General features: G+C 37.2%; 6 protein-coding genes across 7 annotated transcripts; 2 read left to right on the top strand and 4 right to left on the bottom strand.

Annotated features, from left to right (window-relative positions):
* Window positions 1–2,494: 2,494 nt before the first annotated feature.
* Window positions 2,495–3,958, bottom strand: LOC133976316 (E3 ubiquitin-protein ligase TRIM39-like). Its single transcript, XM_062414503.1, has one exon. It carries the CDS (start codon window positions 3,956–3,958, stop codon window positions 2,495–2,497), a length of 1,464 nt encoding a protein of 487 aa, XP_062270487.1.
* A 2,237-nt stretch (window positions 3,959–6,195) lies between these two features.
* LOC133978060 (nuclear factor 7, ovary-like) lies at window positions 6,196–7,596 on the bottom strand. The gene has a single exon (XM_062416401.1). It carries the CDS (start codon window positions 7,585–7,587, stop codon window positions 6,196–6,198), a length of 1,392 nt encoding a protein of 463 aa, XP_062272385.1. The 5' UTR covers window positions 7,588–7,596.
* Window positions 7,597–10,769: 3,173 nt separating this feature from the next.
* On the bottom strand, window positions 10,770–11,951 carry LOC133976306 (E3 ubiquitin-protein ligase TRIM39-like). Its single transcript, XM_062414491.1, has one exon. The coding sequence runs from the start codon at window positions 11,949–11,951 to the stop codon at window positions 10,770–10,772; it is 1,182 nt and encodes a 393-aa protein (XP_062270475.1).
* Window positions 11,952–15,065: 3,114 nt separating this feature from the next.
* Window positions 15,066–17,700, top strand: LOC133976300 (homeobox expressed in ES cells 1-like). Its single transcript, XM_062414479.1, has 4 exons — window positions 15,066–15,086; window positions 16,422–16,520; window positions 16,690–16,791; window positions 17,494–17,700. Exons 1-4 carry the CDS (start codon window positions 15,066–15,068, stop codon window positions 17,698–17,700), a joined length of 429 nt encoding a protein of 142 aa, XP_062270463.1.
* A 1,283-nt stretch (window positions 17,701–18,983) lies between these two features.
* Window positions 18,984–42,725, top strand: ergic3 (ERGIC and golgi 3). Of its 2 annotated transcripts, XM_062415719.1 has the most exons (14): window positions 18,984–19,147; window positions 22,448–22,518; window positions 24,531–24,618; window positions 24,736–24,855; window positions 25,271–25,367; window positions 25,487–25,652; window positions 25,978–26,035; window positions 28,544–28,558; window positions 30,624–30,655; window positions 31,225–31,321; window positions 35,910–35,974; window positions 36,163–36,299; window positions 36,617–36,672; window positions 37,305–42,725. In XM_062415719.1, the coding sequence occupies exons 1-14, from the start codon at window positions 19,060–19,062 to the stop codon at window positions 37,382–37,384; spliced, it is 1,170 nt and encodes a 389-aa protein (XP_062271703.1). In that variant the 5' UTR covers window positions 18,984–19,059; the 3' UTR covers window positions 37,385–42,725. The 2 variants fall into 2 exon arrangements, with proteins under 2 accessions (XP_062271703.1, XP_062271704.1); XM_062415720.1 differs by lacking the exon at window positions 28,544–28,558.
* Window positions 32,352–35,679, bottom strand: romo1 (reactive oxygen species modulator 1). Its single transcript, XM_062415747.1, has 3 exons — window positions 35,530–35,679; window positions 33,730–33,860; window positions 32,352–32,620 (listed from the first exon to the last, which is right to left on the bottom strand). Exons 2-3 carry the CDS (start codon window positions 33,858–33,860, stop codon window positions 32,512–32,514), a joined length of 240 nt encoding a protein of 79 aa, XP_062271731.1. The 5' UTR covers window positions 35,530–35,679; the 3' UTR covers window positions 32,352–32,511.
* Window positions 42,726–51,152: the final 8,427 nt, after the last annotated feature.

The following is a 51,152-nucleotide window of genomic DNA, read 5'->3' as shown; positions in this document are numbered from 1 at the left end:
CTCTTTCGATTTCTCTGTGGAAAATCAGGTTCTGCAAGAGGCGGAGTTTTGTCACACCATTTGTGCCAAACTGATCAAAGGTGATCTGATATCACTTTTATTAGATAGTGTGCTTTGCTATAAACCTACTTCTCTATGTCCAGATCAAGGTCACAATCCAAGATGAAAGAAAAGAAAAAAAAAACATATTTACCAAGTTCTGTTTGTACCAACCATCCTTTTCGAAGAGTACACAGTGGTGTGTGAGAACTTTATCATCGGTTATAAAGCGAAGTGCACTATGATACACAGAATCAAGAGGCTTTAGAGTGGAGGGAGAGGCATACATGTGTACATTATCACCATAATCAAGCAAAGGCAAAAAAATGTTATGATACTTCATTATTTCAAATGCAACTTTAATCAACCTCATTTTCCCCTCATTACAGTGCATGCTTCTGGCCTGCAATAAAATGTGTAAAAACAATTTCAAGATATTTTGCAGCTAAATACCTCTTCATGAAGAATATAATGTGCTCATATCCTGTAACATTTAAAGTGTCCTATAGTATTTTCTATAATATCTATAGAGATGCTACTTCAAGAATAGCTACTGTTTGAAATCTTCCAACTGCTTTTTTGTGTAGCTGATACACATTTTTGTACATAGGCTGTATGTAGGGTTTTCCCACTTAAAATTAACCCATATGTATTGACAAAATAAATCAAACCACTATTCAGAAATGTTGCAGTCTACAAATTCAATAACATTCATTGAAATAATTAGGGCTGTTATATTCTCCTGTTTTATATGCCCTAACATCCCATTTTAATATAAATAAATAGCTTTAAATATAAAGAAAACACTCTCTGAAAGCTTAATTAAGGAATAATCACTCATTTATTCATGACTGATGAGATGATTATGAATAAGATATACATTTATGGTTTAGAAATGTGGTATAGAGACTAATTATGAAGGGATAGAAGGGTCAAAATATGAACAGTATAAGGTTTAAACGCACCAGGCTATTACAGCTCATGAAAATGAGACCAACATTTCCTTTATTGATTAATTCTTTATTGGTTTTACAAGCAAAGTTATTAAAAAATAAGACCACAAGTTTACAATCATGCAAACTGCTCTCTGTTGTACTTAGACACCATTAGCAGTACTTAAAGCAAATTTACTAACATAATGACAATGCTATCATTCTGATATTTAGGTAGTTTAACATGTTCACAATCTTAGTTTAGCATCTTAGCATAGTGACATTTCTTTATTAGTACTAAATACAAAGTACAGCTGAGGCTGATATGGGAATAGAATTTGTTGTGTTGGTATTTGGTCCCAAATAAAAAAGTATTGAACCAATTCAAATTTTGACCTGATGGTGGCACCAGAGGATCACCAAAGTTATTTTAATTAATCCTGAGGGGAACAATCATATCTTTAACCAATTTTATGGTAATTTTTGTCAAGATTTAACCTTAACAACTACACTGAAAACCGAAAATGTGAATTGTGGTTGCTCCAAAGGAAATACAGGGCATAATCAGAATCTGAAGATGTCTGTAGGCTTCATTCTCGAGAGACGATGATTGTCTGTAAAATGTTTATAGTAATCCACCCATCAGATAAAACTAACTATTAATGATTGAAAATAACCACAGCAGGTTACAGATTAGAATTATAATATACGGTACATCATTAGATAAATTGTTGTCATTTAGTGGATTTTCTTAATTTAGAGAAACTTAAAATGAGAGCAATCAGAGAAGCTCAGTTCTTAAATCAGCAGCAGGAAACAGAAAATGAACTCTACCGCTGAGTTGGTTAGATGCAGTCCAAATTCTGCTGCAGGTCAGAGTGAATTGAAGATTAGTAAAGACAGTAATCGTACTACAGTAGTGAGCAACCAATGTAAAGGGAGATCATTTAGCACAGTGTAGCTTTAGAATTGGCATTGCACCAAAACTATGTTGTTTCAAGTGAAAATACTCAAATAGTTCAGAGTTTTTACAATACACCGATGTCAGATATTGTCATGTGACTTAAGTAAATGGTTATTTAGTTAAAGTGCCGAATTTAAGCCTGTGATTTGCACCATTGTCTGTTTTGCAGAGCAATACTGTAGGCAATCACACTGCAGTCTTTCATATAATCTATGGTGTTTACTGTGAAGAAAAGGCTTGTATTTCCTGGATTTAGCCTTAAGATTTGTGCCTCCTAACCTTGGTTAACTCAAGGTGCTCTTTTTACTAATGGATGACTATTTAAATCGCAAGCTGTCAATTTGTAAATATGAAGCAAATACATCAAAACTCAAAGGTTATAAAGGTACCAACAACTGTCATGAGAGACAGGAACATTTCTAGAGCAAACAAAGACACCACTACATTGTTGAGTATGTATAAAAGGACTATGAGTCACTTTTGACATTCATTATCATGCAAACTTGAAACTTCTAGCCAAGTACTTTCAGGCTGCATGGACCATTGTTAAAATCATTAACTAACTGTCCACTAGTACTTGTACCCATCCCTGCAATGTAAGGACATATTTCATTCTCTGTAACAACTGTTCTTTTGTCAAAGAGACCTTCATTGGTAATATCTTATGTTGAAATTCTTTGTTTGTGTAAATGTATGGAAACAGCCTCTCAGTGAAAGTGTGTGTGAAGGTGTGTATGTGTGTGTTAGTATCAGGATGAGAGAATGACAGTTTTCCTTTGTTGTAGTCCAGATTAACTCTGATCCTCTGCAGCTTCTTCTTCACTGAGAGATCAGTGGAGGGACCAAGTGGAGACAGCGCTGTGTATTTGTCACTTGAGAATCCCAATCTCCAATATTCATACAGCATCCCTATGCTTCCCTTTCTCTGGACAGACTCTACTGCTGCACCCAGAAACCAGTCTGTACTGTCTCCAACCTCAACATCCCAGCTGTGAGTCCCTGAGTTAAAACCCTCGGAGCCCAAAACAGAGGGATACTCAAACCTCTCTGGGTTTTCAGGAAGCTCCTGTCTCTCTCCACGTCTCACACTGGTCAGATCTTCAGACAGGATGAGTTCTGGATGAGCAGTGTTTGGATCCAGGATCACAGGAGTGTAGGAGACTATCTCCTTCATCTTGTTCCAGATGTTGAATGTCAGGTTGCCCAGGTGTTTGGCCACATCTATCAGAGCTCCTGAGACCAGCTCAGGATCATCCAGCAGGGGGCGCTGCTGGACTCTTCCCACTGTAGCTTTGTAGTTCTGCAGGAATGAGACATTTTCAGCTCTCAGCTCCTCCTCTGTGACTCTGATTGTGTCTGAAAGAACTGCTATCTCTCTGCTCAGAACCTCAATCTTCCCCTTCATCATCTGACTCTTCTGCTCCTCTTCCTCCCTCAGAGCAGAGATCCTGGCCTCCTCTTCCTCTTGTAGAAACTGGTAAAGCTTCTTAAACTGCTCCTTCATCTGCCTCTCTGTGTCTCTGGCCTGGACCTTAATGTATTCTGCTGTTTGATCAATGTTTCCTTTAACTTCTTCAAAAACCTTAATTTTCTCCTGTAAGGGCTTCAGGGATTTCTTGAGCTCATCTTTGTGACCCTGGGCCACTTTATCGAGGGGTCTGAATTTGTGGTTGTTGTGTGTTTCTGAATGCAGACAGACAACACAAACTGGCTGCTGATGATCCAGACAGAAAAGATTGAGTTTTTCAGAGTGCAGACTGCAGCAAGTCTGAGACCCTGCTCTAGATCTCTGGTCTCTCTCCTTTAAGAAGGCCTCACACAGGTTCTTTAATGCCAGGTTACGAGGTAGGTCACTCATTAAAGGTCTTTTCAAACAAATTGGGCACTCCCGTATTTGTTTCACTCTCCACCAACTCTGCAAACAGTCTTTACAGAAGCTGTGGCTGCATGTCAGAATAACAGGATTTGTATAAATGTCATGACAGACAGGACAGGAGAGATCCTCCTCTGACTGGGAAGACATTTTCACCCCAAACGAAGCTAAAAACAGACCAGACAGAAAACACAAAAACACTTAACTCTATTTTCATCTATAAAGTTACTTGATACTTAGTTTGTCTTAGTGTCTTGTTTTTGGCAAAACTTACATTCAGTGTGCAGCAGGTTGAAGAAGCAGTGTAGCAGTTTTTTGGTATTCCAGATTTCTTCTCCTGTGGCTGTCCTCTCTCTGTAGACAATTGAATTTTCGTCTGAAGCAAATGTGATTTCCTATTTTTCAACCTGTGTCTCTTTCGATTTCTCTTTGGTGAATCAGGTTCTGCAAGGGGCGGAGTTGTAAGGATACATTTGGCGAACTCAAGCTGTTCCTTTTACTAATAGATGCATATTTAAAACACAAGCTGTCAAATTGCACATATGAAGCAAACACATCAAAACTCAAAGATTTACAGAATAGTGCCAATAACTGTCATAAGATACAGAAACATTTGTAGAACACACAAAGACACCACTACACTGCTGAGTACAGTGTTCCTTTGGTTAAACTTACATTCAGTGTTGAAAGTCGCAGCAGGCCAAAGTAACAGTATAGCAATTTTCAGTATTCCAGTTTCTTCTCTAGTTGTTGTCCTCTCTCTGTAGACGAGTGAATTTGGTCTGAATAAAAATGTTACTGTCTTATGTCTCTTTCGAGTTCTCTGTGGTGAATCAGGTTCTGCAAGAGGCGGAGCTTTGTTAGGTGAGGTGAGTTACATGTTTTTATCTGATATATCTGTGTATGCTATGTTTGTCACACACACGGGGCAGAGGCTGCGGTCTAAATTGTACCTAAGTACATTTTGCTTGAGTTAACGATACACTATAGGTATATGTATATGATAGACTATAGATAGACTGTTTCATATATTAATTCTCATGTTTTTTATCCATGTTTATATGACATATTGGTATTTTTTTAACCATATATTTTGATATTATGTCACATACTACATATTTATATAGCTTCTGATAAGGTTTGCAACAAACTATTGGCCAGGTTCCCATTCATGGTTCTTCAAGGAATGTAAGTACTTAACGTTTATTTATATAGCACCCTTCTGGATCCAAAGTCAAAAAGTGCCCCACAATAAAAGGTAAAAGAAAAACAAAGATACTGTATAAACGTAAAAGAAAATTCTTTATTAGTTTTACAAGCAAAGTCATCAAAAAATAAGACTAAAAGTTTACAATCATGCAAACTGCTCTCTGTTGTACTTAGACACCATTAGCAGTGCTTAAAGCAAATGTACTAGCATTATGACAATGTTATCATGCTGATATTTAGGTAGTTTAATATGTTCACCATCTTAGTTTAGCAGGTCGGTAACATTTCTTAATTAGCACTAATCACAAAGCACAGCTGAGGTTGATCTGGGAATATAACTTAATGTGTTGGTATTTGGTCCCAAATAAAAAAAAGTCTTGTTAACAGTTAATATTTTAACCTAAAGGTGGCACCAGATGAAAAGTTGAGGATCACCAAAGTTATTTGAATTCATCCTGAGGGGAACAATTATGTCTGTAACCATGTTTATGGCAATCTATAAAATAAGTGTCTAGACTTAAACTTGACAACTACACTTAAAACCAATAATGTGAATTGTGGTTGCTCTAAAGGAAATTACTCCATCCTCTCAGGACCATGATTGTCTGTAAAATATTTTATAGTAATCCTCCCAAAAGTTAAAACTAACTATTAATGATTGAAAAAAATCACAGCAGGTTACAGATTAGAATTATAATATACTGTACATCATCAGATAAATTGTTGTCTCTTAGTGGATTTTCTTATTTAGAGAAATGTACAATGAGAGTAATCAGAGAAACTCACTTCTCACATCAACAGCAGTAAACAGAAAATAATTAAAATGATTGTACATTAAAGAACACAGTGATAATCCCAATGCCTGGGTAGAAGAGCTGCCTTAAGGATAAACTTGGGCAATTCAAGGTGCTCCTTTTACTAGTGGATGAGTACTTACAAATTGTACAGAAAAAACAAAAAAGATTACAAAGATAGTACCAACAACTGTCATAAGAGACAAAAAGATTTCTAGTATACACAAAAACACTACTACATTGTTGAGTGTGTATAAAATGGACTATGAGTCACTTTTGACAATTATAATCATGCAAACTTGAAACTTCTACTGAGTACTTTCTGATATACATGTACCATCTTTAAAATCATCATCTAAGTGTAGTTGTATTTATTTATAAGTGTTATTTTGTGACAGAGACCTCCACTGGTAAGATCTTCAGTTGGAATTCTTTGTTTGTGTAAATGTATGGAAACAGTTTCTCAGTGAAAGTGTGAGTGAAGGTGTGTATGTGTGTGTTAGTATCAGGATCAGAGAATGACAGTTTTCCTCCATTGTAGTCCAGATGAATTCTGACCCTCTGCAGCTTCTTCTTCACTGAGAGAACAGTGGAGCGTCCCTGTCGGGACAGCGCTGTATACTTGCCATCAGAGAATCCCAATCTCCAATATTCATGCATCCCTATGCTTCCCTTTCTCTGGACAGACTCTGCTGCCACACCCAGAAACCAGCCTGTACTGTCTCCAACCTCAACATCCCAGCTGTGAGTCCCTGAGTTAAAGCCCTCAGAGCCCAGGACAGAGGGATACTCAAACCTCTCTGGATTGTCAGGAAGCGTCTGTCTCTCTCCACGTCTCACACTGGTCAGATCTTCAGACAGGACGAAGTATGGATGAGCAGTGTTTGGATCCAGAATCACAGGAGTGTAGGAGACCACCTCCTTCATCTTGTTCCAGATGTTGAATGTCAGGTTGCCCAGGTGTTTGGCCACATCTATCAGAGCTCCTGAGACCAGCTCTGGATCATCCAGCAGGGGGTGCTGCTGGACTCTTTCCACTGCAGCCTTGTAGTTCTGCAGGAATGAGATGTCTTCAGCTCTCAGCTCCTCCTCTGTGACTCTGATTGTGTCTAAATGAGCTGCTATCTCTCTGCTCAGAGCCTCAAACTTATTCGTCATGACTTTGCTTTTCTGCTTTTCTTCTTTCCTCAGAGCAGAGATCCTGGCCTCCTCTTCCTCTTGTAGAAACTTGTGAAGCTTCTTAAACTGCTCCTTAATCTGCCTCTCTGTGTATCTTACCTGGACCTTAATGTGTTTTACTGTTTGATCACAGTTTCCTTTCATTTCTTTAAAGGCTTTCACTTTCTCCTGGACGGGCTTCAGGGATTTCTGGAGCTCCTCTTTGTGATCCTTTGCAGCTTCATTGATGGGTGTGAATCTGTGTTTTTTGTGTGTTTCTGAATGCTGACATACAAGACAGACTGGCTGCTGATGATCCAGACAGAAGAGTTTGAGTTTCTCCGAGTGCAAATGGCAGAGAGGTTCAGATCCTGCTGAAGCTCTTTGTTGCCTCTCCTGTAAGAAGGCCTCACACAGGTTCTTTAATGCCAGGTTACGAGGTGGATCACTCATTAAAGGTCTTTCCTTACAAATTGGACACTCATGTATTTGTTTCTCTCTCCACCAACTCTGCAAACAGTCTTTACAGAAGCTGTGGCTGCATGTCAGGATAACAGGATTTGTATAAATGTCATGACAGACAGGACAGGAGAGATCCTCCTCTGACTGGGAAGACATATTCACCCTGAGCAAAGCTGAAAACAGACCAAACAGAAAGCATAAAACACTTGAGTGTGACTCTCCATTCTCATCTATAAAGTTCCCTGATAGTTTAACTTTGTGTGTTGTTGTTGGTAAAACTTACATTCAGTATGTGAAGTCGCAGCAGTTTGAAGTAGCAGTATAGCAGTTTATAGTATTCCAGTTTTCTTCTATAGTGGCTGTCCTCTCTCTGTAGACGAGTGAATTTGGTCTCAATCAAAATTTTACTGTCTGTTTTTCAACTTGTGTCTCTTTCGATTTCTCTCTGGTGAATCAAGTTCTGCAAGAGGCGGAGTTTTGTCACACCATTTATGCGAAATTGTGATCAGAGGGAAGTTACGTTTTTATATGAAACGTCTTAATACAAACACACACACACACACACACACACACACACACACACACACACACACACACACACACACAGGGAGCACAGGCTGCGGTCTAAATTGTGAGTATATTTAACTTGAGTTGACAATAGACTATAGTATAGATTATACATAGACTGTTTCATCTATAAATTATCATGTTTTTGATCCATGTTCATATGATATATTGATACTTTTTTAAACATATATTTTGGTAAAACTTACATACAGTCTGCAAAGTAGCAGCAGGTTGAAGTAGCGGTATAGCAGTTTATAGTATTCCAGTTTTCTTCTCCTGTGGCTGTCCTCTCTCTGTAGATGAGTGAATTTGGTCTGAAGCTAAATATAACTGTCTGTTTTTCAATCTGTGTTTCTTTCGACTTCTCTCTGGAGCTAATTATGTTCTGCAATAAAAAAACAAAGACATAAATAGTAAAAGACAATATAAACAAATAAAAGGACAAAAGAATACTACAACTGAAAGGCAACCCTGAAAAGGTATCTGCAGCTTTGTCAAACCTCTCTGGTCAGATCATCAGACATTGAAATAATTAAAGCTGTTATATTCTCCTGTTTTATATATCCAAACATAGGACCATGACACAGCTTGATTGGATTTTTTTCTCCATAAATAAATAGCATAAAATATAAAGAAAGGATCACTCATTTATTTCTGATGACTGATGAGATGTTTATGAATACGATATACATTTGTGGTTTATAAATGTGATATAGAGAATAATTATGAGGAGATAGAAGCTTCAAAAAATGAACAGTATAGGGTTTAAAAGCATCAGGCTATAACAGCTCATGAAAATAAGACCAAAATGTCCTTTATTGATTAATTCTTTATTGGTTTTACAAGCAAAGTTATTAAAGAATAAGACCACAAGTTTACAATCATGCAAACTGCTCTCTGTTGTACTTAGACACCATTAGCAGTACTTAAAGCACATTTACTAACATAATGACGATGTTATCATGCTGATATTTAGGTAGTTTAACATGTTCACAATCTTAGTTTAGCATCTTAGCATGGTGACATTTCTTTATTAGTACTAAATACAAAGTACAGCTGAGGCTGATATGGGAATATAACTTGATAAAAATGTATTGAACCAAGAAGAATTTTAACCTGATGGTGGCACCAGAGGATCACCAAAGTTATTTTAATTTATTTTGAGGAGAACAATAATGTCCGTACCCAATTTTATGGCAATCTATAAAATAAGTGTCTAGACTTAAACTTGACAACTACACTTAAAACCAATAATGTGAATTGTGGTTTTGCTGTAAAGGAAATTACTCCATCCTCTCAGGACCATGATTGTCTGTAAAATATTTTATAGAAATCCTCCCAAAAGTTAAAACTAATTATTAATGATTGAAAATAACCACAGCAGGTTACAGATTAGAATTATAATATAATGTACATCATTAGATACATTGCTGTCTCTTAGTGGATTTTCTTATTTAGAGTAAACTTACAATGAGAGCAATCAAAGGAACTCATTTCTTAAATCAGCAACAGGAAACAGAAAATAATTAAAATGATTGTACATTAAAGAACACAATGATAACTGAAGCTCTTATGTTTACTTTTACAAATTGATATATCCTGTTTAAATAAACTCTACACTGAGTTGGTTTCTTAAAATATTCGATGCAGTCCAAAACCTGCTGGAGGTCAGAGTGAAGTGAAGACAAATAAAGATAAACAGTAAGAAACCATTATGAAGAGAGACTGTTCACCGCAGTGTTGCTTTAAAAATGGCTCTAGACCATGGTTAAGAGTTTTTACAATACCGTCTTACATGTAATCTGTGTTTTTTACTGCAATGAAGAGACTTTTATTTCCTGAGTTTAGCCTTTACTACAGTAACTACTATTATAGCACAATGCCTGGGTAGAAGAGCTGCCTTAAGGATAAACTTGGGCAAACCACGGTGCTCCTTTTACTAGTGGATGAGTACTTACAAATTGTACAGAAAAAACAAAAAAGATTACAAAGATAGTACCAACAACTGTCATAAGAGACAAAAAGATTTCTAGTATACGGGTCAATGACGTATAAGGATTTAGAACAACTCAATTTTAGAATAATAAAAACAAGCATATCTAATGCAGTAGTTCAAACATTCAGAATGTTGTGTACCTGAAGATCCATATTATACATTTGAAATTAAGTGATTTTAGTGGGTTTTTCAAGATTAATTGGCACTGGCCTTAAAAAGAGTCATGTGGTGCGACCATGATTCATCTTGAAATAAATCAATTTACTTAACACGCTTCACATCTTTTTTTAGTTTTCAGTAATATAAAGTGTTTGGAAACAAAGTATTTGAATTTGTTTTAAAATGTTTGTAAATGATGATCTTTTATTTATATAAGATATTTCAAGATGAATCATGGTCGCACCAAATGACTTTTTTTTCAGGCCAGTGCCAATTAATCTTGAAAACCCACTAAAAGCACTTTCAAATTGTAATATGAATTTTCAGGTACACAACATTCTGAATGTTTGAACTACTGCATTAGATATGCTTGTTTTTATTATTCTAAAATTGAGTTGTTGAAAATCCTTATACGTCATTGACCCATACACAAAAACACCACTACATTGTTGAGTATGTATAAAATGGACTATGAGTCACTTTTGACATTCATAATCATGCAAACTTGAAACTTCTACTGAGTACTTTCTGACATACATGTACCATCTTTAAAATCATCATCTAACTGTAGTCGTATTTCTAGTGTTTGTATCTCAAAGAAACATTGCACTAACCGTTATTTTGTTACAGAGACCTTCACTGGTAGTATATTAAGTTGGAATTCTTTGTTTGTGTAAAAGTATGGAAACATCCTCTCAGTGAAAGTGTGTGTGAAGGTGTGTATGTGTGTGTTAGTATCAGGATCAGAGAATGACAGTTTTCCTTTGTTCCAGTCCAGATGAACTCTGATCCTCTGCAGCTTCTTCTTCACTGAGATATCAGTGGAGCGACCCGGTGGGGAGAATGCTGTGTATTTGTCATTAAAGAATCCTAGTCTCCAATATTCATACAGTGTGTCTATGCTTCCCTTCCTTTTTACAGACTCTGCTGCCACACCCAGACACCAGCCTGTACTGTCTCCAACCTCAACATCCCAGCTGTGAGTCTCTGAGTTAAAGCCCTCAGAGCCCAAAACAGAGGGATACTCAAACCTCTCTGGATTTTCAGGAAGTTTCTGTCTCTCTCCACGTCTCACACTGGTCAGATCTTCAGACAGGATGAATTCTGGATGAGCAGTGTTTGGATCCAGAATCACAGGAGTGTAGGAGACCATCTCCTTCATCTTGTTCCAGATGTTGTAGGTCAGGTTGCCCAGGTGTTCGGCCACATCTATCAGAGCTCCTGAGAACAGCTGTGGATCAACCAGCAGGGGGCATTGCTGGACTCTTTCCACTGCAGCCTTGTAGTTCTGCAGGAATGATATGTCTTCAGCTCTCAGCTCCTCCTCTGTGACTCTGACTGTGTCTGAAAGAGCTGCTATCTCTCTGCTTAGACCCTCAATCTTGTCTTTCATAACTTTGCTTTTCTTTTCTTCTTCATCCCTCAGAGCAGAGATCTTGGCCTCCTCTTCCTCTTGTAGAAACTGATGAAGCTTCTTAAACTGCTCCTTAATCTGCCTCTCTGTGTCTCTTCCCTGGATCTTAATGTGTTTTGCTGTTTGATCATATTTTCCTTTAACGTTTTCAAAGACTCTCAGTTTCTCCTGTAAGGGCTTCAGGGATTTCTGGAGTTCCTCTTTGTGATCCTGTGCAGCTTCATCAATGGGTCTGAATTTGTGGTGGTTGTGTGTTTTTGAATCTCTGCAGATGGAACAAACTAGCTGCTGATGGTCCAGACAGAAGAGTTTGAGTCTCTCAGAGTGCAGACTGCAGTGAACCTCAAACTCTGCTGAGAAATCCTCCTCTGATTGGGAAGACATTTTCACCCTAAGTGAAGCTGAAAACAGACCAGACAGAAAGCATAAAACACTTAACCGTGGCTCCTCATTCTGATCTATAAAGTTCCCTGATACTTAGTTTCACTTTGAGTCTTGGTTTTGGTAAAACTTACATTCAGTTTGCAAAGTGGCAGCAGGTTGAAGTAGCAGTATTGCAGTTTTTAGGATTCCAGTGTTCTTCTCCTGTGGCTGTCCTCTCTCTGTAGACAAGTTAATTATGTCTGAATCAAAATATTGTCAGCTTTTTAACCTGTGTCTCTTTCGGTTTCTCCATGGTGAATCAGGTTCTACTACAGTTTTGTCATACCATTTGTGTAAACTGTGAAGTGAGTTACATGTTTTTTATCTGAGCAGAGGCTGCAGTCTAAATTTGACCTAAGTGCATTTGCTTGAGTTGATGATAGACTATAGATATATGTCTATATATATATATAGTCTATCATCAACTCAAGCAAATGCACTATATAAGAAGAAATGTATACATATATATACAAATTCTAATGTTTTTGATCCATGTTTATATGCCATATTGGCACTTTTTGAACCATATATTTTGATATTCTGCCACATACTACGTACTCATACAGCTTCTGTTTGCTGCAAACTATTGGCCAGGTTCCCATTCATGGTTCTTCAAGGAATGTAAGTAATTAACGTTTATTTATAATGCATTAAAGGACAAAAAGAATACTACAACTGAAAGGCAACCCTGAAAAGGTATCTGCAGTTGAAAACAGACCAGACAGAAAGCACAAAAACACTTAACTGTATGTGGCTCTCCATTCTCATCTATAAAGCAGTCTGATACTTAGTTTCACTTAGTGTCTTGTTTTTGGTAAAACTTACATTCAGTGTGCAAAGTCACAGCAGGTTGAAGTAGCAGTATGGCAGTTTTTAGTATTCCAGTTCTTTCTCCAGTGGCTGTCCTCTCTCTGTAGACGAGTGAATTTGGTCTGAAGCAAAATATTATTGTCTGTTTTTCTACCTGTGTCTCTTTCGGTTTCTCTGTGGTGAATCAGGTTTTGTAAGAGGTGGAGTTTTATCACACCATTTCTGCCAAATTGTGACCAGAGGTGATAATGTATGCTACAAACTATCGGCCAGGTTTCATGGGTCTTCAAGGAATGTAAGTCTGTCTGTGACGTAAGGCTGAAGTAAATCTCTCACAGTTGTTCAATCTATTGGGACGCTCGCTCTACCATCTTATATTTGAATGTTGGCTATTGTGTGCAATCTTATCTTTTGTTTTTCCTCTCATCCTTTCTTCCTATTTTGTAATTGAGTTAAATTATGCATTGGAGAAATCTCTGATCAAGTGTCTTTGAGGATTTTTTTGCACCTATTCATCACATTTTTTGCTATTCCTATATCAATATCAATTTGTATTTGTTTCATATGTGCAAACAAATAAAATCAAAATCATACAGAGTTCCAAAAGTAATGAGAATAATCTTGAACTGCATTCTGGATTTGATGGGGAGTCAGTTTAAAGTATGTTTATTATTTATCGCAAATAAAGGGAAAAAAATACAAAATACAAGAAAAGTAATACATGCAGATTTGTTTCGAATATTAAGAAAAGAAAACAATAACCAACAAAAGAGAAATGTGCAGAAGGAGCCGATAAAATCCCTAAGGGCTTGTCAGGTGGCCCTTATTGGAGTCCTTATCGCAGCTGAATTATGGACCACTTGTAAATGATCCAGAAACTCATCATATCCATTTCAGCCCATAGGCAAAAGTTTAGTGATATTCCTCAGATGGAAAAAACAAAACAGGTACAAATCAAACACTTGACATGCTGATCCAGAGTCAGCGCCTGGTCTACAGTGACACCAGGTTATGTTTGTTATTCCTACACACAATTCATTGAAAACCTATGAAACAGACTGATGGCATGTACTGAATGCATTCATAACAGAGTCAGTTTTTACACAATGCACAGACTTGACATTAATATCACTCTCCTCATCTCAGAAAGAAGGTGAATAAGTTTATTTTCCAAAAAAACTACTTCTTCAACTGTATTCCACCAGTCACACTGAATCTGAGATTGAGCCCTTCCTCTCTGTCTGTAAAGTCATCACATCCCATTCATCCCTCCATCCTTCATTAAAGGATAAATAAACAAGTGTGCTCTTGGTTTTAAAGCTGCTACAGGCCTTCATTAGTAGCTAATCTGGTCCTGAAAAGGTTTTCCTCCCCGCTGCTTCGACCCTCATTCAGACTCTACGAGCTTCATCTGCATCACAACACACACAGATTAGGCTAATAGCATTAGTGGATCTCCCCGGATCATTATTATTGCAATCATTATCATTATTATTATTATTAGTTTTAACTCTGTCGCAGACTTGTAGCAGAACAACGGACGTATTTTTAGTGTGAAAACTAAACTGATTTTCTACTTTAGTAGTTCTGAAGAAAAGGAGATGATTCTGCTTTGTGTTTATGTGACAGTTGTGGCAGTTTAAAAAAAAGAGACTGTTTGCTCTAATCTCACACACACACATTTACTGTATCCTGAGGGGAAAGTCAGATACCAACACACACAAACACACACATGTACACACACATTCAGCTTTTTCTTTTTGGTTTACTGCAAAGTTGTGTTGTTGTTGAGGCATTTGATTGTGAAACTAAAAACTAAGTAAACTAAAAGAATTAAAATATGCCGTCTTTCATCGGCACAGTCACTCAGCAGAGATTAGCTGCTGTATGTAAGGAAGCTCAGGGAATCTCATTCACATGGAAAATCACCTCTTAATTCTAATTGGTGGCCAGTGTAAATCCTTCACTCCCATTTAAACAAGCAGTCAGCATTGTGTCGTCCTGCTGCTTCACATGGACCTCACACTAAACCATCCATTCACCTTCTCAGTTTACTTTAGACCACAGGTACTTTGAGAAGCCACAGCGTCTCTACCAGCTAGATTTTTAAACCAAATAGACTTTAAATTGACTTGAGACTCTTTTTTCTTCTTTAGAGTAAAATTAGGATAACTTGTTTTGGCAGTTATTAGTAGGGTTGTTATCACACCTGAGGGCTTTCTGCTCTTTGGGCTGTTTATTGATCAGTTTGTCAGATCAATCATCATGGCGTCCACTCTGGGTCCTGTGACAGAAGAAAGCAGGCCGGCGTTTTCCATCCAACGGATTTTGGGTTTGGAGCTGGAAAGACCTGGAAACTGCCTGAAACTCCACCGACCCTGGACAGGTGAGGACTGAAAGTTTTGAATCTGAACAATTAAGCTGACTGAGAAGTTAAACTCTGACGGGTCATAATGAAGATGCACCAAGAGTCAGGCAGCACTCAGGCAAAAAAAGATGATATATAGAATTTAACCTGTTATTTCCTTGTTGTCATGTATTTTTATCTAAATGAGTTTCCAATAGTTGACAAGAGAATAATATCAGAAATCACATTTAAGGTTTTATTGCAAACATCCACACCATCTAATTTGTTAATGGTTATGACACAGTGCAGCATATTTTTACTGCAAATGTGAAATTGGTGATGGAAAAAGTACTTAACTAAAAGTAAAACGAGGTTTGTGTAAAAGTTGTTCTTAAAAAAAAGTTTTTCAAATATCCTGTAAATGCATAAATTGAATTTTTTGGCTCATGTGTAAATATATGACCTCTTAAGTTAGTATTATTTATTTATATTTCCCTCTTATTTCTTAGCTGCTGTATTTATTACATTCATTTACAATCTGACATTTTTAGTTTCATTATTTTTTTCTTTACTTGTGAAATTGGAAATGTTGGTTTTGAATTACATGCTGACAAACAAGAAACAATCCCAACAGCCCAAATTCAATTTTGAGGAACATTGTTTATTTTATTAAATTACAGAGGCATTATTTATTAATTTGATTTATTAAAGTTATATGAGAAAATGGCTTACTAAAAAAACTGAAATATTGTTATTTGTTCTTTGGTGCATGTAAATATCTGCTGTCTCCTTCATTATACTGTGTTCATTTTGCAGCTGTTTAGGGACAATAAATATAATAATAAACCCTTTATACTATTGTAGTCTCTCTAATTTATCTGTTGATTGATGATGATACTGTCCTGCTTAGATAAAATAAATGTGCAATTAACTGTAAATATAACAGAAATGAATTAGGTGTTTCTTTTACCTAATAGTTAATGATTTCTCACACTACATTTTTCAAGGATTTTAATGTTGGATCACTGATATTCAAATGTATTTGGATTTGTATCAGTGTAAAATCTGTTGAATCATTTCATCCAAGAAGTGAAAAAGTTGCTTCATTTTTGGTTTAATGTTATGAGAATTAATTGATTATTTGCCACATTTAAATGATAAAAGGTGTTCATTGTCTTTTATTTTCCTGCATGAATCCAGAGGTTGAAGCAGAGAAGGAGAACAAAGGAAACAGTTTGTGCTCTAAACAACAACAAAAACACCATTATAAACAGCAACAACAACATCATCATCCTCAGCAGCTGAACTCGACCAGACCGACATCCAACTGGTATATTGGACGCAGACCACGCACTGCCTTCACCAACAGCCAGGTGATTAATCAATCAATCATTCAGACAATGAGTCAAGTTGAAGAACCTATTTTTTGTGGTTTTGTGTTTGTATAGTATGCTGTTTGTATAATATCAGTGTGTGTGTGTGTGTGTGTGTGTGTGTGTGTGTGTGTGTGTGTGTGTGTGTGTGTGTGTGTGTGTCCTGCAGGTGAATGTGTTGGAGACAGTGTTTCATGTGAACTGTTATCCAGGTATCCAGCTGAGGGAGCAGCTAGCAGGGAAACTCGAGCTGGACGAAGACCGAATACAGGTTGAGACATACTGACACACACACGCACACACACACACACACGCACACACACACACACACACACACAGAGAGAGAGAGACGTAATAATGATGTACACACACTACCACTGACACACATTTTTGCTGTTATCATTTTAAGTATTTCTTAATTATTATTAAGTATTTTCTTTATAATTATTGTTATAATGCTACAACTTTACTGCCAAACTATTATTATCAGTGCTACAGCTGCTGCTATTATTATTTTACCCACACAATTATTCCTACCATGCTAATATTTCAGTAGTTACTGGCTGTTGAACTGATACTTTAAACACAGTTACTCATGCTTTTGAGCTATCACTACTGCTTTTAAAAAAATTACTAGCAGTAATAAAACATCTGCTACTACTATTGTTGTCTTGATACTTTTCCTTTTGAAAACCAAAACATTCCCAATATTTTGTGTTTAAGGTTTAAATTGACTTTTAACCCAGATTTAATAATGCTCTTGCCACTGCTGCCTTTGATTGGGAAATATGTTTCAATATAGGAAGTTCAAGGGAATTCTTTTGATATTTTAAAACAGATATTGATTAATAAATGAAGGCTTAAAAATGAATATATTAAAGCAGCGTTTCAGATGTAATTCAATTTTTTTTTAACTATTGAAAGTGTTTTAAGGATGACATCATAACACAGTTTCTTTCTTTGTCTTTGTCAGATCTGGTTTCAAAACCGGCGGGCCAAGCTGAGACGATCCATGAGAGAAACCCGACTGCGGCTGGTTCAGACGGCCGTAGCCGACCTCGGGGTCAAAGAAGAGGTCATAGGTCAGCTGAAGGCCAAGAGGGACGTGCAAAGTGAACTTGAGTTCGCTCAGCGGCTCGCCTCTCGTCTTCAGCTTGAGGTTGAGGAAGAGGAGGGCTGATGATCATGTTCAGGCAGGATTAGTCAAACATTCATGCAAAAACCCAACAGTGGAAAACAAATGGTGACAAAGTCTTTTCTTGATCTCAATTGATTATTTTTGGCTTTTTAAAGTCATAAATATCTGGATTTCTATATTTAATTAAGCTAAAAATAAAAAAATAAGGTTCCTCTTATTGTCAAGTATATAAGAAAGTATTAGGAAGTTGGAGATAAAACTGTTTTAAGACAGTGATATGTGATATTAAAGTGTCTTAATATGTGAATATGTGTTTTCTAAGCTGTATAAAGTCTAATAAAAAACTAATTAAAGTATTTGAATTTCGTGTTTGTCTTTTGCATCATTTCACCATAGTACACAGTCATTTGGTATAGATGTATTATATCTATTATATGCTTTGTATCATCATGAAACACTTTTGGTTGTTAGTGTGTCATTCACCATACAGTTTGATAACTGCTGACCTGAAGAGAGCTCTATCAAAAAAAAAGTATATGGTAAGTAAACAGCAATTTGTGTATACACTAGGGGGCGCTAATGGCTGTAATAAAAGAAATAGTAAAGCTTAAAGGAATTATAAGTTTTAACAGCATTTTTGTTCATTCATTCATTCAATATATAGTCACCAGCCACTTCATTAGGTGCAATTTAATCCAAGTCCAATACAACAGCTCTTCCATAAATTCTACTTTCAGTTTTTGTTAAAATTGTCAAAAAAGTGATAATTATTATTATTAAATTATTTTTTCACTTCTAGTTTTAGTTTTAGTTAACTATAATAAACATGGTCTGCAGCATAAAATAATGACTGAAAAAAATAAATAAATACAATAAAACCCAATAATAGTAAAAATTGGAAAACATACAATTTAAAACAAGAAAACCCAAAATAAAAAAATAAAAATAAAGTACAGAAAAATAGAAACAAATAAAATAAAAACGCTAAAATAGAGCATAAAATATGAGTTTGCAGAATAAAATAATAATTTGTATTAAAGTCATTAAAAGGACATACAGTACAAATGAAGTAAAGTAAAGTTAAATAAGGACAGAATTTATTAATTTATCTTTTGGGTATGAAAAAAAAAAATACTGTATTATTTCTGCAGCTGTTGTGTGTTTGTAAATTTTGGGAAACTTTAAAAAAAAAGGAAAGAAAGAAAAAAAAAAGAGAAGAAATTACGCGGCTGCTTCTGATTGGTCCATCCGTGCCCTGCATGTGTCCCGGAAGTGAAAGCAGTACTGAAGTGTGTGTGTGTGTGTGTGTGTGTCTTGTGCAGGAATCTGTCGGTAGCATTTTATTGTGTGTGTGTGTGTGAGTGTGTGTGGTATATCGGTGGGTTAGATTTGGATTAAAACATGGACACGTTAAATAAACTGAAACAATTTGACGCTTATCCTAAAACTCTGGAGGATTTCCGAGTGAAGACTTGGGGAGGAGCGACTGGTGAGAAGCTTTTTAATGCATCATTCACACACAGCTAACAACAAGGCTAACACCTTCATTTAAAATATTTATATACTATTAAACACATGCATTTAACAGGCATGGCATTACTCTAATAACACTGGTACAATATAAACAACAGGAGAGTAGTCACCTTAAATATGGACCATTAAATAATACAGCAACATTTAAGCATTAATAGTGGTTAAAATCTCTTTATAAAAGGAGCTCAGCAAGGATTTAGCATGTTTTAGCACAAATTATGACTCATATTACATTACTGCTAAGTGTTTAATAAACCATTGCTGCTGTATTTTAAATGTTAGGAGCATTTTAAAGCAGCTATTAGCTTTCATTCATTGGTGTGTGATGTGCAGACTGGTTAAACTTGCTTGAGTTGTGTATTTAAATTCACATTTAGCTCATTTTTCTTTCATTTGAGACAGAAATCCATGTCAAACATGTTGTATATAATTGGTAAAACGTGTTAATTGTCAACATTTAGATTTAGATGTAGGTGCAATTAAATAATACAGCAACATTTAAGCATTAATAGTGGTATAAATCTCTTTAAAAAAGGAGCTCAGCAAGGATTTAGCATGTTTTAGCACAAATTATGACTTATATTACATTACTGCTAAGTGTTTAATAAACCATTGCTGCTGTGTGTCAGATTTTAGGTGCATTTTAAAGCAGCTATCAGCTCCAATTCATTGGTGTATGATGTGTAATTCAGACGGCAGACTGGTTAAACTTGCTTGAGTTGTGTAAACAGTGTAATGCATCATAGTGTGTACATGGATATACAGTTAGACTCATTTCACTAAACCACAGCAATAATAACTCATCAACATCGAATCAATTATTATTATTCATGCAAAACGCCTGATATAAACCACATTATTGTTATATTATAGGCTATAATGCATTGGACTAATTATACACTGACATTTCTGACCTATTGAATAATAATCACACACTGTTATTTCCTGTTAAAGACCATTTTTATTTCTGTGCATAGCGGAGGATATGAAACAAGCAACAATTTGATCAAATCTTCATTTAATGTTACAGGAGTCTGGATTAACCTTCAATGCTGTTGTCATAGCAACACCTTTCTCTAGGGAGATGCGGATCAGACTCTTTTTTTCCAGTCCTAATACCGATTACATACTAAGCATCAATCCAATACCAGTGTTTAATTTATAAGCTGTGGGATCATTGTTTTATGTGTGAAGCAACATCAGGCTCAACTTAAACATTGCTTTCCTAACGAAATGTAACAAATAAATACATAGATAGATATAAGTCTACTGAAGTGTCTAATACCAGATTGGCCAGCTGTCACTGATACCTGACCCAGCTGTTAACGTCTGTATTGGACCAATATCTGATATCAGTATCAGAATTAATGATCTCTATCCGCCTTCTTTAGACCCAAACCCATAATGTCTTGTGTCTTATGTGTATCTGAAATAATGTTAACATGCAAATGACTCTTTTTCTTAGAGGTATGTTGAAATATATCGATATAAGTATGATTTTTATATTAGAAAAAGAAGACTATAAAGAATCTAAAAATATTATTACTGTTATGAAATGAAACCAGAAAACATTGCATTTAAACTTTCAATATGAGGGGAATTTATCATTTGAACAGTAGAATTTATGCAATGTTCTTGCATCATAAATACAGATTTATACTCAAATTGAAACTATTGATTAATTTAAATTGGATTTATAGATTAAAGGAACATTAAATCCGCTCGACTACTGAACTGAACTGAACTGAAATATGAAATAATATTAAATCTATTCACATTTTGGGTTGAGTTTCATGTCATAACCTGAATGGACCAGACTCGTATTACCTGCTTGTACAGTATAGCGATATGAACATGCAGAAACACTGTAGAGTATAATCAGTAATGTTAAAACCCATAAAAATGAATGAGCCTATTCATGAGTCCATTGCTGCAATGCATGCTGGGAGGCTGCCCTGTTTGTATAAATGCAGTCACATGATCAGCACCGGGTCGATGCTATGAATGCTCGTCATGATTACAGCTTTCAGTCAGTCAGTAAGTTAATTATTGAGTCTTATACTTACAACATACTAAGATACAGCTGCAGTGGTGAAACATTTGTCACACAAAAAAAACACAACTTTGTACATTACAAACAAAGAACTTCTCTCCCTGAAACACAGCTCAAGTTTTTATTATAATCATTCATCCAGAAAAACTCGTCATAAATGAATGTAATGGTACTGTGTTCATATTAAAAAGCAAACGTAGAACTGTGTTTGCAGAGTGAAATAAGCTGAATGAGTATTAACAGAGTCGTGTTTGACTTGGTTCCATGTTTGAAGGGCAGAGGCCAAAAATGTGTTCATTTTTAGTCAAAGTAGTGTGATAGTTGTGACGGTAATGTAGCGCAGGTGTTTCAAAACAGTGTAAAATCACTATGAAGCAATAATGAAGCGCTGGAATTACACATTAATGCAGAACTGAAGTTTCACAATTCAAGCAGGTTGCGAGAGCCTATTGGTTGATTTTTTTATACTCTGCTGAACTGAATGGAAACCAGTAGATGCTGGAAAAGAAAGAAAAGATGCATTTAGTTGGTACTTTATTTACAAGAAGAACTTCGGTTTTGAGCCTAATTCTTATAGTTAAATATAAGTTATTTGTCAAATAATGAATCTCTTTAATTCTCAGGATTGTTTAAATCATTTATTTCCAGCAGCTTAATTATGAGGATGTGTTCACTTTGTTTTATATCATTGAACATTTTATATATTCAGGTTTGGGTCAGGAACTTGGTCCACAATGTTCACTATTTTTGTCATTTTCTAGATTAAATGAATGGTCAGTTGTAGCTTCATAATGAAAATAATCACAAGTTGTATGTGAACTTTCTGTTGAGATTAGTTTGTGACTTATAATAAAGTTAATGTTCATTTTTATGTGTCTAATAATGTCAGCAGTCATTTACATTAGTATAATTATGAATATTCAACCTCATACAATCCTGATTATTTAATTTCTTGACTCTTTAACTACAGATAAAATAAAGACAAACTAAACTTTTCTAATTAACATTCTTCTTAAACAGATCTGATGTAAATTTAAAAGGGGAGAAAGTGTCTTTATAAGGTGAAAATGCATCTCTGGAAATAGATAAACGATTTAAAAACCAGTAAAGAAGGGATATAGAGAGATATTTCTCTGAACCAGGATATTAAAATAACTCCACTGTGATTTCTAACACACACACACTTCCTGTGTCTCTCTGCAGTGACCATCATCAGCGGCGTCATCATGTTAATCCTGTTTGTCTCTGAGCTGCAGTACTATCTCACTAAAGAGGTGAGTTCATTCACACATCGCCTCATTATTTCATTTCCTCCTCAGGTGGGCCGAATAATACAATAATACAGGAGAAAACAGACAGAATATTATGTTTATTACCAAAAAGACGTCACGCATTCAGCTTTGTCTACACAGGCTCATTTAGTTATAGATACTAATAATTAATCCATTTAGTAGAAGACCAGTTAACAATCTCAACTCAAGCTCCACTTACTAGCTTGCACCAAAGCTTTCAACCATATCACACAGACTTCAAGTTTGCTTATTTCACACTGAACCTTATATAGATCTCTGTGTGCATAGTTTCTGTGTTTACTTTTGTTCAGACTAAGAGACAAACGTTAGGAAGCTGTAGGAGGCTCGTCTTGCTCGCCTCGATATATGTTAGTCAGCATGACACATAGAGACACTACGGCACATTTATGGGAAATACATGAGCTTCAAATTCACCAGAATTTCCCTTTTTATTGTCAAAATTTCCACTTTCTTTAGAGTGCTTTTACAGCTTCTCATATAGTTCAGCCTTTTGGCAAACACACAGGAGAAGTCTGTCAAATTAATGTGTTTTTTTAAATTAAGCTGTTTCTAAGATCAACACTTGATTCATTCATTTTTCAAGCAGTGAAAAGAACATAATTAAGATATAATATCAGACTGCAACATTACTGATTAATCTGCAGCTTGATTAATTCATTGTTGAATCAATGAAATGTTAAAATATTGAATAGTCGACAGTCGTGTCTTCAGTTTGCTTCATTTATCTGGATAAAAGTCTCGAATGTTAAGATATTACATTTAAGTGTCATATACAACAAGCAGCAGATTTTTATTATTCATTGATGACATTTGAGAAGCTGGAAGCAGAGACTCACTGAAGTGATTTATCATAGTAGTAGCTGCGCCTCGTGTTATCATGAAGCAGCTTTCAGCCTTTATGTGTTTCCTGTCAGACCGGTCTGATGAGTCCGATCACTAAAACAATGAAACTGACTTACAGTAAACGCTGAAAGACGAGACACACATCGGTGAAATCAACACCGGTGTTCATTCTGTCGCTTATTGTAGGTTTTGTTTTCATGATAAATGAGTTGAGATTCACATGATTGACGTGTTTACTGACACTGAAGTTTTCTGTTCATCAGATAATGCAGCTAGTGACAGTTTAAATACTGAAGCATTTTTTTGGCCAATTAAAGTAAAAAATCACAAAGTAGGTTTAAGTTTATGTGTGTGTAACAAAATGTAGTATTGCCAGTAAGGCCGGTAGGATGAGTAGAATTATTTTTCCAGTTTTTTGACGTTCATTCAGACATTTTAGTCTACAAACTTAATACATGACACTTATCAAGAAGTACATCAGGCTTGATTTCTGGTTGTTTTGGTGCAAAAAAACCCACCAAATTTTATTTTTTTTTGTTTTAGGGCTGGGCAATATATTGATATTATATTGATATTGTGATATTTTATAGATATCGTCTTAGATTTTGAATATCATAATATCGTCATTTGGCATAAGTGTTGACTTTTCCTGCTTTTAAAGGCTGCATTACAGTAAATTGATATAATAATCTGAGCTTAACAGACTGTTCTATCATCTGCCTTTATCCACTTTGTCATTATATCCACATTACTGATGATTATTTATCCAAAAATCTCATTGTGTAAATATTTTTGTGAAAGCACGGAAAGTCATCCCTGCAATATTGTCAAAATATCGATATAGAGGTATTTGGCCAAAAAAATCGCGACATTTGATTCTGTCTTTATCGCCCAGCCCTAATTAGTTTATCTGCTGTTGTTTTATTGTATTGTTTGTTTTTTTTTTGCTCTGTAATGCACTTTGAGCTACATACATTATTACTATTATCATTATTGTTATTATTAAAACAAACAGCCCTTAAAGAGGAGATGCATTGTTCTGTTATATGTCAAACATCTTCTGTTAAATCATGTTTGTATTTAGACTGAATGACTGAGTGAATGCCCGTCTGTGTGTGTGCTTCCTGCAGGTTCACCCGGAGCTTTATGTTGACACGTCGCGAGGAGACAAACTGAAAATCAACATTGACATCATTTTCCCTCACATGCCCTGCGCCTGTAAGTAGAGCTGATGTTACCACGCTGTCTTTAGCGAGAGAGGGGATGCAGACTGACGAAGCTAACATGCTAATGATGACACATGTTAATTATAAATAACCTCCTTTTCTCGCTCAGATCTCAGTATAGATGCGATGGACGTGGCCGGCGAGCAGCAGTTGGACGTTGAACACAATCTGTTCAAACAGCGGCTGGACAAAGATCTCAAAACCGTCACCAATGAGGCAGAGAAACACGGTAAACCTTTGGCTCTATGCTGACCTTTAACCTCCTGACACTGACTGACAGTAGCAGGCAGACAGCTACTTTAATGTGGTCCGGTTGCTACAGGTAACCATGAGTAGAGGACATATGACTTATGAGGGCCAGTTTGACTTAAAATGAGTTAAAAACACAGCAGAGCATTTTGTAATGTTATGAGAAAGGTAGCAACTATTTTCTCCTCTTCATCAATGCTTGTGAGGTAGTTAGGAGAATGCTAAAAGCTATAATACAAGATATTACAACTGTGGAAACATGTGGATGCACATATTGGATTTTAAGTTTGAAAGGTTTATCTTAGACTCTGCATCAGGAGGTTCTAGACTTAAGGGTTGATTAATTTTTGTTTGTTTGTTTGTTGATATTAATAATTTTATATTTTCTTGTCTAGAACTCGGTAAAGCTGACGATGGTGAAACGTTTGATCCCAGTACTTTGGACCCAAATAGATGTGAGAGCTGCTACGGTGCCGAGACTGAAGATCTCAAGTAAGACACACACACACACACACACACACACACACACACACACACACACACACACACACAGCTCAATCTCTCTGTTTTCTGTACAACTCTATATTTACTTTCTTTGTGTGTGTGTGTAGATGCTGTAACACCTGCGATGACGTGCGGGAGGCCTACAGGCGGCGTGGATGGGCGTTCAAGAACGCCGACACCATCGAGCAGTGTAAGAGGGAAGGCTTCACTCAAAAGATGCAGGAGCAGAAGAACGAAGGCTGCCAGGTTTACGGCTTCCTGGAGGTCAACAAGGTATTAAAGCTTTTTACAATGTTTCCCTTTTTTCAATGAACACCTTCGTTTGTATCTGGAGGACATTCAGCAGAGTTTGTGAAACTCTGCAGAGAAAAGCGTTAAAATTGAATGACATGCTCACAAGACATCAGTGGTGTGTTAGACCTTGGATAACATGAGGAACTCAGGAATTTAAATCAACTAGAAAAAGTCATAATATCGCAAGAAATACAGCATCAGCTCAGTGTGACAGATATCTGTGGTGCAGTCATAACACCAAACCAGTCGTATCTGTGTCAGGTTTGATTTTTATTTACCCGCTCCTCCTCTGTGTGTGTTTTAGGTGGCAGGAAATTTCCACTTCGCTCCAGGAAAAAGTTTCCAGCAGTCTCACGTCCACGGTAAGAACCTGGTGTCTATTTACCCTGCTCATACACACGCACAAACACACACACACACACACACACACACACACAAAACACACACACACACACAAACAAACACACACATGACCATTCAGAGGTTTCTGAACTCCTGTGTTAGTTTCTCTTGTTATTGTTTGATTTAATGCAGCATTTATCTTCATGTATTTAACTCACAACACCTGAGCTGGTAAAAAGCTTTAAAAAAGCACCAATATAGAGAACCGTATGTTTGCATTGAATATTTTTTTAAGGGGTTTGTTGGAACTTTATAGATCAAGATGCGATATGCACACTACACACATATCAAACAGTCACAGTAGTCCAGAGCAGCCATGTAGTATTTTATCACTTCATAGTCTTTGAGATTCAAATTAAAGACTCAGAATCTCAACATGAAGTTTCAGCAGCATGAAAACTGAGAGGGGAAAAAAATAAATAAATAAATATCTAAATATAGAAACGATGACGCAAAACTGCTCCTCGGTAACAAGTTGCAAACTGACAAAATGAGTTCTTTGATTCAGTGTGATGCAGAGCAGTTAGCAGTGGAAATATTTGTTAGATGCTGAATCTTTCGTCAGCTCTCTGCATGTTGACTTTATCATCAACAGTTTTCAGACATCAGAGGCTTGTAGGAAGATGACAAATAAGAGATTAAATAATTCTAAGCTCACTTTTACCATTTACCAACTATTATTTTATGTCTAATTTGTAATGATTACATAAGTTTGCTCTAGTATTCTATAATAAAGGGTGTTCAGAAACCTTTGACTGGTATATATGTTTATCTGTGTCATTCTTCCATCCATCATCCCTCTGCATGGAGCCATACATCCACAATCATTCATTTATCACATGTTGTGATTTTGCAGCACCAATTCATTAGTGTGATTTTTGTATCAACATTAATTAATATCTATGGATTAAAATCTTTCGCCATATTTTCAACATTTAAACACATTTAATATTTCGAATCTGTAGCTGAATTATAAACATTTTAATAAAGAATAAAGTGTTGTAGTTATAACTGTGCAGCTCTGAGTCATTAATAATCAGGACTCAGGTGAAACCACACAAACATGCTCCACTAACACTGGTTATGTAATATACATACAACAGTCTAGACTGAGTCTTGTTTTCTGTCCTATTTTCCTCATCTGTGTAGCTGCATGTTTACTCAAGTTTCTCTAAAACAATAAGGTTTGCTGTCGGTGGTTTTGGGAGACACAAAACTTCTCTGTAACTGGAATGATACTGAACCACCCAATTTTTAGACTTCAGTGTTTTTCAGTCCAGAATTGTTTGATTGTCGGAGAGAGAAAGTGACAAAATGGGACTCTGTATCTGCTTTTTATTCCATTATTTTTATGACATTTTTTTTGCCTAACACATTATCAAACACTTCATTATATACTCTACTAGTCTAACACTGAAAAGCAACATTTCCTCACTTCCTTTTTGTTGCTTTTCCTCTGAATTCGTCTTCATTTTTATTATAATATTTGTCTTTTTTCTTCTTTTTAACCGCTGTTGCTGACTTTTGCTCTGCCATCATCATGATGTGTCAAGTTTGGTCTTTGTTGTTATCATCTCATCTTGAGTAGTCAGTTTTCACCTGCCTGATAACAGTATCTCTCATCTGTACGTGAGTCTAGAGCAGGAAACTGACAGCAACCAGCCATCATGTTTTTTTAGGCAAAAATGGAAAATTCAGCACATTTTAAAGGTTGCTTCTTTACCGGCTGCTCAAATGGAGAATGTGACTCATAATTAGAAAACTCTTCAATTGGTAATAATGTGCTTTAGTGTAAATTTAGCAGCTGCACTCTCCATCGTTGCTGTTAGTTTCCTTCTCTTAAACACACTTAAATCAGCATGCTCTGTGATGCTCTGTTGAATGGATTTAAATACATTTTTTATTTGTTGTAACATCTGAATGTTTAGCAGCAGAAACAAGAGACAAGAATCACTGATTAATTGACTGTAGATGAGGCTGTCAGTGAGATTAATCAACCTTACCTGAGTGTGTTTAACACTGCTTCATGTGTCTGGGGCTGCACCGTTACTCTGACAGAAGATACACACAAAGATTTTATAAAACCACAAGAGGCTCAAGCTCTCTCTTTTTTTCCACCACAGAAATATAATCCCTCTCAATCAGAGAGTTTGCTGTTATGTAAAGTCTTCGGCTTAAATCAAACTATATATCTGAGTTGAGCTTTTAATACTTTGAAACCAGGAAAATCACAAGCACTAAAGCTTCATTCTGGCTCCTAAGGTAAGTCTTAAAAGGCTGTTTCCTCATGCATCACCGTGCATGTCTTCGTAGATTTAGATTTATTTAAAAAAAAATAAAATATATTGAGCATGCAAAATATAAGAACCATTGTGTCGGTGTTGTGCAGCCCCTCCACATACATTAACATAACGTGGTTTGTTGTCTACCTGCATCGTTATAGTGACTCTTCTCTCTTCTTTCTGCAGTGCACGCTGTGGAAAGTAAGTCCTTCTTTCTTTCCAGATTTTTTTTATTTTTATTTTATAAACACCTTTTAGGCAAACTTCACTGAACAAAAGAACAGCTTCACTGCAGTACACTGATGCGTGATTCGATGTGTGGAAAAGTGCTGCAAATATAAATGTTTTTAATATGAAGTGGGAACATCTTTAAGCTCGCTTCTTTTCTTTTAAAAGACACGCTGGAAGCAGATGTAGGATTTAATTCACAGGATAGAAGACATCATATTTATTAACCCTTACATACTGTTCATATTCTGACTCATAATTAGTCTCTACACCTATTTACATTCATATTTTCCCCCATCGGTCATTAATACATGTTTGATTAATCCTTAAAGAAGCTGTAAGAGAGTGAAAAGAGTGTATTATATTTATCTATGGGGAAAAAACAACACTTTTTCACTATTGTATGGTTTAGGAGAACATTTGATAGAATATGAAGAATACAACATGTTTGAAAGGTGCTTTTTAAATTTTGTATATTTGCATATACAAAAAGCTGCATCAACATTTTTAAAAAATGATGAATTTTTATTTCCACAATACTTTCAGACTAGGAAAAGTCCAGCTAAAAGAAATGTGTATAGAGTGTTTTTACAACTCTCACATCAAATTTGACTGAACAGAATGTAAGGTTTAAAAGTTTTTAAGTATTATTTTGTCATTAAATGAACAAAACAGATTTTTTTTTATTCCACAAATAGCTCTCACATATTATACTATCCCAAATATGACTAAATACCTAATAATTCTCAACACATTAAACCAGTAAATGTGCCAAAATATCACTGTATCACTGTGATTGGCCAAAGGATTACAAACAGCTGAAGAGAGCTGACAAATATGAGCAAATATGGTCACATGAAATCTAAAAAATCATCTAGAAATGTTGAAGTTGAAAACCTACTTTTCCTAACTCAGTGAGAACGTCTGCAGACCAGCTGATGGAGTCATTCATAGTGAATTAACACCACTGACCTCACTGACACCACATCTGTTTGTGTCTCAGTCGGGAGGCTGCTGTGTTTATTATTTCTGGTTGAAGTTTGATCCCAAACAGACTGAAAACTTTGCTTTGTGAACATTCAGAAACTGTTGCTTTGTTGCTGTGTGACAGATTAACAAAAACAAGCGAATGAAGCTGTTCATTCATTCATTTAACTCCAACCTCTCAGCAGATCTGTGGAGGAGCTCTTAGGTTTATTTAACTAACTTAAATTAAAACAGCTTCTAAAGTTACACCAGGCATCTTAATCCTGATATAAAATCTCAACTTTTTTTGTCATCTGGACAGTTTTTTTAGGAGATTTTACACATTTCTTTGTGCAGTTTGCATCTGTAACCAGTTAGAGAAACTGTGTAAGAACTGAAACTGAAGTTATAATCAACAATCATGCCTGCTCACAGAGTTTACATACTTTACAAGCTGCTACTATTTCCTTTGGAGAAATAAACCCTCTCTAAAATGGCAGCACACTGAGGTCATTTTGAAGTGGTGTTGCTAGAATGAGATCACTGTAATGATGTCAGGTTTAAAGACATTTGTAGTGTAAGTCCTATCTGTAGCTTCAGTACTGTACAGGAAACAATGTGATGACTTTATTCTGAAATTTGGACTAAAATAGCAAAATATGTTTTACAGAACCTTATGAAGATCTCTTGTTCTCATATTTGCAAATCTTCCCTTCCAGATGTTTATTCAACCTGAGCATTTCTGTCCAAGGCTTTACAGTGAATATCATAATAAAAGCTTTAGTTTATAGCTGTAAGCAAAGTTAGACGGCCATTGAGATCAAAGGTCACATCATCCCGAGGAGAGATGTGTGACTCACTCTGAACAACATGTGTGTTGACTGTTGGCTTCATTTACTTCCTTTTTTTCCATCTATAAACTAATCAGACTTAACTGCAGTAATCAATCTCAGCCTGATCAGTAACTCCCCTTTTTCTGACAGATGTGTAACTTCAGACCTTCATTTTCACTCTTCTTAACTTAACAAATCCAGACAAGTTAAATTAACGTGATGCGTTTTTGTGTTTGCAGTTCACGACCTGCAGAGTTTTGGCTTGGACAACGTAAGTAACACTAAAACTACTCATCTTTTCCACATCTTTCAGTTCTTATTTCCAGAATTAAACATGTTGTCACCATGAGGCTGATAGATTTAGGATGAATGAGTACAAGAAGGGTTAGTAATTAACCCTCCTATTGTCCTCGAGTCAAGGAAGGAAGGAAGGAAGGAAGAGGGGAGGAAAGGAGGGAGGAAGGAAGGGAGGAAGAAAGAAGGAAAGAGGGAGGGAGGAAGGAAGAAGGAAAGAAAGGAGGGATGAAGGAAGGGAGGAAAGGAAAGAAGGAAGGAAGGGAGGAGGGAGGCAGGAAAGAAGGACAGAGGAAAGAAGGAAGGGTGGTAGGAAAGGAAGGGAGGACGGAAGAAGGAAGGGAAGAAGGACAGAGGAATGAAGGAAGGAAGGAGGGAAGGAAAGAGGGATGGAGGGAGGGAGGATGGACAGAAGGAAGGAAGAAAGGGGGATGGAGGAAGGAAAGAAAGCAGTCAAGACAGACGGGGTCAACTTGACCCGGGAGGACGACACGAAGGTTAAATGTATGAAGTAGTCTAATAAGTTTCTGATGTGTTGCCTTGCAGATAAACATGACCCATCTGATAAAACACCTGTCGTTCGGTAAAGACTACCCCGGCATCGTGAACCCTCTGGACGAGACCGACGTCACAGCACCGCAAGGTCAGTGACATCATTCATTATGATACTGGTAGAAATAACACAGTAAATAGCTGTATAACACACATGTAGTGTTCAAAAGCCTAAAGCCTGTCAAACAGCAGTTATATAAGCCTAAATTATACTTTCTTCATCCGTGCAGCTTAAATGTTGTAATCAGCTCATGTTCCTGTGGTTATAAATTCACCGCAGCCTCCCACATATTATTACTGTCTGCGTCTCCTTCACATGTGAGGAATACTTTATAACTTGTTCCAGAAAACCAGATTACACTGCCGATTTTACAGCTTTTATTATGCAGGTGTTGACAAGTAATGGTCTCCTTTGCTTTTATTTGGGATCTGATTCAATTTAAGATTTCCCTTATCAAACTGTCAGAAGGAAGGAGCTTCTTTTACACCAACTGTATTAAAAGAAACAACTACAGACCTGAAGAGATCTGTTTCAGTACTAACAGACTAATGCAGCTACATAATGATTTGAGGTTTGGTTAAAGAGAGAAACTCCTTAGGCCGTCTCTTCCTGCCACTATTACTGCACTCTCCTCTCTTCCTAAAGCCAAACATCCAAATATAACAGCTTTAACCGTCACATACTGTTCATATTCTGAGCCATCACAGTATTCCCTCACATAATTAGTCTCATTAACAAACTTCTGAACCACAAATCATTCATAAATACCTCACCAGTCACTGATAAATGTGAGATTACTCCTTAATTAAGCTTTTAGAGAGCAGAAAGAGTTAATTAATTTAAGTTTTTATGAGGAAAGAACTATAAAAAAAATAATGGTCAAATGTTTCATAAGACAGGTGAACCTATTTCAACAAATGATATTAAATGTGAAGAATGAATATTTGACATTTTGGATGAATATATTTCCTTCTTTGTATGTTAAGTTCATCAAAACTTTACTGATCTCAGATGTAAAAATGGGTCGAATTTGAAGTCAGTATGCAAGGGTTAAGTAAAAAAGTAGATACAATTTTCTCTTTGTCTGCCTCAGAAATGATAACGCATCCACTCCGAAAACCCCATTTGACAATTTTTAACTTTTATTGACAAAACTAGACTGCAGGTTGAGGATGTGACAGAATCGAGCGGACAAAGAACTGTGGTTGTAATTATTGGAAAAGTCCCATAGATGTGTAGTTGAGTGGAGGTGGAAGAGGTGGATCTCGTTTTCCTGCTCCTCAGCAGCGGATTCCCATACCGATGGCCATGAACGTACCGAACGTCCCTCCGCTCTGCATCATGGTCTTCCCTACTCCTCCCATTAGCTCCCTGCCTCGCATGCCGATCCTGGGGAGAAAAGAGAGAAGAGAAGTTTAGTTTTTATTCAGTGTCGACTCCTCAAGTAGGTTTACAGCATAATGACTCCAGTAACTAAGACTTCACAGATTCCTTCCCTCTGAAACAGACGCATCTTTCATCTCTTATCTAAGAAAAAATCTTTAGTATGAATGTTAAAAAACTTGTCAGTCTACTTTTCAGGGCACCTACAGTTTACAGAGTCTCACAGGTAAATAAGCATGTTAGGTCACTTTTTAGTTAATTTAGATACAGGGTTTACCACAGCACTTTACAGCTTAGGGGGCCCGCCTAAGCAACACACACCTGCCGCCTTAACGTCTTCATAAAAACCCAAAACAAACTAATATATATAAATAAATAAACAAAAGCGATATCCGCCGTGTTACTCTGTCCTGTTTTCTGGCGTTGGTCACGGCAACATCGCGAGCACCCCGCACCCCCCCCCCCCCCCACAAGGACACAGTTGTTACAAATGATGCAAATTTACTTTTTCAATAGTATCACAATGTAACTTCTGGTTATTCATAGATATTAAACTCAACACTATTTGATAATGTGTGTGATGAATATTTAGGTTAAAGGAAAGGAAGCAATCACACCCCAAAACCACATGTAGTGCCTCAATTCACTGAGCTGGTAGCTGTTGAGAGGAAGAGCAACGTCACATTAAATCTGCTTTTTAAATAAATAATGTTTTTACAGTCACATCACCAGGAAGAAGTGACCTGATAATACAAGTTGAGCTCGGTATTTTACCTTATTTGACAGAAAAAGGGAGAATAATTAACCCTCCAACCCCAAAAATGAGCTGACAGTTTTTGAACAATGAGCCTGGAGAAAGTCGACAAATGAGTTATTTAAAAAGGTTGGCGATGTAACAATCAGGTTTTTAGAGGAATGATTTTTCATTTTTATTTTTTTTAAAAAGGCAAATCTTCTATTCAGAACATTTCGGGGGCGAGAGTACAGCAGATTAATTGGTCCGCTCGTTAAGTATACTGCTGCTAGTATTCATCAAAACTGACTCAACCCATTCAGAACTTCCTCATATATTCAGCTGCTGTTTGTATGAAAGAAATAGTTTGAGTCAGATTTACCGGAGACAGGAGAAAGTGCCGAACATGGCACCAGCAGCCATTCCTACTGCGAACCCCATCATGAAGCCCATTTTTACCCGATCAACACAGCTGGGCTGGGTTTGGCCATACGGACCTACAGCCACCGGCATCTGGAGAGGGATGAGAGGAAGAAGACGGGTTAGAGAGGAAGGAGATGGATTCAATAAGACACACAGTTGGAGAAAAACACTGAGCAGCTCTTAAAATCTCATCCTCACCACACAGACTTGATTTAAAATTGTTCATAGCTTCATCACCAACGTAAACATCTCACAGAGGCAGTAATAAGCGTCAGAAGACCGTCATTAGTTAACTGGATTAATCCTCAATCCCCTTAAAAACTTCTGTTGTTTTATTAAAGCATGCTATAAAGTGACAAGACAATGGTTTTAAACTTCAAATGTGAGATCCTGTGTCAATGTCTAGCTGTGAGACCTTCATTTTTATAGCAGACATCCTTTCGACATTTGTGTTTAATCAAGTTATCAAACAGCAAACATGGTGCAATGTAATAATCCAGCATAAATACTGCAGACAGAGCACAGAGAAGCTAAAAAATGGGGGCAAATAAGGACCCAGCAGCTCATGTTTGCAGGTTAATGTGGTCATGTCAACCACACAGTATAAATAAGACGACATGCCATCATGTCCCAATTACATACCTATAGTGTACAGTATTACTGTATATTAAACTTTGTACTACACTGTTGTTGCACATGCTATAAAACAGTTAAATGTGTTAGATTATTTTATACTAACATGAAATTATACAAAACTTGTACTGAAAACTGTCAAATTGTGACTTAAACTCCTACTACCAATTACACTTGAAAGACAGGAAATAATAATAATAATAATAATTATGCTAATTTTCTGATGTGTTCCTGGAGCTGTTCTCCATCTTATTTATTATTTTGTATTATTATTGCATCGCATTACTGTCCATCAAGAGACACTCAAACCAAATGTTTATATTATTAAGACAAGATAAGATGCATCTTTATTGAATGACCTTGGGAGAAATTTAAATTTACCAAGCAGTACACTGGAAAAAGTAGCAGCATAAGTAGCAATCTGAGTAAATAAATCTGCAGAGTATAATTGTGCAATAAGCAGAAGTTCCTCAGATTATATGCATGTGTGCAATACTGTCTTTGAGTATAGTGGATTTTGTCTTTTGTCAGTATAAACATGTTCTAAAAGTATGCAGTATGGATTTAGGACAAAGTTAAGGTTAATTTATTTTGAAATACTTATAATAAAATACCATTTAAGACGAAATTAAGGTTTATAAATACAACTTTTAACCTCCTTAAAGTCAAGACATTTATCAGGTGTATCTGGCTTTCTACCAACACTACACTGAACAGTTAGTTTCTATCTAATCAGTGCCTTTAATTAGCTTTCAGTCTGATCTATAAGTGTTACTCTAATTAAAGTCACCTGTTAGTCAGTTAGTTAAATAGTAAATTGGATAATCATTAATTTGCTGCAGGTTAATCTGTTAGCTCAAGCTACTTGTGTTGATAAATGCAGTTTCCAGGTTTGTTTTTATTATTAAAGATCAAATAATTAACAGCTATGTCTTTGTATTGGCTTCAATTAGCAACACTAAAAATAACTTAACCTTTTTAAATGTTTAACTCTTAAATCCAGCAGTTTGTTGTGTTAGCTTAGCATGTGGCTAGCTGGTGGCCTTGACAGATAAACACGTTTTCATCGACACGTTTCAGTTTTCTCTCAATTTATTGACAACATTCAGTCTGAAACTCTTCTTACCTTGAACTATGTGTTTATAATAAAGCTGGTTTCTTGGTTCCTGACTGGAGGTCGTATCGTGTTTTTTGGAGAGAAGGAGGTGCAGCTGTGTTTTAAATGTCTTTCTAGCAGAGCTCCATTACCGGACAGAGGAAGGAGAAGCAGAGACCGGAAGTAGAATAAAGAGGAGAAATAAAACCAGAGCAGAAAATCAACAGCGCCACCATGTGGATCGTTTTAGACCTGTCTAAATTTAGAGTTTAATAATTTAGTTTCAATAGCTTCTCTCTGGTTTTCTAAATATAATCAAACAAATATCTATAGTTTTTTAAATTTTTAAATTGCATTTTAAGAAATTACATTCATATTTTAGTTTAAAAATGTTCTTTTTCTCTCCACAGCTTCAATGATGTACCAGTATTTCGTGAAAATCGTTCCCACCATCTACATGAAAACTGACGGAGAGGTGAGTCCAATATTTTAGTCATTTAATTTTGTGCTTATACTTCATATTCACCTTTTTATTCACGAAAGAAGTGTGGCATTTGTTTTTTCTTTAGCTTCTTCTTCAGACTTTTAGCATCTTTTTAACATGATTTTAAGCTATTTTTAGCTTAAATCAAGATGGGTAATGTTGTCATTTTGTCTTTGCAGGTGGTAAAATCCAACCAGTTCTCAGTCACCAGGCATGAAAAGGTTGCTAACGGGTTAATAGGAGACCAGGGACTGCCGGGAGTCTTTGTTTTATATGAACTTTCACCAATGATGGTGAAATTCACAGAGAAACACAGGTAGGAGGAGACACTGAAAACTCTATTGTCCACTCATTTAAATGATCTGGTCCCTTCATATTTGAATCAATTAACCACAAATTATATTTAATGTAATATATACTTTTATTGTACTTTTGTTTATCTACTTCACTGCTGAATGGAACCACAACTTTTAAATTTTAGACATTTGACTCAGTTGATGCCAGTAAAGCTGGTTGAAGTTTTCCTTTTGATGTCCTCCAATGAAATTAAAAAACTTCTTCCTTTCCTAATCTAATACTCTCTTTCCCTGCCACCCCATCCTTCTCTCTCTCTCTCTCCCTCTCTCTCTTCAGATCATTCACACACTTCCTAACAGGTGTGTGTGCCATCATCGGCGGTGTATTTACAGGTGAGTCCCTTCCATACATGCATCATTCAGTGTTGTATTAACCCTTGTATCTCACTAAAGACATTGTTGGCTTTTCATTTCTTTTCTTTTCTTGATAATTTGGGCTGTGTTCATGCATATGGCATCAAACTCCAGGTATATTATTTTTAATTAATGAATTGTTTTTATTTCAATCAATCACTTATAATAGGTCTATAATACACTTTATAGTCAAAATTGTTCCTGTAAGACTCTTAGGGACAAAAGTGTTCCTATCGAAACCCATTTGATAAAATACAGCTAAATGATGTTATCACATTGTATTAAGTATATGGAAAATAATTCATTTTTTGTGTTTTTTTATTTTTAAAAACTGTTGTTATATGTAAACAAACTGGCATTTAAAGGGTTAAAAAGCTGGAAAATCAATGAATATTTGATATTTATTATCAGGACTGATGTTGGTTAAAATAAATAATTCATTGAAAGTGGAAAATAATATTAATTCATAATATTTGTATGGCACTCTTTTGACACAGACATGTTTGTCCCTCTAAGTAAAACTTGTTTTTAATTGAGGCACAAAGGTTAAATGAAAAATGCCCCTCATAAGGATGCAGCCAGTGTGACCCTCGTCTGTTTCTTGTCTGCAGTGGCGGGTTTGATCGACTCGCTCATCTACCATTCAGCTCGTGCCATCCAGAAGAAGATAGAGCTGGGCAAGGCCTCTTAACAGCGCCCCCTGCTGGCCTCCACGGTGCAACACAGACCAAGACACGGACACGGACGCAGAAAGACGAGGGAAGGACGGGCAGAGGGGTGAAGTTTGGAAAACAGAAGCGGGCGAGTTTCGCTCCCTCCATCTTTCTGTCTTGTGTCAGATTGAGCGAGAGAGAAACACAGAGAGAGAGAAAGAGAGGTTTTAAAATCAGCCAAGTTTTAAAGTCCTCTGTCTCTCTTTTTCATCTGGAAAAAGGAACTGGAGAGGAACTTCTGGGCCGCTTTTTGAATTTTTCCTCTCCACTGTTAAATTCTATGCCAACGGGAGTGAGAATCAAACTTTTTACGATTGAACTCGAGCGGAGAGAAGAGGAGAGGAGAGGAGAGGAGAGGACGCCTCATCGATGCAGACCCAGCCTCCAGGATTCTTCTTCATGGAAAAAGGGAACTCCCTTCCCTCCATCCTGTTTACGTCCTGCTTCAGCGCCAGTCGACTCTCAGCTCACTCTTTTATTAGAGGATCTGCGGTCGAGCCCTTTTGTCTTGAGGAGTGAGGAGGAGATGGCATGGAGACTCTTTAAAGGAATCCTTCACCCAAATATGTTTTTTTTTCTCCCCCCTTATCAGTTACATATCCGTTAAACCTTGACTGGTGGATGAGAACAAGTTGGCGCCTACATTTCTTTACGCTGAATCACAGAAGGCACAAATGTTTTCTCACAAGCACAAGAATTAGATTTTGTGATCTAAATGTCACAAATTTATTTAGATCACAACATGATTATTGTACATTTAAAGGGGATATAGCTTATATTTTTCTTACTGTCAACAAATCCCAACGAAAAGACCAAAACTGAAAATGAATTGACCTACTAACAAGTATTGTATGTGTGTGTGTGTGTCTGTGTGCGTGTGTGTGCGTGTGTGTGCGTGTCCAAAACTTGATCATATGTGATTCCTGTGTGTGCCATATATAGCTCCAATGTTTTCAAAAAAAACTATTAAAAACTCATCAATAAGCCAAACTGCTGCACTGCCTTCATTATCATAAACACTAGCACACGCACACACACACACACACACACACACACACACACACACACACACACACACATACACTGTAGTTTATTTTGACCCACACACACATTCACCTCCCTGCTACCAGAAACACTCACTAAGGCACCAAATGTCTTTTTTTTTTAATTAAAATAAATATCTGTGACTAGTTGTTGTTTTTTTTAAAGACGTATATCTTCAGTAGGAGTGAGTTGGCTTGGAGCTGAAAGTAAATATCGAGTGGTTGGATTTTAATGGGATTTGTTGACAATAAGAAAAATACAGAATATCACCGACTTGATAAATTCTGTCCACATTAAACTCTTCATGTCTGTTGTTTTAGAAGAGTCAAGAATTTATTTAAAGATCAGTAATATTTAATTAAATTCCAATCATGTTTAAAGATGAGCAGGATCACAAACCTTCACTTCCAGTATTTAAAGCTGTTCTCTCCATGAATGTGATGAAATGAATCTGGTACTTCAGGCATCCAGTTGTGAGTATTTAAGGTGGAAAAAACAAAACATTTTGGGTGACGTATTCCTTTTGAAAGACTTTTCTGTATATTGAAAGCTTACAGTTGTGTCACTTGATTTAAAGCCACGATGTGTTCGATAGATTATGAAAAATGAGATCATCGTGATGGATCTGTCTGATGATCCATCTTCATCCAGCCTCACTAAATCTCCTTCCTTTCACTTCATTATACAGTCTGACATCATATCTGATCACAGGCATTAATGACATGAGTCCAGCTGTAAATTCAAACTTTAATCTAATCAGAACTTAATGCTGACTCAGTCGTGATTATCAAACTAACGTCAGTCTGGTGTCTGAGTGTTTTTCTTTCTTACACATCAGCTTCTGGTTGTGACTGTTTTCTTTTTTGCTGACATTGCAACTCGCTGCTCTGAAATTAAATCAGTTGCAGACGAATGACGCAGTATTGAGCTGATTCAGACATCTCATCTTGTCATCAGCGTAGTTACTAAATGATGACAGTTCATCATCATTGCTCATGAAACACAAAGCCTCTGATGACGCACCACTTCTTTATTTCCCTCTTAAGTCCCGTTGGCATCATCTTCAGTCAACACAGAAGCTGCGGCAGATGTTGTCAGAAGCAATTAACTTAACATTTTTCACATTTAACTAATAAATATGTCAATTTAAGAGTTGTTATTTCTGTAATTTGACAAATAATAATAATCATTGTTATCCAGCTGGGAGTTATTTCTTATAAAAGCCAGTTTTCATGACAGTTTTTCTGGCTCTGGCACAGGAAGATAACATTCCCGCTCTTAATCCAAACCCACAAAACTCAGATTGGCTCCGTTCTTATTCCAGCTGGGGAAACAGCCGTTAGCGGCGCTCAACACCAGACATATTTGAATCTTTGAAATGTGTTCAATGATTGAGAGATCTGGAACGAGGCTAAATGTTTGTCTACCACAGTGTCTGATGTCGAAAACCGCCACCAAGTCAGACGTTTTTAAATCTTACACATGGTGGCTTTAAAAAAAGGACTGAGTGAGTGATGAAAGTTTTTGGAGTCATGGCGTGGAAGCTCCGCAGTGTGAATGGAGAGAACAGACAGTTTTTTTTCTCCAGTGTTTAAAATGGCAAATGAGGGAAAACCGACGAGCCGGTGCCAAAATTTTGTGGCATGTGGTTCAGTTTCTTTTGTCCGTCAGAATTTAACTCGAGCTCGCTGGGTGGGACGGAGAATGTAAGAATGAACCTCAGCCAGGAAAATCACTGCAGCTTCCCGTCAGTTCAGACTGCTCTCTGCCTTTTTCTTTTTTTTCTTTCCTCTTCCTCCTCCTCCTCTCTCCTCTGCATCCTTCCTCATCTCTAGATTTGAGTCAGTCAATCAGTGAAAATGAAGAGTTTCTTTCCATGTTTTTATCATTGCCATCGTGAAATTTTAAACAAATTCAAGGCCCGTTTGTAGAGAAGAAAAGAAAAGATGCCTCTCTAGTTGACTTCCTTCTTTATTTCTCCCTCAATATTATCAGGCAGCCATTTTCATATGATTTTACCTCTTTTTTTGTTTTTGTATTCAGGAGTGTAAATACTGTACAGACACATCCACCACTGCCTCAGACAAGGGAAGAAAACTCAACACTATATGAACTCGGATTAAGTTTCAGTTTTTTGTTTTTTTAATGTAGGGATAAGGGCTGCTTCTGTATTGCTTTTCTTTCTTTTTTTTGACTTTCTGTGGAATATTGTAACCCAATCTGCCCTGTTAGACTGCTGTGAAACTATAGGCTTTTTGTTTTTAAATTTGGTCTGTGGGACATGGAAAGGTTAAAGGATATTAATACAGCCAGTGTAGCTTCACACAGTCCTCCTCCTCCTCCTCTTCCTCCTCCTCCTCCTCCTCCGAAGCCGTATGTCTTATCCCCAAACCAAAACTTCAGTCAGTAAGAAATGACAGAGCTGGCAAGGGAGGCGGCAGGCAGCTCCAGACCACAATAAGACAGTGTGTAAATGTTGGGGTTGATTCTGACTTTATTCCTGATTACACATGTTGAGTCACCACATGAGATCCAGATGTTTCTGTCAGTTTGATCTTTTCTGTGGGTATTTTTAGCAGCTTTTGACTGTCTGGGTGTTATAAACTGACAGAAACAGATCCAGTGGGGTGAGGCTGTTGGTTAAAAAGGAACTTTTCTGAAAGGACCACACTGGTGATTTTGCATGTTTTGGCCCATGAACTTCAAATCAGGCAAATTTTATGTCACTGATGACCATTTTTATTTCCAAATGGCAAGAAAATATAGTTTTTAAAGATTGAAACTTGCCTCCAGCAGTCAGCTATCTATATTTAGCCAACATCAGGTCATCATGCCGCAAGGAAAACTCAGTTTATTATTATTATTGTATTTAAGGAAGGACTTGAAATCCAAGTCTACTGCTACTGCTAGACTGCTTGACCTCAACTCTCAGTCAGTCAGTTTAACCTCTCATAGCCTCCAGATCTACTCTTGCTTGTAGTCCACAATATCACCCTGTTTATGCCAAATGCTGCAGGTGCTTTGCTTTTTATCAGTCTGCAGGGAAACAAATAGGACTGCAAGTTATTTTCATTATGCATGAATTATTCAGTTAATAATCTAATCTATAAAATATAAGATAATACTGGGGGGGGGAAGCCCCTAACTTCACATTTTAGAAACTGGAAATAGAGAATTCTTTGCTTGATAAATGACAATTCATTGACAAATCTGTCACTGAATAATTTCCTGTAGTCAACCAATTGCTGCAGAAGTGTTGAAAGGCCAAATCTGACTTCTGGGAGCTAAGTAGTTAAGGTGCATGCCACATAAAGGTAGCGTCCCTGGTTCGATCCCGGCAGGTTCCCCTCTTTCTCTCTCTCCCTGTTTCCTGCCACCCACTGTCAAATAAAGGCAAAAAAAGCCCGAAAATAAACATTTAAAACAAATGACAAAAGGTGCATCTTAGAAAATTTTGGGGGCTAAAACATGCAGAAACACTTGAGCGGTGTAAGTTTGACTTTCTGTACGCTTCTTTGTCTTTTCTGTTGTGGCAGAAATCACCGCTTCTTCTTTTTTCCCAGACGAACTATAACTATGAAATGTTTCACTTCCTGTCTACCAGATTTTGTCCCAGTAACATGACAGATAATTAGTCACATATATAAACACACTGCAGGTTATTTCTTCAATTATGAAATCTCAAGACATGTCAGACAGTCAGACCTTGCAGCATTCGGCCAAACCTCCTATTTTTATTTTTATTTTTTAAAATAATATCAACCTTCTGTTTGACGCCTCGCTATATTCACTTAGTTAACAGACAAATACAGTATGTGGTTCATATCATGATGATCCAGAATGTGAATGTTTCAGTGTGAATCTGACTAATATTGAAGCTCATGTGACTGCGGCAGGTTGCAGCTAAATATTAACGAGTATTACGGCTGTAAAAAGACACCTTTGATTATCATTAAGTATCAAAATTGTCCAATATTTCTTCTCTCTCTGTGTTTTAAATCGCTTCTGAAGTCTTGATGATGCAGTTTGATCATGGAATGATTCAGTTATTGATGGTTGGTCGTTGCACCTTTTAACATCTAAAATCAGGGGCAGGGGTTGTGTGTATGTGTGTGTAAGTGTGTGTATGTGTGTGTGAGCGCAGATGTGATCTGATGCCAGTTGCTGTGTGTGTGTGTGTGTGTATGAATGAGTGTGAGAGAGAAATGTATTTATATTTTGATTGTCCTCAAACAGTTTTTAAAATGACAGAAAATAAATGTTGAATACACCAGCCTCCATTGTGTGACACCTCTCCTGTGTGTGTGTGTGTGTGTGTGTGTGTGTGTGTGCGTGCGTGCGTGTCATATGTATTAAATGAGAATTGTTTTAATGTTTTTGATGTCCCTTTCCAAGAATATGGAAAACACTTCTAGAAATCAGCAGTCAGAATGAGATGTGGGTATAAAGACATGATATGGGGGAGCTGTTGAGGAGTCTTCTTGCTTGTGGGAAGAAATTATAATTGTTTGTAATCCTGGAAGTCCTCGCTCTAACAGACCTGAACCTTCTCCCTGATGGCAGCAGGTTGAACAGGTGGTGGGTTAGGGTGAGAAGAGTCCTTCAGGATCTGAAGGATCCCCCCCGATGAGCCCACTCTGTTCTGATTGGTCAGCGTAAACAAACAGCAGTAGTAAGATTTTCATTTCATTTTTTCGTTCACTCAAAATATCAACTTATTAAATACATCCGTACAAGTTTGAGCCAAAATCAGATCAGGAATATGTAAGAGGACAACGTGAACAAAGCAAACATCTGTTTATGGGCACGCATGAACAATCTGATGTCAGTTTGATAATAATAATAATAACTTATTTGTATAGTACTTTTCATACAAGAAGTTAGAGTGCTTTACAACAAAAGGAACATAATCACTCCTGTCTGAAATCACTCCCTTATTCACTACTATATTTGACTCAATAGTGAGCAGCAAATCAAGATTTCAGACACTGTTGTAGCTGCTGTAGAGTCACACAATGGTAGTTTTCACATCTTTAAAACGTGACGCATTGCACTGTGGGATTGTTAACAGGAAGTAGTGCACATGCCATAGAAGCTACTTATTTCATTCCCTGGTGGAATATTTGAGGCTCTATAGTGAATATTCATACTGAGCATTTGGACACTCAAATAAAATGGCAGATGATAAATGTAGGGCACTATATATAATAAATAGGGAATGATTTCAGACAGTCTGTGACTTGTCAAAGCAGGAAAAACACAGGTGTAAATAATAACACTAACAATGGCTCCCTTCTATTAACTGTCCCAGTGAACCATGTCAGTGAGTGAGCATGCACAATAGAGCTGGACCTGGCTCATCTAAATGTAATGCTACTATCATCTGTGTTTTTCTGCTCTGACAAATCAAATAGTTTGCTGTGAAAAGGGTTGATTTGTGCCACCTTAGGCATCTTTAGGCCAACTTTGCATGTAATTTGATTACTAACTGTCACATTTATTTTCTCTTTGTCATTGTCAGTGGTTTGAATGTTTGAGAGACTTATTGAATGCACTAAAATACACTTTATATGAGGTGTGTTAGCTGTTTCATCACGCCTGAGACCAATTTTGGGATAAAGTATCAGTTTAGACTTCAGACTTTTATCTCCTACAGCTCTGTTTTTCATCCCAGGGTGGGGCTTATGTTCATTGTTATCAGTTTTTCCTCTAACTCACTGGAAACTGGAAATGATTTTGGTGTCTCATTCAGAAACTATTTTATTCCAACAGTGCAACAAAGAAAACATTATTATGTCTGCTGGTGTGAGATCAGTGGTCAGACTCACATCCGGCTGTTTTTTAAGAGGTAAATCTGAAACTGACAGAAAACTGTAGCATCTACTTTTTATTAAATGATATACATTGTTAAATAATTCCTGCTAAAAAGAAAACATCATGTGAATTTCTCATTTTAATAATCTGTCAGCCACTAGATGGCGACCAAGTACTAGAAATCCTGCACTAACCATTGTCCACACACACACACACACACACACACACACACACACACACACACACACACACACACACACACACACACACACACACACACACACACACACATCAGAGAACAGAGCATCTGAATGAAATTACAGTCGGCTTGAGTAACTTCCTGTGGGTGTGTGTGTGTGTGTGTGTGTGTGTGTGTGTGTGTGTGTGTGTGTGTGTGTGTGTGTGTGTGTGTGTGTGTGTGTGTGTGTGTGTGTGTGTGTGTGTGTGTGTGTGTGTATGTGATGTGTGTGTGTGTGTCAGAGCCACGCAAGTCTGAGCAGTACAGCAGTTCAGTCCACAGAGGACAGTTTGATACTGGAAATACAATTATCTGTCTGATGCAGAGTGTCCTGCGTGTATGTGTGTGTGTGTGTGTGTGTGTGTGTGTGTGTGTGTGTGTGTGTGTGTGTGTGTGTGTGTGTGTGTGTGTGTGTGTGTGTGTGTGTGTGTGTGTGTGTGTGTGTGCGTTTGTGCGTGTAGGTCTATGATCACATCTCAACTCCTCTGAGGGACAAAAAGAAACATGAATGCTATGAAAACTATTATACCATACCAAGTTTATGTTAAAGTTCAAGTTCATGCAGATGGGGTCATGGGATACTCGAACCAGACGCTGATATTTACTTTTTGCTTTGTATATGTAATCATTTACTTATACCATAGAGGGCTAAGTTCTGTTAATTTGTTAGTTAGTCTGTAAGATATCCCCACAAAAAAACCTATGATAACTTTTCTGTGAGATCTGGTCAAACATTCAGACACAGACTGAGCACAAATTGAAGCGCTTTGGTTCATTTCCAGGAATTGTTCTTGAGGGATCACTAAAGTGTCTGAAGAATCCAGAAAAAATATTTCCAAGTGTTTCCTGCTTTCAAAAGAGGAGACGGTCCCAATTGTTCGAGTCTGTCTTAAAACAACAGCCAAAACACTGAAAGGGGGTTTTTCCTCATTGTAATCATTCCTCCTGTACAAACTGACTATTAATAGATCTCCTTTAAATATGCTTTCAGTGTAAGTGATTGGGGGCCGCAATCCACCTCCATCCTGTCCTGGAAGTATAGTTACAAAAAGAGAGACTTTGGCACTAAAAAGACTGTAACGTTGAAAGATATCTACTTGATTTGACTCATTTGGATGATAAACTTCCTGTAGTGCACAGGAAGAATGATAAGAATGATCAAAGCAAGAAAAACTTTATGTTGCGTTCATTTGGACGTCTGACTGTTGTTTTAAAGCAGACTTTTTTGTTTTTTTTTAAAAGGCTAAATTAGAGGTACATGCTCTCTCGGTGCTTTCCAATTTTACTTATTAAAATATTTGGAAAAGTTTCACAATCATCTGGACTGAATCATCTGGAGTCACACGCTAAATTTCACAATTTCAGTGTTTAGAGTTCAGCTTTAATTTAGCGTTCATTGGTAGAGTTTCAAGTGTTAGGTGGGAGGGCTTCTTCTTTTAGGGCTAAGAAGAACTTTATTATTATCAGTGTGAGCATATATAAAAAATGTTCCCTGTTCACATGTCTACTACTAATTATAAATATACACAGTCTCTAAACACGTGCATTTTTTATAGAGGTCAGGATAAACCGCAGTGCATTGCCTCTGTTGGGGGAGTTCAGTGCCTTGCTTATAGGAGCAGTTACAGCTGGTGGCAATGGATGTAAAACCAGCTTTGGTTCAGGGGTTATTTTATAGATTGGGTTGAAATGTTAGGACTCTAAATGAGGTTTTTTTAAAAATATATCAGTCGGGTATTGTGTGGGACCCTCAACCATAAAATGAACCTATTCTTTGGATCTAGCGTGTAGGGTTAATGGGTTTTTGGATACGAATTTAGGGTTTGAAGTCTGGAGTTAGGGTTAGACTTGAGGTATAGGTTTCTTTGTTTTTTTTCTATGGTTTCTGGTTTAAAATCTGTTTGGTCAGGAGTTAGGGTTAAGATTTAATTTGAGGTTTAGGATTCTGGGTTTATTTAGAGGGTGCAGGATTTAGACTTTTAGGTTACGGTTGGAGTCGAGACTTTAACTTGAGGTTTCAGGTTGAAGAAGGAGGTTTGCTTTGCATTTCGATTTAAAAGCATAATGTCAGGAGGTGAAATGTCTCACTTCTCAGCTCTTTGTCATCGGTGATCATGATCCAACCCTCTGACATCAATGTTCTTGGGGTTTTGAACCACTGTCTTTGCTATTGAAGCCAATACTAACATTTCATTATTCTAGTGGGGGTTACACAAATACATCTCTGCAATGATATAAGTATTTGTCATCATGAAGTTTAGGAAAATGTAGTCGTAATGCATTTTTGGCCCTGGAGTGTGATGATAGTTGTGGAATACATTTTTGAGGGATATTGAAGGAAGAAAAGCTCACATTAACTATTAAACTATATCTAAACAAACTAAAAATGATGCAAGATAAGAAAAGAAAGGGTGGGATGGGATCATTATTGAAGTCAGTAGATTTTGTGTGGATGTTTGATAGAAAAATGATTTTAAAAATGCTGAATAGAGGCTTTTAAAGCATCAGATCAGCATTGACTCTGGGTGCTCACAGCTGAAATAAGGTGACAGCTCCACCCACTGATTACCTGCAAAACATTCCCACCTGATATGAACATGTGATCTGTATCCAGATGTCTTATCTGGAACAGGAAAAACTTGTTTAATTCAGGTTTTAATCCACGCTAAAAGCAACACAACTGGAGAACAATCAGATCAGCCAGATTACATCTAGAAGTGTTATGGCTCGCATTGTGATAAAATCTCTGCCAGGTGTAAATAATATTTGTTCCCAGGGGAAAAAGATCGCCCAACAAGCTGAAACGTCACCTGAACTCCAACGCCTCAGCATCGCTTTCTTTGACCTGAGATGTATTGTGGTGTATTGTCTTCTCCATTTGGCTGCTCGCTGCCCTCACTCGTATCTCAGCTCCTCCCAGCGAGGACACGCAAGAGATACGATTCGAAGATTCAGAATAAGACACAAACAGACCATTTAAATCTGTTAATTAGCCTACTGAAAGAAGAAAATAGAAACAGTGAGTGCCTATTAAGAGAGTGAAAGTCTGACATTGTTTTCAGGCTCAGATGGATATTATAGGAGACAACCAATGATGGTGATGGTGAAGAGATATCAGTTTCTAGGTCACTGCCAGAGGACGGAGGAGCGAGGACAGGAGGAAAACATAATTTAGCAGAATGGAAAACATCCTGTGTGTGTTGATGAGCCCACCATCTCTGCCTGCTTATGAAATTACCAATTCTATATCTGATCACAGTGCAGGCAGCATGAGAACTCTTATTAACGCCAGGTACCAATGCAAAGGTCGGACATTAGATGTGAATGCCTAGATCTGTGATATCTGGCCTCCATTGTCTCCACTTCCACCATAACAGACTGCGTTAAACATGCACTATATGCACTTCTGGTGCTTAATAGACCACTGCTGCTGCTAATATTAATTTATATGTTTTAAGCTGCACTTTCTTGTATTGGTTTTTGATGTGTGCCTTTTAAATGTTCAATATTGTCTTACCCAGAGAAAGTCGAACAGAGTTTCATTGTGCATTTTGTATAATGACAATTGATTCATCTTACCTGTTGGCTGAATAAATCTGACAGCCCACAAGCTGATTAGAGGGATAAGAAACCAAGTATCCAGTGGAAAATCGGCTTAAACATCGGCCTCTGCGACTGCTTTAAATGGAAATATCCCTCAAAGGTCTCTTGAATCCTTTTTACCATTTTCGATGAAGATAGCAGATCTAATGTGGATCATGTGGTTTAAGACGGTGCCGTCTATCTGGTCTGCCAGAAGGAGACCCGCCAACGGTTTACCATGACAAAGATAAATCATCAGAACCCGGTTCTGAGGAACCAGATCCAGCAGGCGTTTGTGAAGAGAGACATCCTCACTTTCAAGTCAGCTCTGCATGGTCTTGGAAAATGTGGAAGGTAAAGTAGGGAGTATGATTAATGAACTTTTGCATTGACTGTAGAGGTGCTGGAAGGCAGATTTTTTTTAAAGCATTGGACAGAGACCCTCTGCAAACCTGCTGCTGACTGTAGCTTCATATATAATACACAAACATGACAGTAGTTTTGATCTTCTCATTTAACTTTCTTTAACTAATGTATATTCCCCAAAATATCATACTATTGCTTTAACTTCCTGCGACCCTGCGTTCTCATATGGGGACATAACATTTTGGTTTTGCTGGACCGTATATTTCACTCTGCTTAACTTTAACCCGGTCTCCTCGTTCGTTCACACTTTTTTGTGCCACCTAGTGGTAACAAAAGCACAATACATCAATCAGTGTAAAAACCAGATGGTCGGCATCTTGGTCGAGTCAATCAACAGCCGATCCCCAGATAAAAGTGGACCAGGTACAAAACCGTGTCACATTTTATGGTTGAAACTTGTTTATTTATGCATATTAATGTTTGTAGTTTTATATGAGGTACAAATGTGACTAATTTTAGCAACAGCAACAAGCTACTGTCACAGTCTGTTTTGCTCTTCTCCTGCTGCTGGTAAACTTCCATGCTCTACTCCTGCTAATCAGCCACACCCACCTCATCAGTTAACTCTGTTCACCTGGGCACTCAGCTGCAGCTCATCAGCAATCACCTGGACTCTCAGCTGCGCCCCATCTGTATCAAGCCAGTATATATATATACTCCTGTTGTCTACTCACTCTTTGCCAGATCATCATTTGCAATTGCTTCATGCCAGGCCTTCCAGCACTGATTCCCTGGTTTTGACCCTGCTTGCTTTTGACCTCCTCTCCTCGCGTCTTCCCCGGTAAACCCACCAGCTTCCTGTTCCTGACTTTGAGTATCGCCTGTTCCTGTTTACCTGTGGCTGTCTGGCGTTCTCCGACTTCGATCATGTCAGGAGAGCCCAGAAACTCCAGCTTGGTCAATCTCATGTCTGTGAGTGCTACTGGCATAGTCTCACCTGCTGCCAACTCTGTCAGTGACCCTGAGCCCAGCTTGCCCACCTACACATCCTGCCAGATGCCTGTTCTGTTACCTTGCTATATATAATAAATATAATTTAAAACTGCTCCCTAGTTCTGTGCTGCTATTGGGTCCTATCACTTCCACACCCGTTACAGCTACCACACTGCTACTCATTTAGTACTCGTTTGAAGATGTTGGGACTTCATTATCGTGCAAAGGGAAGGTGTAAATGTAAGCAGATACCCAGCTGAACTTTGCAGTGCATGTTTCCTTGTAAAATGCAGATTATTCTAACTTTCATTCTGACTTCAGTCCAGCATGTGTAAGAAGGCTATCATACTGTACAACTGAACCCAAAAAACATAGAGCAGCAATATAACTGAGAACATATTATCATGACAGAAATCTTTTAATCAAACACCCACACACACAAACCACTTCATATGAGGCCCCACCCTGCAGGTAACACACACACACACTCCCTCCTCTGGTTTTGTGACAGTGTTCACACACAGTAGACCCCTCAAAACACACACATACACCCGCAAACATTTTTGCTATAATTCTAAAAATATATCTGCTGATCTTCTTGAGAACATCTGGACCTCACACTTGCAATAAGCTGGCTCAATAAATTCACACAGACACACAATAAAAAATACACGACTAACAGACTGATGAGCAGAAGGTCAGACTGAGTGTGTCTGGGTGTGTTTTACATTTCCAGGACTATTTTTTAATAAACCACATCCCACATGATAATAGACATGCGTTGGTTCTAGCTAGCTAACATGATACATATTTCAGTGCCAAGCGGCAGCCATTGTTGCCATCTTAGCGACTTTCTCGCTATAGATTAGGCGACTTCTAAAACAAATTTAGTATCTTTTTGGGCGAACCTTAAAGGATGGGTTCATCTGTCCTTTAACTACTCATCATTATTCTTTGGATGGATTCAACAGTATTTTTCAATAACTGAGGGGGGCGCTGTGCATGCCACATACCTGCAGCGTCCCTAGTTAGAGTCTGGCAAGGGACGTTTGTTACATGTCATACCGGTTTCTCTCTCCCCTTGTTTCGTGTCGGCCTCTTCTCCAAAAAGTGCCCAAAAAACATTAATAATAATGAAAGATTTCTCAGAATGAGCGCCAATGTGTTTCTCTAGACTCACTGTGTTCAATGGCTGAAACAGAGCAGCAGCACCTTCTGTCGATCAATCATTAACCAGATGTTGAAATGAGTAATGACCAATCACTGATCTTCTTCTCCTTTGTTTTTGCTCTCAATTTTTCAACTTTACTATTTAAATTTGATTTTGTTTAACCAAAATAGATGTAGTGTTACATAAATAGAGTCGGTAGTATTATTCACCAGCCACACAGGCTCATGAAAACTTGTTTTAATGGTCTGTTGTCTCTAAAACGCTGTCACCAGTCACACACTGAAGCCCTGAACACATGACAAACCGATGACCGAAGCATCGATTAAAGATCTGCTGGACAAACATTCACGTAATAAAAAAATAAAAAAAAGCCATATAGTAACACACCGTAACAGACAACTGTTTAACCTTAAAATTGGTGTTTCCTTCTCACTAATTTATCTCCACTGTTTGGTGTTTTGTGCCATTTAAAATCCAGATGCTACATGTTTAGCTGATTAAGCATCGGAGCTAAAACAGGGAGCTTTTCACTTTTGCA

The sequence above is a fragment of the Scomber scombrus genome, chromosome 3 (assembly GCF_963691925.1).
Source record: "Scomber scombrus chromosome 3, fScoSco1.1, whole genome shotgun sequence".
Lineage (NCBI taxonomy): Eukaryota > Metazoa > Chordata > Actinopteri > Scombriformes > Scombridae > Scomber > Scomber scombrus.
Note: the sequence above shows the minus strand (reverse complement) of the source record. Positions and strands in the feature narration are given on the sequence as shown.

Coding starts and splice junctions, on each gene's coding strand:
- LOC133976300 (XM_062414479.1), top strand. CDS start 15,066: ATGGCGTCCACTCTGGGTCCT. Junction 15,087..16,421: donor TGGCGTCCACTCTGGGTCCT/GTGACAGAAGAA, acceptor CATTATAAACAG/CAACAACAACATCATCATCC. Junction 16,792..17,493: donor TGGACGAAGACCGAATACAG/GTTGAGACATAC, acceptor TGTCTTTGTCAG/ATCTGGTTTCAAAACCGGCG.
- LOC133976306 (XM_062414491.1), bottom strand. CDS start 11,951: ATGTCTTCCCAATCAGAGGAGGATTTCTCAGCAGAGTTTGAGGTTCAC.
- LOC133978060 (XM_062416401.1), bottom strand. CDS start 7,587: ATGTCTTCCCAGTCAGAGGAGGATCTCTCCTGTCCTGTCTGTCATGAC.
- LOC133976316 (XM_062414503.1), bottom strand. CDS start 3,958: ATGTCTTCCCAGTCAGAGGAGGATCTCTCCTGTCCTGTCTGTCATGAC.
- romo1 (XM_062415747.1), bottom strand. CDS start 33,860: ATGCCGGTGGCTGTAGGTCCGTATGGCCAAACCCAGCCCAGCTGTGTT. Junction 32,621..33,729: donor GGCACTTTCTCCTGTCTCCG/GTAAATCTGACT, acceptor TTTTCTCCCCAG/GATCGGCATGCGAGGCAGGG.
- ergic3 (XM_062415719.1), top strand. CDS start 19,060: ATGGACACGTTAAATAAACTGAAACAATTTGACGCTTATCCTAAAACT. Junction 25,368..25,486: donor GCCGAGACTGAAGATCTCAA/GTAAGACACACA, acceptor GTGTGTGTGTAG/ATGCTGTAACACCTGCGATG. Junction 36,673..37,304: donor CATCGGCGGTGTATTTACAG/GTGAGTCCCTTC, acceptor TCTTGTCTGCAG/TGGCGGGTTTGATCGACTCG.